Raw genomic sequence first — 72089 nt, 5'->3', positions numbered from 1 at the left:
AAACAAGACTGGTACCCAAAGTTCAGCAATTCCACCTCAACTTTGTCATTGTCTGCATCTTCAAATGCTGAGGGTGCTGGTCACTCCTTTCTAGTAGACACAGGCATGGGAATTCAGAACACATAAATAAATCATATAGCACTGCTGCCAACCACTAGTTGGGTGTGTGTGTCCAAGTAAAGTAGCTCCACTCACAGGATACATTCAAGCCATGCCTAAGACAATGAAACTAATTTACAGCACTGTTAATATAAGCAACATGCTTCTACTTTTGATCTTATAAATAAGCAATCTGGTTTTCAAAGTGCCACTTCCTGAAGTCCCCACTTCCTGAAATCCCTGCATCCTAAGCAGCAAACTTTATATTTGATGTCCCAGCTGTGGGCAAGGTATCCCAGTTGTGTCCCACTCAGGGGCTGTGTCCCTGAATACCCTCTGCAAAGCCAACTGAATAGGTGTCCAGAAAGTCCCACAAGTGGAAGGGATGAAGAACAGGTTGGGGTGAAATGAGTGAGCAGGCATATTTTCAAGTAATAAATAGAGCAGGGAATGCAAGCAAAATGAGTTTGATGGACAAGGAGTGCAGATTTGACTTTGTCTAACTCCTCTGATCCTCACAGCCATCTGGAATCAATCATTTGTCTCTGTGCGGCCTTATAACATTAGGGAGAACATGAGCAGTGATTTGAGGCTTGTGAGATGCTTTGTAACCCCCAGAAAGAATGTATCAAATAACTGCAGCATGGTTATTGTTAAAAATATTTCCTGTCTGAATTACAGCACCATTGCAAAGAGATTTTGCATTCCTCCATCCCTGTAACTCTGAACAGTCTTCTTTTCACAAATTCTTTTGCAATTTAGCTTGTAAGATTAATATTTTAAGAGCAGCTAATGTTGCTAATTGAACAGGGAAACAGATATGTCAACTTTTGTTTACCACAGGACTCACTTCAGAAGCATGAATGATAAATGCACCCCAAGAGATATTATCATAATCATCATTCCAAATAAATTTTTTAGACAATGGAGTGCATGGCAAATAACTTTCAGTGAGATGCATAAAACACTCAGTGCTAAGCTTTTGCCTAAACATATGAATATGTAATTTTGTCCTGTTGTAATGAAGTGATATTGTTCAGATGAGAAGGACTGTGACCAGGTAAAGGCAACATGAAGGAAGCTCAAAACCAGCACAGATACTGAATTAGCAGTCACATTTATCCTGTGCACTCACTGTGGAGCTCCACATTTAGCAACTTGATAAGACCCTACAGTCAACAGTTCCTGCAGCAGTTTTTGGCAGTGAAACAGAAGAGTGACCCTGTTATCAAAGAACAGCAGATATTTGTTGGTGTGAGATGGAGAGTTTTAATTTCCAGTAAAAAATTATCTACTGGAGCTGAGAAGTCCTTTAAACCAGTAGCTGTTTTTTCTGTCATTAGACACCAATGACATAAGGTGACTCCTCAAATACTCTTCCTCAGTTCTATAATTAATCAAGTATTGTGGGAGGTGTTTCTCAGGGCTGTGTTTTACCAGAGAGAAGCAGTGTTCCAAGCCAAGTGTCACATCCCCATCAGAGATGTGTGAGGATCTCTTATGAGTGGCTGGCAGGTTGCTAACTGCACAGGAGGGATCCAAATCCTGTCCCAAACCCCCAGGACATTACAGCTTGTCTGGAGTTTCACTACACGGTTGGGTCCCCTCTGCCTTGGTGCAACAGCTTCTTGCCCCAGCCTTTGAAAATGAATTGTTTGGTTTTGCTTCCCAGTCCTCTGTCCCTGATGCTTTTTCAAAAAAATAAATAAAATAACAATTCATTAAAGCTTTTTGCTTGAATGAAAGAAAAACAGAAGACATGTTTCATTTCCCTGATTTTTGATAAGGACATTTTCTTCTGAAATTATATTCTGACAACTTTTCCATCAATCCTACTCAAAGGCTCTCTGTGTTGGGAGGCACAAAGCTGTTTTCCCAATTATGCTGCATTTCTTTGTAGATTCAGCTGAAGGAAAATGTGTTAAATAAATGATTTGTTTCCAATTACTCAGTCAACTCTAAATACAAATATGCACACATATCTTTACATAGGGACTTAGCAGGCAGACCAAAATATTTGCAATTTTATGAGCTTATTGGGAAGTAAAAGAGACAAATGTCTCTTCTGATCATGAGCAGGTAAGTCCTTATGCACTACTTGTGCATAACATGGAGGGTACAGGTTTTTTCTGTACTGCAGGTAACTGAAATAAGATAAAATTGCAAGCCTATAAATATTACTCCATAAATGTTTTATTTATTTTAAATATAAAAATGAAGGCATAGCTGTCATAGTATATCTTTGCCTTCAGAACAGCAATATATCACAGTGAAGATATTTTGATGGTGACTTTCAACAGGTGTGTGATCCTCTTTCCTGATAAGCTCATGTGTCATCATCTAAGTAGCAGAGGTGAGGCTGCAGGAAAAATGAGCACTCAAGGGAACATCCTGGAATATATGCACAAACATATTTGCTGTTTCATTTTGTTTTGAGACTGTTTCACTCTGTTTTGGTAAACAACTTCTGTTGTCCCTGTTCCTTACTTTAGCAACAATTCTTTTTGCATACTTTCTGTTTGTTTGGTTGTGTTGGTTTGGTTTGAGCAGTCCCAGAAGTCAGATGCAATCCAGTGTTGTCAGAATTCTCGTGTTAAGGGTCCAGCTGAACCTGTTGACCTTCCCAATGGTCTGTCCATAGTGATCCTTTCCAGCTTTATCACCATCCAGTGAGTGCCTCATTTGCTGCTGGCCTGAAAACAAGCTGCTTTTTTACAGCTCACTCTGGGTCTGGTCCAGCCAGGCAGGGCTGTGGTGTTTGACTCATCCCCCAGAACCACAGCAGCAGGCAGAACAATCCACCTGTGAAGTATCCTGGACAGCAATGCACTGATCCAGGCACTCACAGTCAGATGAGGATATACCTTCCCAGGAAAGGGGGAAAAGCATGGGATTACTGCACTGCCTACAACCTCATGCTTACAGCTGGCACAGACACCAAATTACTGAGTTCCCAACCCCGCTGCTCTGTGTCTGCTCATAACTGCAGATCTCACCCACCCCTGTCTGCTTTTCCTGTTTGTTGAGGAAAGGGATAGAAGAGGATTACAGGGATCTTGGATTTGTATTAGGTGAAATAATAATGCAATAATGTTGGGACTTCAGTCATCTCTGAACTAATCATATTTCCTCCATCTGCAAAATTATAGTGGAAATTGAAAACCTTTGAGCCTGTCATTAGCTCTATGATGTCCTCAAAAGACTTTTTGAAAATCCTGACTGTGGATTTTTGTCTTTTTGTTCATATACTTTGCTTCAAAAGACAAAGTTTTACTTCTATGTTGAGCCTCTGAGGTGTGAGAAATATAAACTGAAAAGTCCTGAAATGTCTTGCTCTTTTTCCTGTCAAGAAATAGTATGATTGATACAACTAAGCAACAAATGAACTTTAATAACATTGTCTGCTTGTATCTTCACAGTCATCTTTGTTCCAAAGAGAGATAGAGTGCTTGTGCAGCCCTAGATTTTATGTAATTTAACAAGTCCCTTAAGCTTATCATGCCTAAACTCATGCTTAAGCATTTTTGTTCCATGTTAATGAGCGCAGATTCAGCAGTTTATCTAAGTACTCTCTTAACACTGGTTTTAGCTGTGCACATTTCCCAGCAGGCTTCCAGCCTCCTCCAACTAATTGACCTGACTTCTGCTTCATGAAAAAGGGAGAGCAATAAACAGGGAAACATTCTTTTCCTGCACCAGAAAGGGCCACTGTCATCAAGCAATTCTTTCTGACGAATGAGCAAGAGCAGGTAACTGTCTTGGCAAGAAAGTCCCTGGAACTCCTCACCTTCATAGAGTCAAACCTGTCTCTGCTAAATCCTCTTCAGCCTCCCACACACATGTGCATGTTTTTTCTTGGCCTTTCAGCTCAGAGAGGTGCTGAAAGCCCTAGGCAGCACTATTTATGCATGTGATTTCTGACCCTGCAGGATGTGGAAGTTTATTTCACCAAGAGAAATCAAATCCTAAACCCTTCCCACCAGGTGTTCTGTCCTGAAGCCAATCAACTCGGAAGTGGTGCAAAATTATTTAATAATAAAACCTGGGAGCATCAGTGTCAAATGATGAGTAAAATAGACCTTACATCATCAGTTAATTCCCACTAGGGTTGAGCTTGGAGAAGCTCAAAAGATTAGCCACATCACACAACCCTGCTTGAAAAGCTACAGCTGCTCTGAGTCCCAAAAATGTTCTCCCTCAGGCTTCCCCATCCTCTTGCTCATCTCCCGTGGTTGCTGCAGGGGATGTGGCAAAAGAAACAAAGGTGACAGAGGAGCCTTTTACTGCACCCAGTAGTGATCATTTCAGAATGTGAGGTGGGCAATTACAGGTAACCTAAGAAGTCTCTTCTGGCCCAGGTTTCATTGGTGGCATTTCAGCACAAGCACAATACCTTGGTCTAAAGCAGGAGTAAGTGCCTTTTTACTGAGAAGTACAGGTACTTTGGCACAGGGAAGATGCAGCTGCAGCAGGTGAAACTTCATCAATTTATAAGGACTCAGCACTGCTGGGGTTTTAATCCTTATAATGGAGAGGCAAGCCTCACAGAGTTGGGAGAACTTTCCATTTCCTGTATGGAAAATTCAGGGAGAATGACACAAAAAATCCTAGGCTGAGATTTCTCTTCCCATCCAAACCACTATCTTCCTACACAAGGAAGTGAGTGTACCCTTGAGTGTAAATACTTTCCTTTATGGACTGACAAGGACAAAATTGCCCTGAACTGTCTAAATGTACTGGCAAATTTCTTACTTCTGAGGAGCAACTGGACGGGGAAAGATGATCTTGTGATTAAAATTCCAGCCTGAGAAACTGGATATCTCAGTTTACTCCTTGCTCATTATTCATTTTTTACCTGATACTGGAAAGGCCACTTAAACTTGCTATGAGTAAGTTCACCATCTTAAAGTATGCATAACCATATTTCCTTTCCCTCTGTTTTCCTTTCCCTCTCATGACCCTGTTTCGGTCATCTCCCAGTACTGGCGGGTATTTAGTCATTGTTGCAATAAAAATACATAAGAGCAATAAAACAACACTCTGAAAGACAAAAAAATACATGCTAGAAATGCATAATGTCTCCCATTATCAGTATGGCTCTAAGTCCACTGAAAATTAACCATTTGATGGTGGCTCCTGGCCTTCCTGGCAGCTCCAAGGGCTGCTCTGACCTGAGGATTCAAGTGGGCCTGAAATAAGAGGATGACACTGCTGGTTTATCAGCTTCCAGCAATGATCTCACAGGTTGCTGGACAGGTCTGGTGAACTATTTGCACACATGGAGCTAAATGCAGTATTTGTGATGCCTCCAAAGAATGTAAATTTTAAAAGTACATTGTATAAGGCTGTGTATCAATCAGATATCAATGCCAGATATTTGAGGAATTGGGATTTCTACTTTAATCTGGCTTTTTCTTCAGTCACTTTGAAATACTTTAAGTGTAGAAAACTTGTGTATGTGTGCATACATATGTGTGTGTGTTTGTACACGCCAGCATTCCCCCTTCTGCAAATAAACCACACATAAAGGAAAGTCTTGGGAAAAACTGTATGAACTCCTAACATCAAACAATAGGAATTTCATGAAGTCAGTTGAGTTGGATGCAAAGTTAGGAACAGATCCAAAAGCTCTGTGAACTCAGCAGAAATGCATTGATGGTGCCTTCACTCATTCACTGCACAACTCTCCCAGAATGACCCTGCACAAGGCTTTTCATTACATATATTACATAAGGATTGCATATATTACATAAGAATTATCAAAATAAATCTAGTGAAATGAGAAAAAGTTCTTCCGTATTAAACATTGACAAGTGTTATTCATTACACGTAGGGGATCAAAATAAATTAGAGTAAAAATTTTACATATGACTGAGGATTTCTCTGGACAGAGAGACTTCATGAAACCAGTGGTGAAATGTTTGACAGCTGGGGGCAAAAAACCATCTGCTAATAAGATATGGCTTGAAAAGCATCTTACAGCGAAGGTTAACTTAAACAACAGCACTACCACCTTTAGGAAATATTGCCAGGTTACAGTTTGAGCTCTGTAATAGAGTAACAGTACAGTAATAGAACAGTAATTGACAAAAAACAAAAGATTCCAGAAAAATCTCCAGCTTTTCATTACAGTTCTGAAAATTCATCCATAGAAATACATTATTATGTAAATTCATGTTAGCTTAGCCCCATGTATTGCTTAGGGCAAGGCACACACAAATAGTCTTTATCTTCCAGCTGATACATGGTAAATTGCTGAAGTGAAGTACATTAATCACATGCATGAACCCTTTTTGACAAATGACCTCTCATAATTACTCCTTTTCCTAAGGAGACTTCAAGACTAGAAATTTAATCATAAGGAAAGAAATTCCAGCAAATTATTTCTTCTAGTCCCAGATGTAAAATTTTGTATCTGTGGCTATAGTGAATGTAGAAAATGACTTATTGCATTAATTAGCGGAAGCGTTTTGGCCGATTCACTCTCTTGGCAACCCACGACATGGATGGTGCCTCAGGTGTGAGACACGAGGTGTGTATCAAAGCATCCTCTGTGAATGACTTCTGCTCCTGCTCAGCAGTGCCATTGACCCACAGGATGGAACGTGCCTGGATCCGAGCCCCTGCCAGCAAGGTCAGCCCTTTCAAAGGTAACCTCGGACAGCAAGGCACTCGCTCCTTCCCACGGCAGGAAGGAGCTCCCTCCTTTTAAACCCAGCCTGGAGCAATTTCCCTGCACCACCAGCAGAGCCATCATTTCAGCAGGAGCAGTTTGACTCCATTTAGTGCCTGCAGACCCAGACCTGTGTGATTGTGTCCCTACCCACACTGGGTCAGCAGCCCAGTGTACTCCTTGCTGCTGCCGTTCTCATCCCCCAGCACTGTGGGGCTGCCCCAATGCCAGCAGGGAGATGCTGGCCAAGCCTCTCTGCCTGGGAGTGCTGCAAGCAAGAGATAAAATAGTTCTCCAGCTGAAGCTGAGAGCAAGAGGAAGCTTATTCTCATCCAAGGCATGAGAAAGCTGTAAAACAGCACGATATGTGTGGGAAGGAAATGGAGCCTGACGGGTTCATATCATGAAAGCACCGAGCATAACCCATTAAAAGGTTTTCCTATTACTTAGTGCTGTTGCAGCATGAAGATACTGCAGGGTGGGAATCCTGGGTCTGACCACATCACAGCACAGGAGAGAGCCAGACCTGCTCCTCTGCATGCCCGTGTGTCAGGCTGTGCGTGATGTAGGTCAGGGCTCTGTCAGAATACACCCCCTGTTTGTTCAGCATTCTTCTCCTCCCCTCCTCTCAGAAAGAGAGGAAAAAAAGAGAATGAGAAATTTATTTGTCCATGAGGCCTTTTTAAATAGACAAGGTAATTACCTGAGTACATCTATTATATGCAGAGCTGCTCCAATCATCACAAAGCACGATTGCTCAACTATAATTAGCTGCCAAACACCCAACCCTGTTTAAGTCACCTTAATGCAGGGACACGGAACAAAAATTTCTATTGTCAATCCCATCGTGCAGTGTCAATGAGAGAGCAGGAGGCCAAGAGCAGGGCTTCACCCTGAAATACATATCTTCAGCTCACTGTGTCAGAAATTCTTAGCACTGTATTTTTTTTTTCTTTTTTAGAACAAGTCTACTAAAGAGAGTTACTAAACATCCATCAGCAGCCCAACGTGGCACGAACAGGAGCGTGCAGCAATCAACCAAACAGACCGAGAGAGAGCCGGGAGGAAGAAGTGTGGGAGAATTGCAAGTGAATTGGTGTGTTCATAAAAAATGACAAATGGCCCAAAAGGCTCAAGGTTCCTGTTCAAGGAAAGATGGAGAAGCAGTGCAAGCCCCAGGAGGGGGGGTTAAAGTCAGCTGGGGCTGCAGAGCTTGTGGAGCTACTAGGGCACAAACCCCACTCCTTCATCCCCACTTCTGTGTAGCAGCAAAGCAAGGTCACTACAGCTGGTGCCTTAACTCATATCCAAGAATCCAGTGACTGGGAAGAATTACAGAATACCAGAGCAGGAAAAAAAGGAACATCTCATTTCAGCACCCCCATTCCCATGTAATTCCACAGTGCTCAAAATCAATTTGTCCTGACTACGACAAGCATGGAAGGAGAATCAGGAGTTGCATATTTTTTGTCAGAGTGCTAAAAGGAAAAAAATAAAGCAGAGGGCAAAGCAATATTGGGGTGGGTTTTTTTCTTTTTCCAGTCCTAAACTTACTGGAAGTAAGGGGCATGCATTCAGGGCAGCCTCCAGAGACACCCCTGTCCTGCAGTTGACTTTGCCCATTGAGCAGATTGCTTAGTTACATTTACACTACCTGACCCACTTTTCATCTCCCTGTTTGTAGAAAAAACAAAATCATACAGAAAATGAAGCACAGTCCAGATGCTCTAGAGAGAGGCTTTGAACTGTGAATCACATAGAATGGAAACTTGAGGAAAAGAGAGGTCTTATTTTACCCAGGGAACAAAAGGCACCAGTGTCATAACCTAAACCAGATTTACTCCCCAGTCCTGCCCCACATCACACCATATCAACTGGTCTGATGGCAGACTGAGATACTGTTCTCAAAGTTCTGCCTAATGAATGTCATAATTTGGCCTCACAAATTATTTTTCGTCCAAATGAGAATGAATGGGCTGATCTTCAAATGAGAGACAACTTACAGTTCTCTCAGGAGGAAAAATCATGTCTACATGATTCTCTATGCACATGTATTCACATGTACTCACATATGCAATGAACAAATTTTGTCTATTTGTAACCAGGCCAGACAAATTTCAGGCAGTCCACTCCAGCAAAGTTTCTCCTTCTATCTTGCATTTGTTAACATAACACATCATGGTGTCCTATTTTCTCTTGCATTTTTAAAAGTAAGAGCTCTAGAGTAATTTAATGTCCTCATTTACCATGGGTTTTATTGAATATAGAAATCAATAACAAACTGCTGGTCAATAAAGAGCTGCTTATGGGAGGGAAAAGCTTCTTGCAGGTGCTAAAAAGAAAAAAAATAGAGAAATAATTAGTATGTGTTTGACAGTGGCCACCGGGCTGTAACTAATAAGGGGAATGTATCATCTGTTAGGAGAAAGTTTTCATTTCACGGCTGCCTTGAAGACCTGGGGACATTTCTCTGGCTCTCTGCAAGAGCCAGGCATAGGTAGTTACCATCTCAGATGGATGTTTTAGCCAAGAAAGGAAAACTTTTTTCATCTCTTTCAGAGCATTTACTGTTGGCACAGAATAGTTTCCTCCAATCCCCAGCAAGTCAAAAACCACTCTTATGTTCCTGTGAAGCAGGACACAGATCCTAATACCCTCATTATCACCACCATCACCATCTGGCTGTATCTGTTGTCTCGTCATAATGCAGACCCTGCTCCTTCACTGACACAGACCTTCTAGATTTTTCTGCATGGCTGAAGCTGCTGACTGCAGCCTGCCACCCTATCAGCCTGCCATGGTTCAGTGATCTTGGTATCATCCAGCAAAGAGGCTGACATAGGCCCAACCCAATGCACTGCAGAAGTGATGATATTCCATCCCTATTGAACTGGAGAGGAGCCTGGTCACCAGAAGAGACTGGCTACTGCTCGTGGGAATAAAGCAACAGGGACAGGAAGAAAAATGTTACAATTGATACTCTGCAAAATAAAAGTGCCCGTAAGAAACAAGCTCTCAAACTGTTGGAGGACTAAACACATCAACAGAAATTCACAAATGAGTTATTAGACATTTTTAGGAACTTCCTTTATTCCCTCTGGTTTACAAATCCTGCAATGTGCTGCTCCAGACAGTCAGGGTGCCATGATCAGCTCTGCTCAGCCTCACTCCTCTGACCCAGGGATCCACATGGCGCTGACCTCATACAGACCAGGGGCACAACCTCTGTTTGTCAGATTGTAGTCTCATTTCTTCCTTTCCAGATGAAGACAGAAAGATGGAAGAAGGGGGTTGCAGTAGAAAATAGTGAGTCTACAAGGCAGATTTCAAATCCTTTTCCTTGAGAGCCAGGCTCTGTCACCAAGGTTTTGTGGGCATATTCCTGCTGTTATATCATCGTACAAACAACTCAAATGCACTTTTTACCTTCTTTTGCTCCATAAGGTTTTATTTTCTCCTTCAGTGCTATCACATTTTAGTTAGAAGTGATCACTCTAAATTATCCCACTGCTCTGACCCCTCAGGTGCCTCAGCTATTAGATTAGACTGCCCCATCCGTGAAGGCAAGGATATCGATATCATCTGTACATCCATCCTGATGAACCGCTAACGACTACAAGATCACCTTGAGGGAAGAGGCATTTAAACTGCCCAAGAAATGAAATTTAGAGGGGAAAAGGACAAAGAAAAAAAAAAAAAAAGACACCTGCATGGCGTACAAGTCCATGGAATAACTGCTTCCAGCAAAAGATATCTCCTTCTGATGAGATGTCGCTGAGTTGCTGCTGCTGTTGTTTTTTATAGGAGTATGAACAAAGGACTGACCTGTTCAGGTAGGAGAAATAATTGAGCCTGTAATCAGTTATAAGTCTCCAGATGGAGGCTCATTAGCTTTCCAGGCAACATACATTAAAATTCTGACACATTCATACAAAAGTCCCAGCAAGTCAAAGCTCTCCCAGGCATGTCTGTGACCTGTAAGGATCCCTTGTAACCCTCACTGCTGCAGTATTTTAGTTAGAGAGGCAGTGAGAAGAATGCTCCAGCTCTGAAAGCAATCCATTCACAGCAGCAACACAAAGGCATCAGGATGTAAACAGACTGACATTTGGTATATTTAGGGTTTAATCTATATGCAAATCTCTTGAACATACTTCAATAAAAAAATAATTCACAGAAATTTATGTTTACAACTTTGGGCGTGATTCTTTATGTCTTTAACTAATGGTCTCAGATCTGTACTGTTGTATTTCATAACACAGAGCTGATAGATTGTTTGAACAGGAGCAGAACTGAACATTTCCTTTTGTAAATACAGAAGAGACCTGAGAGTTTTTTCAGATGAGTAGCACACAGTGGTTACTTGTGGTAAGACACACAAGACCTCTAGCAAGTTAAAAGTTCCACTTTCCTCTCCCTGTCCCCAGCCCACTTGTCTTTTGAATAGGCACACAGAGCAGCACAGATGCTCCAGCTGGATCCTCAGGTTGGAGAATCAGTGTTAAGGACTCTGGACACCACTGTGTAGGTCATATGCCCCACAGTCTAAACACAGAATGCAGCCACTTGAAGATTTGCTGAAAGTGAGAAACCAAAATATCATGGAGGAGACCCATAGCATTGTCCTAAGTGAGCTCTAACCAAACCAGTGTCAGGTCAAGTGCATTCCTAAGGACACACACAACACTGTCAGCAGGAGCTGAGACCTCCAGAGGATCTGGCTAGACTGAGTATAAAAAAAGAAATTTGCATCAGAGACATCATTTTAGGGCCAGAAAAGGGCCTTAAAGATAGACATAGGTCACTACCTCCTCTAGTTCCTCCTATACTGAGAACAATAACTCTTCAAGACAGCCAGCCTTGATTGAAAGTCTTCAGGCAATGGAGATTTATCATTCCATTAATTCTCACAATTTCTCATTTCCATGGCAGCAAACCATAGTTTTCATGTAAAATGAGAAGCAGGCATTTTGAAAGGAAATGTTCATACATACAGAAGAAATGAATCACAAATGCTCATACTTAATATCCACCTAAATCTCTCACAGCAACATGGAGGTTATAAACAAGAGACACAACAATTTTCAGATCTTTATCTAGATGCATTGTTCTTTTTAATCTTAACTCCTGTGTAATGCAGGAAATGCTAAAACATATACTTCTGCATATCACCAAGCAATTCATATGGATATGTTTTAATTGCCTATTTCAGTAGGAGCCACATTAGTTATTTGTATGTAATTTCCAGAATATTTTATTCATATCATGTTTGTAAAAAGACTGAAAAAAGAGGACTATGTACACTTTGATGTCTTTCTCTTTAAAAGGTAGGAATATTTACATGCCATATCTGATTTAAAATGTACCAGTTAGTAATATTGAATTGGGAAAATTTAAATATAGTTTCAAGGCAAAATACATGAAGAATACATAGAGGTAAGTTAAGAGCAAACCTGTTGCAAGCAAAATCAATAAAAATATTCATTAAAAGCCTTGGCTGCTCAGAGTTAATGGTTCTCTTAGAAGGCTCTCAAACACCTTAAGGGGAAGACAATGCACAACGAAGACATTTAATTAACCTTAACTCTGACCCCCATAGCAATAGTATTCACATATCTTGCAATCATTATTTCTTCCCTACCTGATATGTACCCCTGAGAGCACACTTTCTCATCACTTTCTCATCACATGGATCTTTCCATGCTCTTCTAAATTTCTCCAAGATAAGCATAAGGGACACTTATTGAAATCACAAAAGGAATCATAGGCGATGGAATGAGATTAAAGATAAGCATAGGTGGAAATCATCTCTTCTGCTGGGAAGGGAAAACCTTCAAGACATGAGAAGATGATCTGTATTGATGCAAATGCAGCTGTTCCCCTCCCCTGGCCGCCCCACAACAGGGGATCAGTGAAGAGAGGGGAGGATTTACAGAGAGAGACAATCTCCTTTTTGACAAAAAAGAGAAACTACATGATTATGGGAATGAGGAATGCTGCCAAACCACCCTGTTATCTTGATTCTCTGTTTGTAAGAAATAATAATCATGGCTTTCTCATAGGCACCAAAGTAGCAAGCCCTTTGGAGGTAAGATGAAAGATGGGAGCAAGAGACTGGTCCAGGTTCCTTCTCAGAAAATTTTCTCAGAAAACTTCCCAGGTTTCTGCTAAAACTCAATACTGTAACCAAGATTAGAACCTCAGACTGCAAATTGTTAAAGATTTACTCTTTATAAGATTTTTAACTCAGCTTCCAAATGCACAGCTAATTCACACAAGATTGCAAAGAACTCCTGAAAAATACAATTTGGAAAAAAAAATTGGAGATTTTAAAGATATGAATAAGAAACACCTGATTTACACACAGACCTCTCAGCATTCACAGAGGTCTGAGGGCACACAGGTTTAATGGAAAGGGAAAGAAACCCCATACTTCACAGAAAGTGAAAAGAAATCCCTACTATGGAAGGTGATATAAGAAAAGTGTCATTTCCTTGCCCCACAAAGAATAGTCACAAAGGAAGTCAAGCAGGTCTTAAAAAGGCAGATCTGCTAAAGGTCGAGGTGCATTAAGCCTTCAGCTGTGCTGGATGAAGAGCAAAAACCACAACTGAAAGATGTATTTGAAAGTTATTTGGAAAAGAAAAGAACTATCTGTTCTGCACAATTACAAAATAGACATCCTAATATAGCAGTTATGTGAAACAGTGCCAAAAAAACAAGAATGCAGACTATTTAAGAAAGTAAAATTTAGTCTAATATGGGTTATTTTTCCTTGACTTGTAATGGCAGTATACTTTTACTGTATCAAGTCTTAACTGTGAACCCAAAAATCCTCTTAAGTCAACAAAGAGACTGCCATTTACTTTATCAGACTATAAATCCAGTCCCAAAGAAGATAAGTGCAATGTGTCATTGATAAATGATGGAACTGAGGAGAGCTATTTTCCAGCCATAAGCAGTTCCTCCAATCCTGAGAGCATTGTCCTCTGAAGCACAGCCTCTGCCAGGGCAGCACTGGGCCTTTTAAACAGAGCAGGACTCAGCATAACCTGCTGTGTAGAGGAAAGCAGCTCAAGCACTCACACATGGGCCAGGAGCAGGTACCATGCTCTAGGAACCCTGGTGGATCCCCTAGCTAGCCCATGGTTGCCCAGAAGTGTGTGGGTATGTTTAAACAGCTGGAAATATAGAACAAATGTGCTTGCATAGCCCCTCTCAGGCTGCTCGGGACTAGGAATTCAGTCTCAGGAGAGATTCTATGGTTCCTGCAATCACCAGATCCACTCCCTTGGAAGATGCTAAGATGAAGTCAGCCTAGAGGGATCTGGACAGGATGGATTGATGGGATAAGGCCAGCTGTATGAGGTTCAACAAAGGGAAGTGAAAGGTCCTGTGCCTGGGTCACACAACCCCACACAGCACTACAGGCTGGGGCAGAGTGGCTGGAAATCTGCCCAGGGGAAAAGGACCTGGAGGTGCTGGTGGTCAACAGCAGCTGAAAACGAGCCAGGTGTGCCCAGATGGCCAAGGAGACCAATGGCACCTGGTCTGTGGTGCCATTGGTCTCCTTGGCCTGATGGAAATTATATATCAAAAATATCAGAAACCTGATAGAATGGTTTCTGTATCAGAAATGGTGTGTCCAGCAAGAGCAGAGCAGTGGTTGGCCCCCTATGCTCAGCACTGGTGAGGCCACACCTGGAATACTGGGCTCAGTTTTCACAACCAGAAAGACACTGAGGGGCTGGAGCATGTCCAGAGAAGGGCAACAGAGCTGTGAAGGGTCTGGAGCACAAGTCCTGTGAGGAGCAGCTGAGGGAGCTGGGGTTGTTTAGCCTGCAGAAAAGAAGACTCAGAGGAGACCTTATAACTCTCAAAGGAGGGTGTAGTGAGGTCTAGCTCAGTCCCTTCTCCCAAGTAACAAGCAATAGGACAAGGTCTTAAGATTATCAGGGTTGGTTTAGATTGGATATTAGGAACAAAAGGGTTGTCAGGCACTGGAAAAGGCTGCCACGGGAAATGGTGGAGTCAGCAGCCCTGGAGGTATTTAAAAGACGTGTAGATGTGGCACTTAGGGACAAGTTAGTTGTGGACCTGGCAGCACTGGGTTAATGATTGGACATGACAATCTTAGAGGTCTTCAGTCTAAACAATTGCTGATTCTATGATTCAATCCTGTTTCATTTATGAGATTTGATGTGATGATAGACCAACCTATCCAACATGAGGGCAATGGCCTTTTGCACCCAGATGCAAAGCAAAATATCTGAAGTCGTTACTTGCTGGAGCAGATAGCCTGTGCTACATCATGTCATCATGCAGACTGTAAAAATAAATGGCTTTGAAAGATCTGGTAAAAGATACCAGGGGAGAGGCAGACAGATGGCTCAGATGGGAAAAGACAAACTTCATCAGAGCTCTGATTTGAGCTCACAGTGTCTTGATTGTTTCCTTGGACCTGGCTTTTCCAGACCTCGCAGACCCTACATAGACAGACTGACCTGCCTGCAGGTGAGCTGAGATAGCACAAAGAGAGGGTCCAGATGCTGTCTGAGGAAGCTGCTACCTCACTGCTGCTGTTTCACTCAGCCCTACGTGCAGCTCCAGCACCCAGGCTTTGACTGTGCTTGCTAAGAAGGACTCCAGTGGCATCTTGCAGCAGAAGTTTGGTCCCTTTCTTTGAACCAGATACGGAAGGGCCAGGCAACACCACTGGCCTGGATTATCCCCACCTGAGCACCATCCCTGTGTCCTGGGTGTTAGATTCAAACTCAGGGACTCTTTGATTGAACTGCAGAAGAATCTCTCTGGCAGCAGATATGAATGACTTTGTGATAAATAATTCCTTCCCTGCCCTTTGAAATCCACATGCTGCTGATAACTCAGCTATTGAGTCATATTGGAAAAGAGTGGAGGCCTTTTGCTCTGCCAGCTCTTGTTTTAAGCCTAACTGCTAGTTCAATGCAGCCATGAATTTTTGCCTCCTTGCATACAATATTTTGCTATCTAAAGCAGGAAAAACATGAGGGGAAAAAAAAAACCCCTCATCCTAGAAGGAAATTAGCATCCTGCAGCCTAATAACCCATTCTCTGCATCACATGCAGGGTGGTGTAATTAAAGCCATAAAATATTCAGAATTGATCTCTCCATTTGGAAGATACACTTGCAACAAAACTAATGATGGCTGCTGCTGTGTGCCTAGGAGAGGATATCTCCCCCAAAAGGCTTCTCTCCCTAGGAATCCTGCTGCTTCTATCCTGCCTTCTCCAGGGGAGATGAAGGTCAGATAATCCAGGTAGCAAATACATTCAGTTCCTGCCCAGCCCCAGCTCCAGAGGTCACAGCTCAATGCTTCAAAATTTGAGGTGGGCTGTTCTGCAAAAAGCTCCTGGAGCACAAAGCTCCTGAGGGCACACCCAGGCCCAGCAGCATGTCCTGCTCAGCACAAAGCTCCTGAGGGCACACGCAGGCCCAGCAGCACACCTTGCACAGCACAAAGCTCCTGAGTGCACATCCAGGCCCAGCAGCATGTCCCGCTCAGCACAAAGCTCCTGAGGGCACACCCAGGCCCAGCAGCACACCTTGCACAGCACAAAGCTCCCCAGAGCACATCCAGGCCCAGCAGCATGTCCTGCTCAGCACAAAGCTCCTGAGGGCACATCCAGGCCCAGCAGCATGTCCTGCTCAGCAGTCACCAGCCCCTGCTCACCCCTCAGCAGTGACAGAACTCGTCACCAAAGCAAGGGGCACCCAGTCCTGGCAGATTAGCGACTCTTGCCCACAGACTCTCAGTGCTTGTGGGATTGGCCCCAGTTCCCACAAGGCTGCTGATTTACCAATGCACCCCATGGCACAGTGACATTTGCAGGTCTCCTCTCCCCCTGCCAGTAGCAGGACTGTATTAAATTTCCTGCCTGTGACTTCTGCTAGACAAAAAACACTGCCCCAATCAAGGATTTTGTTTTGATGGTCTTGGTTCCATTCTGCAAGTGTGAAAGTCTCTTCAAGTCTGTTAGCTCCCTTTAGAAGCAGGACAAATTACCCAATTTCGAAAGTTTTAAAAGAAGGATGAGAAGTCAAGACAAAAAACCTTTTAAGCAGAGTTGATTGACAGTAGTGTTTTAAACTGTACAGCAAACAGAAAGTATCTGATCTGCTTTAAGAAGGCATCTTTAAAGTCTGTATTGAATTTTTGTTCTCTGCTTTCTACCCCTACTTCAGCCACTGCAGTGACAACTTTGCCATGTCTCTTCATGCTTCAGGGCAGGGCTATGAAGCCAGTGCTCTCTTTGTACAACCAAATGTCTCTGAGCCATTTGGCAGGACATCACCAGACCTGGCCTCCTGCAAGTCTCCATCCACCTCATCCCAAAAGAGAAGATGAGGAGCCCTGTAGGCAGGCCCATCTCTGCTGCACTAGATCTGCTGCAAAATATCACTTGTCCCAACCTATTACATGGAACAAAACTCATCACTAAAACTCTGGACATCAGAGCCACTAACTACAAGAATTTACATTATAACCCAGTAGCTTCTCCCACTATATTCCATTCTGAGAATCAGATATTCTTCTGGCATGTGTAGCTAAGAGAGCAAATGCAGCCTGAGATCCACCCTGCAGGGAGCTCTGAGCTAGAAGGAAACTATTCCTACAATTCAGCTTAATTTTTCTTCCTGTATGTTTCAAAAAAATAAAAAGCTCTCTTGTAGAAAATCGGATGCTGCCCTTGATTTACAGCTGGAGCCTTTAGGAGATGTAAGTAAGAACTAATTATGACATCCTTCTTAAATGTCTTGCTTCTGAAAGCCAAAAACAATCTGAATAAAAAATTAATTGACCAATATTCTCCCACCATTTTTCGCCAATTAGGCCTGTAAGTTAGTGCTCCTTAAATAATGTGCCAGAGCAAAGGTTTCATGGGCTCAGCCTTGGCTGTTCACCTGTGAAAATTAAATATGTTTAATTTTTATGTGATAACAATTATGTAACTTATTTTTGGAAGTAAATAATTCAGCACAGACAAGAGTCACAACACAGAAGAATGGACTGTACCTGTGTTTTGCCTAATGATAAGGGCAGTTTTGCTGTCCCTTTGAATTCCTGCAGGACCAGCATTAAACTCTGCAAGCATCTTGAGAGAGAAATATAAAATAGCCCTCCCAGCAAAGCTAAATTCCAGTGCCAGCTGACATTTGTTTCTTTTTATCTATACATTTGTCTAATTAAGAAGATACAGTGCCGTTTTAATTTTCATATAAACTCTTAACTTCAATGGGGATGCATTCTGCAAACCAAACAAGAATTTATTAAGATAATAAAGCAAGCACTTCATAAAAATTTAAATGCCTGCTCTGAGCATCTTTTTTTGTGGAACCAAGAGGTCAAACTGGGGGAAGGATCTGCAGTAAACCACTTCAGCAAGCTCAAGCCCAGGCTCATGTGTGAAGTCTGTGTGTGCAGGGAGGGCTTCCCATACCTGAGGCCACTTGTCCCCACAACACCAGCAGGATTTTAGCTGTGTGCCAGCTTTGCACCTTTTCCAGCACAGGGGTGCCCTGGTTCAAATTAATGGATTCATTTACAAGGACCTTGGCTTGGGGGAAGGCATATTAGTTTCCCTTGCTTGTGCTGCATCGTCTGTTTATAACAACACAGTTAATCAAAGGAAGGGGAGATGAAGATCTTTTTTTGCCAGTGTGGCAGGAAAGACCGTGAAGCTTTAATTGACCCCTCGAGAGACAAAGTGAAAAGCTTGTGGAATTAGTTGAATTTTTAACACAAGGGCATGTTTTCCTTCCAGATCCGCTCTAGACACTAAAAGAAAGGGTCATGCTCCCAGCTCCCTGCTGCCCTGGGTGCAGCTGCTGCACCACCTCCTTACCTGAACCATTTCAGAAGCAATGCAGCTATTAATACCTCAGGGTAATGACTCACAGTAATCCCTTAAACCCTGTAATTGAAAAAAAAAAAATGGCCACTGCTGACTAATGATTTTGAGACTGGGGCATAATTAATTGACTTCTGGATAAGGTGTCTGAGGATTTTAACGTGGCTGGTAGTTCTGCCTCACTTGTCTGGGCTCTGCAAGCTGTTCCCAAAGGCAACATGCCCTGGATCAGCCAGGCAAAATAGTAACCAGGTCCTTTGAGACCAGGGCTGGGGGGCACAAGGATGTCCCCTGTGCTGTGTCCTCCATCCCTCTCAATGCATGGAGGCACCAAGGCGGGTTTAGAAATCACAGCACTGGCAGGTTCCCAGCAGAGCAGGTGAGGAGGGACCATGGTCCTTGTGACAGAATTGAAATTGTACAAAATTAAAGAGGCTGAGAGAATGGACTATATAGCACATCTGATTGTTTGGGGTTTTTTTAAGGAGGGCTGAAAAATTCCAAACTCTGCATTTAGAAAGATGGGGAAAGAGGAAAGGATTCTCAGAAATACTCAAAATGTGATGAGAAGTTCCTGCAGAGAACTGGTGAACTGTGCCTGCTATTCCACAGGCTTTCACCTGGCAAACTCTTCTAGTTACCTCTGTCAAATCAGGTTTTCCCCCTCCACTTTATTTCTGGGTGGGAAGAGAGACCAAGAGGCTGAAAATACATGTTACAGCACAGGGCAGAAAAGGACAAGCTTCCCACTCTCTCCTCCTTCCCTGGCCATGACTTACAGCAAGATTGCACAAAACTGAGGACAGGCAGGGATTAGCTGGCTGGCCAGATGAGGAAAGATGTGCTCAGGAGTAGTTTGTTACAGCAAGACCTGACCATGTTGGCCCTCCACAAAATGAACAGCAGGTTCCAGTGGTGAGGTTACTGAGGATTGCTGCAATTTGTTCCCAGTGCTGCATGTGAACTCTGCATCTCCTTTCTTTCCACTCTCCTGGTAAATCTGAAGTGCAGAAGCAGCATTTTCCTCAGTGGAACCAGTAGTCAATAGGTTACCACAAGTCCCAGCTGATAATTGATGGAAACACATGGAAATTCCTGAAGGAGATAAGCCTATAGCTTTCAAATGCAATATTGAGGAATCATTCTAGCAAAAAAAAAAAAAAAAAGCAGATGATCTGCTCACAATTTGCACAATCACTCTGCAGATGTGGACACATATATGAAAACAATGAAAAAAAAAGTTGGTTTATATAGAGGCAATGGCTTCTTTACAACTAAGATCTTTTACCTCTTCTAAAAGATCTTTCTGCTCTTCTCTTCATACCACTGCAGCTCCAACAGTATTATCATATATAATAAACATCATAAGCCATGTGGCAAGAAAATCTTAACAGCACCATAGCTGCTCATCACTTGACTTAAAATATTCTAGATGGATTTTCTCTCTGCTGTAACAAACATTAGGTTTTTCCTCTTCTTCTCAAATAACTGTGACACAACCACAATGCAAGGAAGTTCCCTGCAAGCCCTCAGCATTATGCAGCCTCATTAGGAGCTTTGATTATTTATTTGGCACATCTCCAGCTTGCCTGAGTGGCTGAGTCTGTCAGTCCTGCACGCTGATTCATATCGCCAGTGGCTAATACAGTTCAAGTGCCAAAGGCAAGCCAAAGGGCAAAGTCAAAATAGGTAATAGCATCAGCTGGGAAAAGTAACCAATGCACGTCATGTCAGTGACCTCATGATGACCCCACTGAGCCTTTATTTTTAATGAGAGGCACTGAAAATGAAGATTTCTTGACAGGGGAGGTATTGATAACTTCATGGAAATGACCACAGCCCCACACTCTTCTTTTGTCAGTTGTCCTTTTAATGATTGTTAATCTTGTTTTAAGACAAGAATAACTGCAATTTACTTGAATTCTCTGGGTCTACAGGGAGGTTTCATTTCATTCTTCTCTTCCTCCCTCTGAAGTACCAGATGCTACTACACAGGATTAGAGAGCAGTTTGAACTAGAATGCAAGAAAATAGCCTTAAGAAACATTTGCATTGCCTTAAAAGTCCTCTTGGAACCAGACATCCAGATTTTGGTCCTCATTTGAACCAGCTATTTTTTCCTTCACTGCAGCAGTGTTAAGAAGGTTGACTGAAAGTCAGCAAAGTTGTCTTACATATAATGTCCCTGGGACAACAGACCAATGACCCATTAACCACCTCCAGGTTTTAGTCAGCAGGGCAGAAACATACCTTCAGCCTTGTCTGGAAGTGCCCAGTTTTGATCTCTTTATCTTACACTAGAGTTATAAAAACAGCCCACTCTTCGTTTTGTGGGAATCAGTTTTTGTAGAAACATTTCCTCTGACTTTTCAGATCAAATCCTCACCTAGAAATTCTTCCCTACCATGCCAAAATATAAGTGATGAATATTATTGCCAAAGGAAGCAACAGATGAATAATAATAGCTTTATTTTTAACTTATCCCTTAAAAGGCATAAGGACCCTAAAGTTGTCCCACAGGAGTTATACTTTACCACCACTGGGTAAATAGAGATATAGAGACTTTTTTTTGGTTTATGAAGCCCAAATCATCTATATTCATGTCAAACACATAGAGTTCCTGTCAAAAAGGCTTTAATCAGACACAAAGCACAATGTAGGTTACTCTTACACCAATAGCTCCTGATATTGTGATCTAAAAAATGTCATAGCAACCAGTCCTGCAACGAGCTGGATTTTCCCTGAGTCCTATCAACAACTCAAATAATGTCTTGGTATTCATGCCAGAGCAAGGAACCAGCCCCAGGGACTGCCAGAACCCTCCTCTTCAAGCTGGTAAGTGCCTAAATTGCCTTATAAGAGGAGAAAAAAAAAAAAAAAAAAAAAAAGTAAGAAAAGCCAGGAGGAATTTGGACTGCAAATGTTTTTTCCATTGGTGTTAAGCAGTACATGAAATCTGGGGCATTATTTTCAGGATCCAGTCTTTGAGAGGCAAATTCTCCACTCCAAGGGGCTGCTGGGATGGGATTTGGCTCTAGGTAGAACATCCTTCCTGGCTGTCAGACTTCCCAGCACCCTTAAAGACTAGCTGGCTGTGCTGTGACCTTCCCAACATACCAGCTTGTAAAAGGAGAGACACATCTAGACCCAGCTACACTCCTCCAGCCCTCCAAAGGTCTTGAGGAACAAGCACCACAGAACTCTCCACCTGGAAGGTCATGGCCTGGAGAACTAGAAATGTCTGTGCTGCATACAACTGATGCAGCACAGTGTGGCCATGATGTGGCCTCAGAGAAGCCCAGGTGTTCTCCAGCCACAGAGCATCCCTCAGCAAGGCACATTGTTATGGCTCCCACCACATCTTCAAAAAGCACTCTGGGACTCCACTGCTGTACAGTGGGCAGCTCCAGCAGACAGGCAAAGCAGCTTTTCCCACATTGTGTTTGCCTGTGTTTCCTCCCCAGTCTGTCCTTCACACTGCAATCAGCCTTCAGACACCCCTCATCTCCTTGAAACTCAGATTCCCATCTCTTCACATGCACACCATGTACTCCTTGTACTCTGCTGGGGACAAGGAGAAAGGGGAAGGGGTCCTATCCCCCTTCAGGAAATGCTAATTAGATTATTCCAACCTGCTCCCTTCAAAAAGTACAGTTATGAACCAATAAATTGCACACCCAGAGGTGACATTCCCCAAATAAACGATTACTTAAGGATTAGTCACGCAGCTGTACGAAGGCATATGGCTGGCTTTGCAGGAAGGATTATTGGAGCACACATGAATACAGATGACTCAAACAGCCAAGGCAGGGACCCATCTTCCACTTCAGCTGGGTATAAAGCTTCAGGCTTCAGCTGTCTACCTGTGTTTGGCATCTCCTAGGCATACCTACAACACTGCAGCTGGTAATTATGAAAGAAAGGAAATCCTCCACAAAAAGAAAGAGTGACAAACTGAAAAATGTGTTTGGCTTCCTGAAAAGATCTTGATCAATGCACTTAAAATTCTTCCCCCTCCAACTGGAAGTTTCTGAAGGACAGTGGAAAGACAAGAACATTCTGAGGCATTTTCAGCAGCAGAATTCATAGGGGTACCCAGGGAGCTCTTGGAGCAGCCTGAGCACATGGGCCTCAGGCTGCACAGCAAACTCCTCTCCAAAGGGCCATTCTCACAGAGAGATGAAGCTGGGGAGTTTGTGTTCTCCTTCAAAACCAGGAGCTGCACTCCCTCTAAGAAAAACTGTTCTCTGCAAGTGCATAATTCATATTTTAGCCTTGATGGGGTGAAAAGAAATGCTGCAGCTGACTTCACTAACGGTTTCAAATCAACCCCATTATCTGTTACATTAATAATTGCAGCTTTTAGCATAGTGAAGCCCAGCAGTTTCTTAGGATGCAGCAGATGCCCTTTGATTGCTCTGCTTTTTTTCCTATTGCTAATTTAGGGTAATGGTTGGACTCGGTGATCTTAGAGATTTTTTCCAGCCTTAATGATTCTATGATTCTATTTATTACTTCCAAGACATCGATGGGACATTTCTTCCCTTTTTTTTGGAATGGGAGGATGGAGACAGGTATGACACTGGCTGAGGAACCAGCATAGCAGAGGCAAATGTTCTCCAAGCAAAGACACCTGCACCTTGCATCCACCTAAACCCATAATCACTCCCTACTTGTCTTAGGGCCCACAAAATCATGAATTACTTTACAGAACAAGCTTGGTAGCAACATGCCTTACTTTTATCAAGATTACTTTACCTTCATAATTTCAAACACTTTGTCAACAAAACTGATGAAAAACCAGCAAGTAACTGGGAAAACTTGATTATCGGCTATTTCCTTTCCGCCTCATCTGATTTTCCTTCGTCCACAGGTCTTTCCCACGCTGGCTCGCTCCCGCAGGACACGGGGGATGTGTCCCCGGCCGGCAGCTCCCCATGGCCGGTCCGAGGGGTCCCTCTGCCGATGGGAAGCGGCGGCGGCGGCCGGAGCAGAGCGGGGGATGCCCCTGCGCCTTCCCTGCCCGGAGCTGCCCGGGATGCGCTGGCTCCTGGGACAGCCCTGGGGACCCCGCACCCTCCCGGGATGCGCTGGCTCCCGGACAGCCCTGGGGACCCCGCACCCTCCCGGGATGCGCTGGCTCCCGGACAGCCCTGGGGACCCCACACCCTTCCAAGATGTGCTTGCACCCCCGGTCCACGACAGCAACACCCGACTCAGTTTTCTACTTTCGGTTTTGAGCTTGTTTTCAGTACTAGAAGAGCACCGAGGTGCTGGAGTGTGTGCAGAGAGCACTCATCACATGAGGAGCAGCTGGGGGAGCTGGGGTGCTTAGCCTAGAGAAAAGGAGGCTCAGGGGAGACCTTGTCTGTCTCTACAACTCCCTGAAAGGAGGGCGTAGCCAGAGGAAGGTCAGCCTCTTCTCCCAGGTAACAAGTGACAGGATGGGAAGAAACAGCCTCGGGTTGCACCAGGAGAGATTTAGACTGGATATTAGGAAAAATTTCTCTGCCCAAAGAGTGGTCAGGCGTTGGAATAGGAGCCCAGGGAAGTGGTGGAGTCACCATCCCTGGAGGTGTTTGAAAGAAGTGCAGATGTGTGATTAGCGACATGGTTTAGTGGTGGTCTTGGCAGTGATGGGTAAATGGTTGGACTCAATGATCTTAGAGGTTTTCCTCCAACCTAAACAGTTTTATGATTCCATGATTTTAAGATGGGATTTTCATCCCTGGCTGTGTGGGATCTGATCCCGTGGTGGTGCACAGCCCATTGGGGCAGGCAGCAAAGTACCAGGACAGTGCAGATACTCCTTATGTCCAGGGCCATAGGATTACTTGCTCCTACGGTAGTGCAGGTGGCATTGTGGCCCCAGAGCATCCTCTCCTCCACCTCAGAGCAGGGAGGGGATCAGCAGGTCACATCCCAAACTCAGAACAAAGCACTGCATGCACTCAGGTTTTCAAGCTCCCAAATAATCTGAACTTTCATTAATGGAAAACACTATTCCTCCCCAGGCTTAGGGAAATTAATCTATAAGTCCTCCCCTCAGCAGGGACACAAACACAAATTCCAAATTCCCACACAGGAAGAGAAGGCAGAATGGGGAAAGGATGAATGATCTTAGTGCAGCGGGCAGAGGATGGTCCAACAGCAATTTTCATGAGTTCAGCAGCTCACACCCAACAAATTGTCTTCAAATACTTTTCTCACAAATCATCTACAGCACATTCCCACTGATTTATTCCAAAATAACGAAATCTTATTTAGATCACTATTTACATTCTCAGTGCCCCAAATCACTGCATTGAAGATATGGATGATTCACCACCTCTAATGACCTGTCAAACCTGGGGCAGGGAGGTCACAGCCAAGGAGGTTTTTCTAAACTCCCCTGGGCTTAGTGGAGACCATAACAATTCTACTCAGTGGAAAACAATTTGATGTTGGTCCCAATCCTTCTTTCACACTCATTTAGCCAGGTGCAAAGCTGTCAATAGCAGTGGCAATACACTACTTTAACACAGGTATAATTTAGCAGAGGGTCATGTCTGCTTTTTCCCTGAAGAGCCTTTAGAAAAAGAAATCTGTCAGACCTTCCTATTCAGGTCATTCCCAAGTCGTGTTCTGCAATACAGCTCATAGAGAATAATGTAGAGTGTTTTCACTTTAAAGTGTGATGATAAAAGAATACCTGGTAGCCAGCAGGAAATTTTGAGGGGTGAGAGGAGTCCTTCCAACTCCTCTGGGGGTCTGACATTACATACTCTTCAGACAAGTAAGTTATTAAGTTGCTTCATTCACACCCTTTAGTGGGAAGCAGAACTAAGTGCAAATCCAAGTCCCAAGTATTGCAGATTTCATTCCTGGTTTGCCATATTAACCATAACAGGTGTTTCTCACCTGAGTAGCTCAGCTTTAATGGAAAAAAAAAAAAGTCCTCATGTTTGCTGAATAACAGATGTTTGCAGCTGCACCTTTTCTGGGGGCAGTGTGCCAGCTTTCTGCCAGTGCTATATGGCAGCAGTAAGGTGTTCTATAAACCAGGGAGGAGGGCAGCTCAGAAAGCTCTGAAGCATCTCTTCTACAGACCACAGAAACTGCTGTTCCAGCAGTGACACACTCCAGAAAGGTCCCATCTTAATGTCCCTGATGGTGGCAATGACCCCTCATTCTCCCTGACACCTGGACTATCTAAGAGCTGGATACTTTTCTCCATGATAACACTTTTCAGTGTGTTCACAGCTAATGGGCAGGACTGGCCTTGTGACCAAGTCTGCTGCAGAGCACAGAAATCTCTGCACACAAACAATTTCCTTTGCAAAGGCTCTTACACATCCCTAAGCCATTTTTAGCCTAACAGAGAGGAGTTACAGGTGCCATCCTGAGAATGCTTTGCTCTTCTTATTACTTATCAGCAGAAGGTATTACTGCAGTCTTACAATGCACTCATGCTTAGTGCTTCCTCTGTCTGGAGAAAGAGCACTAACAGGAAACTTTATACTGCAATTTATTCCTATTTTTCTTTCTTCTCATCAAAACTGCTCCCATCCCAGCTTATAATGACAGTCATATTCTCCAGCAAGGCAATCCTCATACCCTCAGAGATGCACTTCGCTCCACAGTTCTCACAGTTACTAATGAAACTCCACTTTCTTGGCACCCTTAACCACCAAGCACTTTGGAGGAGTGCCTGTGCCCCAATAAAGTGAACAGACAAACACACTGCCTCTGATTCTGATGGGCCCAAATTAGTCTACAGGGTCAGCCCCAGTTAGCTCCATCTGCAATGGGCTCAAGCTCTTTGCCTGATTTGCAGAGGGCAAAAGCATTCAATAAGCTCCTTGCAAGAAGATTTGAAGATCCAAATGTGAAATCAGTATTATGGATTGATAACCAGGTTTCACACAACAATGCTTTAACTGCCTGCTGTCCCTTTTCACAACACAGGCTGGGAAAGAAAAATAGGTTTGTTTCACAAGCAGTACCATGCCAAAGAAGAAGCAGTGAGGACTTGGCAGTTCAGAAGCTGTCTGGCAGCTCTGGTGCTACCAAGAAACTTTGAGGGAGTTCAACACATTCTGCAAGTTCAGCACATTGCAGTGTGTTGCACAAAGAAGCCATAAGCTCTTTTCTGCATCCAGCCCTGGGACAAGGATCCATTTGATCCATAGCCCTTTGAGGGCCACCAAAACTTTCCCATTAGCTTGGATGAGGTTTGAGTTGCATGCAGAGACTATTTCCCAAAGAGTCACCTAGCTTTTGATAAGGTCCAGCATATGAGGATGTGAGGTATTTGTTCCTGCTTTGTGAATTTAAGATGTCCCTGTTGTAAAAACAACAGGAACACCCACACCTGTAATTTCAAACTGCCAGGAGTGGGAGGCCAGGGCTGGAAGGGAGGAGAGCAGTGGCTGGATGCATCTCTCCACCCAAACGGCAGACAGAGCTCACCATCCCCTGTCCCTGCCAACCAGCTAATGAAGCTCTATTTTGGCACCTAGGTAAAGGTCAAACTTTCCAAAATCACCCCCTACTGTGGCTCTTGAAGGATGATTTTCCCAAACATATGAAGGAAGAGAATATGCCCAAAGCAAAATTAGGATATAGACATGTGCAATGTGAAGCTGAAGGCTTATGGTACCTTTATGATATCTCAAACTCCATTAACAAGTAGATTTCTTTTCCAGAAGGGTTCAATCCTGTTCCATACTTAGGGAAAGGCTGGTAGTTCACAGTGCTTAACTTCAGGCTTCCTTGAGAAACCCCTCTCTTGTTCCCCTGACTGCAAGCAAGGGCAGGCAAGATCTCTCACTTCCCTAGCACAGGTGGATAAATTAGTGCCCAGGTACCTAAAGATGCAATTATCACAGATTTTGTAAGCTTTGGGACTTCAAAGTGTTAAATTTGATTCTGCCTAGTTTTGGTAGATCGTGTGTGTGCAGGGATATACTCATCCTGTCCAGAAAAAACAGAGCCAAGAGCACATCAGGACAACCCAGCCTTAGGACACCCATGGCAGGCAAAATTAGTGGGTGGTGCACAATATTAATTCAGCTCCTTACCCATGTGCGCCAGGATGCTGCCTTTAATTAAATTAGCATAAGCTATCTCTTTGACATTCTGATTTAATATTATAGACTCAAGGTTTTATCCCAGTAAATGCATAAAATGTGAATGCATCCCAGGGTCATTTTTTCATGTTTCTCTATACGTTCGCTGTTTTTATTTTCTTAATGACCCCGTTTGTCTTTGCCAGCTGGAACGTGTGTGTTACAGACCAAGCCAAGGTTTGGTCCTCAGAAGTGGAAGGCAAATCACTACAGTGGTTTCTTTACTGCAGCCAGGGTGGAGGGGTCCCCAGTGGGATGGGGGAGACTTTGGGCTGCCACCTTCCCAAAAGTCATCCTGAGCCTGAGGAACAAGCAGTAACTGAGACCAGTTTGTGCTGGGCTTGAATCTGCTGCTGCCCCATTCACAGGGCAGAGCTCACACAGGTCCCTTGACCATTCTCCAGCAAATTATGAGGGCTATGGAAAGGCTTCTCTTCTTGGGTTGTTTCCTCTCTTTTAAGAGCACTTTGGCACTGTTGAGTGCTGTGAAAATGTCACAGATAGCTGAGAGTCATGTTCAATGTGCAATATACACAGCAGGGCTAGGTCCCTCTGCCTTCCTCCTCCAAGGAGATCCCCAGCACTCTGTTTGGGTGGGATTCATTTCAGGCCCCTTGTGCATGAAGTCTCTGGACCACAGTGTCCCACCTGGCCAGGCTTATGTCCAGATCAGTGCCCAGCACCCTTCTGGATGGATTTCTGCCACCCAGGTGCCAGCCCATAGGCCATCCTGGACCTCCCCCTTGGTATCAGTGCTTTTCCTTCAGACTGTGTTCTCTCTCCCTGTGTGCAGGAGGTTTGCTCTGGGGTGGTGAACCCAGGGGAGCCAAGGAACTGAACTCTGATTCTGCAGCACGTGATCTGTTGCTTCCACACAGCCTTCACATTTGCATGTTACTGAATTAATCACTTTAAATTAATGCTTGCTGGTTTTCTCATCTCAAGAAATGCACTGAATGCAAAACAGTGTCATCTTTACAGGGACTATTTCTAGCTCTACAGCAGATTAAAGCTAAATTAGCTGATGTTTCAAAACTGGCAAAACCATGTATCTGCTGTTCAATTTGTAATGCTGGCAGACTTATTAATGGTGGGATGGCATGTATTAAAAATTCTATGTTTATGAAATGCACTTTTAAGTGCTTGGCTGTAGCAGCAGAACACTCCCTTGCTTTGTTCTGTAAAGGTAAAGGGAACCTGCTCTACTCAGGGTCATTACCAGGTAGGTTGTGACTCTGCTGCTTATCTGGTGCCATTGCATGTTTCCTCTTGATTCAGCAGCTGGAATTTTTCTGAATTTTTACAGTTTTTCCACCCCACATTGGGAATTCCCTTCTCTTGCTGCAGGTCTAACTGTGTCCCCAATGTTTCACCCTACAAAGAATATCTGAGCTGTGATCGAGGGATGTCCCTCTGCATACAGAGAACTGGAACATCTTCTGAACAGCCTCCTCTGTCCCAGTATTTGTACTTTTCTCTTGCAGAAAATCTCCTACTTTTTCAAGAACTTTTGCATTTATCCAGATCTTGCACAGCAGCCTGTGATCACACACATTGCATGATTAATTTAATATCTTCAGGCTCGAGGAAAAGATGGGTGTCCCAACTGCTGTTAAGATGGTTTGCACCACTCAGGAGGAAGAACACAGGCAGGAGAGGATGGATGAGCCCTGCCCTGGAGCTCCAGAACAGGAGTGGCAGGACATAGCAGGCCACATTGATACAACTGGGAATGCTCCTGGGCAAGGCTGCTCCCTGGGGACAGCCCACTTTTGGACAGGGCCAACACCTTTCCTAGAGTGTTGAATTCACATTATCTCCACTTTTTGTTAAACAGGACAGACAGGCACTGTGCCACCCTCCCTGAGACAGCAGCAGAGAGCTCAGGGTGCTCAGCTGGTGATTAAAGTGAGATCCATGCAATTTTACAGCTATGCCTGGTAGGATTCAAGGTTTATTTCTACTGAGAGCTGATACTTAAAAGCAACAATAATTTATGGTTGTCAGCTTTTACTGCCAGCTACCATTCCTGCTCTCCACCCCGGTGTCAGGGCCCACACTGCTCCCTCTTTAATACTGGCAGCTCCCTGGTGCTCAGCTGGGGCTGCTTGCAGAATCCAGAGCCGGTAAGAAATTATAGCCATTGCTGCAGGAGCAGGAGAGAGCATGCAAAAAAGCTGTCTCTACTGATATTTCACAAAGAAAAACTGAGTCCCACTAAGCCTCCTTGTAACTATGCAGAACCTTTAATATAAAATGGGTTTGCAGCTTTTGGTGGAAAGACCCAGTGAGCAAAGGTGAGTGAGCTGGGAGCTCCATCTCAGGCTGCTCACGTTACCACGATGCTTTCAGAGGAGTTTTTGCAGGAGAGGTTGTATTTCAGCCCGGCTACATAAGGGACTAGTTGCCCCAAAATAGACACAGTCTCACCTGTTGCTTCCTGCCCAGGAAGAGGTTTGTGTTGCTGACTCTGCTTATTGTGGGGCAAACACAAGTTCACCCCTCATGGTGGTATGGAAACACACAGCTTTGCTCCTGTAGTAATAATAAAACGAGTGCACTTTTCTTTAAAGAGTGCTCTTGTGAAGAGGGGCTATTTTTTAAGCAATGGCCCAGACACCTGCCTCCCATCACCTCCACTCTGCAGCAGAAGCAAGGCAAACTGCAGGAGACATTTCCATTCCATCCCACCCATCCCATCCCCTGCCAGGTGTGCAGCTACCCACAGCCTGCAGCAGGGGAAATGCAGAAGCACCAATGGCCAGGGTTATTTGTGTTCCCAAGCAGAAACATTTGGCCTTAACCCAAGGACAGTAACAGCACCTGCTGTCTCTGCCCCAGGTGGGGAGCCCTTTCAAACTGCCTTGCCATAACCCAGTCAAGAGTTGGACAGAACGCAGCTCAGCTTGGGCAGCAGAGGTGGGATGCGCACGGGTCTGTGCTGGCACAGGGTGCTGGCTGCCCACAGACCCCACAGCAGCTCCCAGCAGCAGCAGGGATGCCCAAAGAGCTGCTGGCCACAGGCGCAGTGCAGCCAGCTGCTCACCTGGGAAGCTGCTCCTTGTGCAAACACAAGGTCGGAGCCCTGATGGGATGCACACTCTTAGATGTCTCCGCTCATACTCCTCTTTCTCAGAAGCACTGCACTCTAGCAGATTGTCAACAAAATGTTTTACTTCAGGGGATTTTTTTTATGCTTTTGTTTTTCTTGTCTGAAAAGTTCAAGTTCTTCAAAATTCAGCCCGCACAGGAGTTTAGGGCCAGGTTTCATCAGGTTTATGTCAAAAAATATTTTAACAGTGTTTCAAAAAATGTCAGACTACCTTGCTCCAACAAATTCTAAATGGAAAACCTCTAACTAATATTTTTTTCTACTGCTTTGAAAACTAATCCAATCTTTTCAGTTTAGTTAGAATAGCCAGTATTTACAAAACATCTCTATAATAATAAAAATTAAAATATTTGATGGATGTGACACTTTCAGCTCAACAATTTTTATGCTTTATTGTAAATAAAATTTTTCATGATCTTATCATCTCATCCCAGAACAGGATAGACCTACAAAATATTTTCAAAAGGCAGAAAAAAAGAATGATTTTCTTTTTGTCTCTTGTTTTGACCAAGTCTAAAATTGCTGCACTGTTGAGTTCCCATAGGCATTCAGCCTCCTGAAGGGAGAAAGTGAATGCTAATTTCATGGTTGGCTTTACTTAACGAAACAAAAATATTCTTGCCCAAATATTGTGCAAATAAGGCAGAATTCTTCCCAGACTCTTCCCTGATCAAGCTGCACTCAGAAACATGTGATCTGATTATCCTCATTTGAGCAAACTGACTGTCAGGCTTTGTGCCCCAGCAGGAAGATGGGCTGTTAACAAGTCAGGTATTTACAGCACAGATGTCAACAATTTGGAGTATTTAATCACAGCACATTTCAATTTGTCCTCAGCTCAGACAAATGAGCTGCCTGTGCCAAGGGTCGTGGGTGTGTATGGAACTGGTCTGGATCTATCTAATTTCATCATATATATCCTTGGTTTCACACCACAAAAAAGAAATCATCTCTAACCAACAAGTGCTGGATTAGCCCATCCCCAGCCAAGGCCATCTCCTGTATATCTACTGAGGCTGAGCTCTGTGTGGGCTTAGAAAAGCCTTGGGTGGGGATGAGGAAGATTTGCTTTTTCTGACTAATGGCACAGCATACATTTTGCTTGCAAAAGGCCTCTCAGATATGAAATTTCACAAATACTATGAAAAGGTCTTTTCTGAGTGCCCAGAGACAGTGCACAAGCTAAAGCTATAGCACTGAGATGATAAAAGCACACCCTGAAGGAATGAATAATTGAAGCCCAGCCCTAAATATTAATAGAATACAAGGAGAAGAGGACACATTCCTCAACTTTGCACTTACCAAGCTGCCTGTTTGGATTTGAAGCACAGATATTCTCACAACCACTCTAAGCTCCTTAAATCCCCTCCTGGAAGACCATGGTGCTCCAAGCTAATGCTACATTTGTCTGAAACTCCCCAGCTCATTTCGTATTCAGACCTCAAGAGGAATACGGTAGTGTTTGTTGGAAGATGTGTTTATTGGAAGATGTGTTCCAGAAGCAGATGGAAGCAAAGGACACTGTCTGTTCCCACAGAGGGGAGAGCAGCATTTGTGGAGGAGACAGGATGCACAGAGGGACAGCTTGCAGTGAGTGGGGACTTCCTCCAGCTCCAGAGATGCCCAGCCCTGACAGGATGCGGGGTGACAGGGGGATACCAAAGGGACACAGCAGGCACCCTTCAGCTGGGTCATGCTCTGCTTTGGGAGATGTTTACAACATGCTGGCCCCAGCCTGGTTTCTAAACAGGACCAGCCCAATGCAGATTGGTGCATGGCAGTCACAGGCTCTGAGAGCTGCAAGAAAGGGCCCACAGCCAAGCACACACATGGGAGGCCATCCACCTTCAAACTCTGTGGGCAAAACCCTGCCCTGACACCAGGAACCAGAGCGAGCCATCCATCCACAGGGACACGCAAAATGGACAGAAATTGATTTTCTTAAATTCAAATGCCATCTGATAATGGAGGTTGCTGCACACATGGTATCTCGTGGGAGCAGGGCAACACTTCTTCAGCAGCCCGTGGCAGTGGGCAGCCCTGATGAACCAATTTCCCTGCAACCTTCACAAGCCCTCAGGCCAGTAAAATACAAGCAATTTAAATTAATTTTTAAAAATTGCATTTCTCTCTGTCTGTTGATATGTCTTACGTTGATGTCTGCTGGCACCAAAATAGCCTTAAGTACCTTCTGGCTGTAAATCAGAGCCATTTTAGGCATCAGAGCAGCCACACTCTCTGATCAGCTCACACAAGTCTGGAGGGGGAATTCCCATTCCTGTGGCTTAAATCAGAGGAAAACTCCTGAAAGGTTTGATACAGTGATGGGACAGCCAGGGAACTGGCAGGATAATTTGGACAGCCAGGGAACTGGCAGGATAACTTGGCACACCCAGGTGTCCAGGTTGGATGTGCCAAACCAGCACACCCCACTGTCAGCACGGAACTGCCCCAGGGCTGCCAGCCCCCTCCTCCTCCTCCTGCAGCAACTCAGAGGAACCCTAAGAAACAGGATGGGGTTTATAGGGTCAGCATCAGCCCTGCCTCTTACCATGTGAATCGCATCAGACAGACATCACTCTGCTGCCTCATGGAAGCAAACACATCCACGGGCATCCGCCACTTCCCAAATTTAGAATGATTTTTAACAAGCTGGAAGCAACAAAATAAACAACACTTGATCTGCAAGCTCCCCGCTCTTGACAGCATCCCCAGAGGTGGTGGAAAGCCGAGGAGATAGCTCCTTGCTTTAATTGGTACATTAAAATTCTTCCAGGCCACTACACAACTGTTAATAGGCAACTTAATTAAGCACTAACACAGTTCATATTTCTACCCTCCAGAGGTTCTTGTTTCATTTTTTTTCTTATTACATCCAAAGCCATAGGGAGTTTTGTCCTAATCATGTAAAACAAGCTGAGGGCAGTGACACCATGCAAGTTATTTAACTCCTGATCTCCAGACACCATTGCCAGATGTCCAGGCCTGCAGTTTCTTCTCCAAAAACAAGCCAGAGGACTCCAGGAACAAGGTGTGAATTGCTACAAGTCAACAAAAATAAATGTCAACAATCCTTAGCACCAGCAGCCAAGTCACCCAGCTGAGTGCCAAAAGGAAATGGTGTTGGGCAAAGACAGGGCCTCTGCAGGCATCAAGTGACAACAAGCAGGTGGGGGGGTTGTCCGTTGCCTGAATGACCACGGAGCCTTATTCAGCATACCCTGAATATCTTCCAAAATGCCCCATGCTGTCCTCTGCCTCATGCCACCCAAAGGAGACTCCTGAGGAAGAGAAGCGGCAAAGGATCTCTGGATCCCCAGGAGAGTTTTGATGTTTGACTGCTCCCACCACCTGGCTCTCACTGTCCCCTGCTGAAGGAAGCACAGGAACAAGCACCAATGCCCCACAACACTCCCAGCCCTTCAGTGCTTCTGGGCAATCATTTTCCTGTGTGCAGCCTGTACATCAGGCTGGTTTGATGGATTTGCTGAGGCCCTCAGTGACCGTGTTCTCAAAAGTTTTCTTCTTTCTAACACTGTAAATCAAAACTTGCTCCAAGGGAAGTGACCAGTTTAATAGTCATGCAAACAATACTGGGGTTTTGATTATAGGTGAGTTACAAGCCATTTAAGTTAAAAAACAACTGAATTTTACTGCTACCAAGCACACTTAAGGTAATACACACAGATTGAGGAAGAAGGGGTGACTGGAGAATCCAAGCAGTCACCTGGCCTATGGAGGCAAGGAGCACATGTTCCTGGTGATGAATGAATATTCTCTGCTCTCCCTCTGCTCAAGGAGAAATGGTTTATTTGCCTCAAAAGCCTTGTACACCAACAGGCCCATTGCCAGTGTGTGCATCATGACTCATGATGGAAATGTGGAATTGAAGTGGGTTTCCCTTTGTTGGCAAATAAGGTCTGTCTCCCACTGTAACATTATTAGTCCAAGGGAAGAAAGAATTCCAGAGCCCCTGAACACAGCAATAGTGTAGAAACAGGATCGTGTGGTGGTGCTGAGGTACAGCCACCAGGCTCCTGGGTTGGTGCAAGGATAGAACTGGATGGGCTGAACCCACAAACACCCCTGCAGGAGATGCTATCTCACAGCACAGAAATGTGCTTTGCAGCATGATCTAAAGCTACAAGATGCCCACTAGGTTAAAAGTACTGCAAAAATAATGGTTTGAAAATAGACCATTAAGTATGTTGTTATTGAAAATGCCCCTTCCTTCCTTCCTTCCTGCTTTCCCACAACAACAACAAAAGCCTCTATGGACTTTTTTTTTCCCCAGAATTAAATAATTTTTTAAATTTGAAGAACTTTTTTTTTTTTGCTATTTCTGTGCATGGTTCACACAAAAGTAAAACCCCTAAACATGGCATTGGTTTCCATTCAATTTTTCCTTGCTTCTCTCTTCCTTAACCTTTTCCATTCACCAAGAGAGGGGAAGGGAGAGACCACCCAGGGAAAGCAGGCACTAAATGGAATAGATCAAAACCTGATAAAAGGAAAAGAATAGAATCCAAGTTAAATTTCATTGGAAACCTAAAGCTCAGAGAGGACAGGATACAAAAAGTAGTGTTTTCAAGGGCTGAATAGGGAGATAAACGCCTTAGCTAGGAATGTGTGTCACAGCCCTGCCCTACAAAACACCGTGTGCCCATGCTGAGGTGCCAAACCCAAGAAAGGGGCAAAGATGTCCAAGCTGTGACCAAGAGCTGGTGTCAAATTCCCTGCAAGGAAAGCCCACAGGTTGTGTGGTGAGGGAGGATGGGCTGGGGAGTGAATGGTGGGAGGGATCTGCTGAGACTCCAGGACTGGTGCCTAGAGCAGAACACAAGTATGGGTTTTCCTACCTCTGACCCTGTGCAGGAGGAGGCTTTGGGATGGGAATGAGCCATGAATTTCTGTGATCTGTGAGGGAATGGTCCCAGAGTGGCATCTGGCTGCAAGGAGGGTATTGAGGTGGGGAAAAGGTCTACTAAGGCTATTGAAACCTAGAAAATTCCTTTTGGTGTTGTGCTCCCCCTTCACACAGTGTCCAAGCCAGCCACACTGGCTTTAGACTACAGGGACAAAAGCAACCCTGGCGTCTGTTTCTCTGTTTGGTAGACATCCTCCTCTTCCACCTTCCTGTGGGAAACACCTGTCCTTACATTTGAAGAGAGACCTTTCCCAGCTGGGTCACAGCCGGTAGGTGCGGGATGCTGAATCACTCGGGAGCACCCGGGCGAGCAGCACAGGCCTGCAGCGAGCAGCAGAGTCTGCCCCAGCTCCCAGCAGAGCAGCCCCGGGGAGGCTGCAGCACCGGCCCGAGCTCAGCCTCACCGAGCACACACGGATTTTGCTGGGAAAGACCCGCGTTGTCACAGCACAGCCTGCGTGGAGAGCCCTCACTCGTCCTTTGACCCTGTACTCACAGGGGACCGGGCTCCTTCGGCAGAAAGGTTTTGCCCGTTCTGTTTTGAGCGGCAGCACATACTCGTGAGACACCTGGGAGAGCTTGAGGTGTGAGCTGGGTTTATGCAGACACAGCTGAGCTGAAAGCTGCTGCTTCCAGCGGGTGGTGAGAAACCACTTGACTATTTAAATACATGTACCTGTCTGCAGCGACTGAGGGGTGATATTGACTTTTTAAAGCACTTATTGCACTTCTGTTTTATCACCTTCTTGGGAAAAAACACCTGGGGGCGGGGGGGAAGAGGGAAAGAAAACTATGTACACAAACATTTCCATTTGCTCAGAAAATTTCTTTGAAATATCAGGAATTTGATTTTCTGTTCCCGACTGCTCCTTTATTATCTGATTCTGAAGCGGAGTTTGGATCGAACACTTGCAGCGAGCCGGAGAAAAGCGCTCAGCCCGCGCTACCTCGCTCGACCACCGGGTGTCGCTGCGCCCGGCCCGACCCCGCCGCGGCGCTCGTCCTTTGTTCATTGTGGGCATATTTATTTATTTTAACTTACTAATTGCTTTGTGTCCAGGAAGAGCTGCAATTCCATGATACTGCCCACGCATCCTGCACTGCCATGGGCTATACAAGCACTCAGTAAGACATAACAATAGACAGAAGTACTGGCCTGGGCGCTCTGCACACACAAACCTCTGCCAAGTGTCTCCATATCCTTCCAGGGCCTGTCACAAATCAGAACTGACTGCTCCTGCCAGCTCTCTCCATAACCTCTGCCCAGCGCCTGGCACCAGGCAGTCCTAAACATATTTGTTCCCTGTCTGAGTTAGATGCACACATAAGGGTGGAAAGATGAGGTTCCTGTCTTTCTTCAAGCTGCCAAACCCAACGCATCACTGACTGCAAGAGAAGACAGATGGAGCAAACAGCGGATTGGAATCTTTTATTCAGTAATCAGTCCTGCTGTGTGGATAACATCTTAGCAACTGGAACCCAAGTATGCAAAAATACTGAGTTTTCACAGTGAAAAACCAGACAGTATAAAATATTCCAGTATTGCCTCTTAGAACCATTATTGAAATAAGACCTCTGTTTCAAAGGCAACGTGTTTATTTATTGTTTGTTTTCTATGCTCAACCCCTCCCCCCAAAACACTTATTCAGACAGTAACCCTCCTCAGCCCCACATTACCCGCACATGCTGTGGGGCAAGAAACACTACACAAAATCCCTTCCTGATTTCCAAATGCTTATTGAAGAACACCCTCCCAGTGGTGCCGAGCTGCAGGAAGACGCAGGCGATCAGAACACGGAGCTGTGCTGATGTTCCACACCCCAGTGCTGGTGCTACTGCCCTCGGGCCAGAGGCTCCGTCTCCCGGAGGAGCCACCGAAGAGCTTCGTGCCGGCCTTGCCTCTCCAGCTCTGCTCCCACCACTTCCCTGCACTTCTGATGGTACTCGTTCACCCAGTTACACTGGAGAAAGGGAGGGGCAGGACATTCAGCATGAACACAGAAGAGAGTTCGTGACCTTACAAGTTATGTACAGCCAAAAACATTTGTAGGCCCTTGTGCTCTTTGGGTCTGAGCTCTTAGGCTGGGCTGGAATCCTGTCCTGAAGAGACAGATCTCTGTTATGTGGAAGTGACTTGTAAATTTGATGAGGGTAGGAACTGAAGGAATTCATCCTGGGTTTTCAGAGGAGCCAAGGGTCAATTCAGCTGACAAGTAAAGTCTCTGCAAATCACTGCCTCCAGCAAGTCTGAATAGCTACCTTGGCACAGCTTAATAAATGGCTTTGCAAAACTGTAACTGGACAATGCACTCCTGAGGCACAAGCTGCCCTATTGATCTGAACAGGTAACCCTAGGGCAGATCTTGGTACCCTTCACATCCCTATTCAGCAAATGGAAATGCAAAACAGGGTTATCATTCCAAAAAGGAGGATGTGCTGAGGTAAAATAAGGAGTATAGTACAAAAACAGGATGAAATATGCCATGGAGAAGGTAGTGAGAGACTTAAACAGAAAGCTTAAAGTATGAAGCTGTTTAGGAAATAAATGCTGCTGAGCAGGTACCAGAGAAGGCTGCTCAGAGTTCATGTGTACTGAGCAATGGGGTGTGCCTGAATGGGGCTGGTGACAAGCAGACACAGACAATGAGATGGGACAGTCACCACTACAGTCCTTGAGGAGACAGCATGGTAAGGCAGACATCTGCCAGAAGCAAATCAAGGCAGGAGTAGGAAAAGAGATGACAGCAGCAAGTATCATATTAAGGGAACTACCACAACAACGTAATTGGTGGGATCCTCACTGTCTTCATCATATAACGTAGATTGGAAGGATGTCTGAAAAGCTCGTTTAGTTCACCCCCTCACTTCAAAGTGGGTCAAGCTTAAAAATAAGTCAGAGTGCTCAGGATTGCTCTCTGGATCTATAAAATGGAACAATGGCCAGTGGTTCTAGCAAACAGAACAAAATAAGCTGGTTCTCATGCAAAGAAGGCAATGCAAACCTGTTTTACTTACCTCCTTTTCTGTCAGCAAATTAACATCAATCATTTTCGTCTGGATTGGAACCAGGGTTAAGGGTTCAAAGGTCAGGCTGCCTCTGTTTTTGAAATTGTACTGCAGCAGAAAGACAGAGATTATACAGAGATTATATTTTAGAAACAGCTCCACCCTGATCACACTCCTTGGTTATGTCATCCCTACAGAATAACCAAGGCAACATTCAGATGAGAGGGTAGCAACTTACAGCAACATTTTTCTTACAGCTCAAGCAAAGAATCTCAATATAAGCCTTAGTTACTTCTTTCAATGGTCCCTTTCTAAAGATGAAAATTGTACAGGACTTCAGCGTGATGACTATATGATCATTTTCAGTCTGACATTTCTAAAAGCATAACCCAGCCAGACTGGCAACTATAATGTCAAAATCTGCCCGTAGTTTTGTTTCTACTGCCACTGATGGATGCCTACCACAGAGGAAAATCCCAACTTCAGATCAACCTACAGCAATGACTCCAAGGGGCTGAATAAAGTTGCTTCAACACACAGACAGAAAACAATTTAAAACAACTCACACACACTTTTCAACCCATGGAAACTCTGCAGAAGCAAAATTGTCTTCTGTGCTCCCATTATCAAGGGAGATTTAGAACCAGTGCTCATCAATAAGGGGTTTTGGAGACCAGGAATCTTGAGTAGGATTTAACTGTCTGCAGCATGGCCCCACATCAAGTTACAGTACTTTAAGTTTTATAGCCAGCATGTCATGAAGAAAGGTGCATCTTGAGCAGGTCATTCACCTTGGTTTCGGCAGGGATGACGAGGACAACGTTTTCTATTCGGATCCCAAAGGACCCATCTTCATAATAGCCAGGCTCTGCAGAAACAGACAGTAATTAACTAAGCCACATTGCTGCACTCTGCAAGTACTTATTCCCTATGGCCCAACTTCCCCTCTATGCCTTTAGCCCACTGAAGTCACTAAGAAATCTTGACATCAGGCAACCACAGAGGCAAATTTCTGATGCTACTAAATCTGCACAGAAGCCCCGAGCAAGGTGACAGCAGAAGGAACAAGACAGACAGCCCTCAAGCTTCAGAATCTCCTTGGAATTCAAGAGAGAGCACAGAATACTTGTGTTCAAGTACCAGAAACTCTGAAAATATTAATGTCTTCATGAAAAGCAGGTGGGTAACCCCTTCCTCAAAATACTCTTTTAGAGACTGTTTCCCTGACTTCCTGAGAGGAAGCAGGCTTGCAGCCCTGAAGGAATGTAAGTCTCTCAGCAAACCCCAACAGGCTGTTAATTTACTACTGGAAGAATAAAGCATGCATAGATTTAACAGCTGCCTCAAATAGCCCATAGAAAAGACAGGATTAGCTCCTGAAAGCTTGGTGTCCACTTTGTACTGCAGCCAGTTCTTCCAGAGTATGCCAGAGCCAGCTGGTCAGCAGAGCTCTTCCCAGGACTGTGCTGTAGAGAGCAGGAAACAGCCCTGCAGCACCCCACTGCAAAGGTGCTTCATGAAGGTGAAAAGCTAATGTGAGGGTCTTTACCTAGAGAGCTTAAATGACAACTAAAACAGCAAGCTGAGGAGGCAGGCCCAGAGCTTTTGATCCAGCCTTTGCTCTACATCACTGTCACATTTATTCCCTCTGCATCTTGAAGAGCTTGGTCTCTCCCCAGTGACCAGAGAGAATCACCAGTGCTAAATACCATCAGAGACAATCATGCCAGCCTCCAAGGGCTCATCTGCAAAGGTTTTGTAGCTAATGCCACAAGGACCCTCGTGCACATTCAGGAAAGAGCCAACTCCATGTCCTGTCCCATGCAGGTAATCCAGGCCACAGTCCCACAAGGCAGAGCGGGCAAAGGAGTCTAGAAGGTGACCTGCAGACAGACAAGGAGAAAGAATTCAATCAAGTCAGGCTCCCTCAGCAACACTGATAATCATGCTGAAGGTTCAAACCTGGAAAACATACAAAAAGGAAAACAAACAAACAAACAAACAAACCCTACCACCACCCCCTCAAAAAGGCTCATCACCCACAAGAAAGCAAGTCATTGGATGGCTAAAAGCTACAGGGTAGATTTGGCAATTCTGACATTCAATCCCCTTTTCAGCTAAAGAACCCCTCTCTCTTCCATTACATAGGTCTTCAAGAGATGGTTGTAACAGAAACATTGCACTGCTGCTTGTTCTACTGACGTTTTCAGGAAAGAATCTAATGGTTAAAAGTCCCACAGAGAATTCAGTACTGGTCTTAAAAGGAGCTGCTTATTGAACTGAAAATAGGAGACCTGCCAATTGTATTTAGTGGACTAATCAGCCAGGCTTTTTTACCTGGAAGGCCATTCATTTCACACAGCTTCATCCAGGGGGCACAGAATTTCTGTTGCCTGCATGTCAACACCAAGCCCATGTAACCAAGTTCAGACACCCTTCAGTTTCAGTTTGGGTTTCTCATAGCGCTGTGTAGCTGCTTTTAACTTGCCTACCCAAGAATGCAAACTGAAGAAATCTCTAAAAAGAGCTGGTTTTGTATAAGGCGTGACAAGGGATAAAATAACTCTGTAACAAATTCACCAGAGGTGGATGATATGCCACAACTTTTCCTGCACAAACGAAAAACAGCTCCTTTGTGTGTCATATTCCCATGCATTTTCCCACTGATACAAGAGATTCCACAGTAATTGGAAGAGAATTAGCCAGTCCTTATGAAGCTGGAAAGTGACTTCTCACTTTGATAGGGCCATTAGTAAAGAATAAAGACAACCTCCAAGCACATGTGTTAGAGCGCCACTAACTGATGGAAGTCACTACCACCCTAGAGCCAGAGCACTTCCAAAATCCTTCACACTGCCTGCCTCAGAATTTTCAGCACTGGTCAATGCTGAGACAGAAGGCATCAGGAATCCAGAATCCAAAGTCTTGTAATGGAAACAGACAGTAATAACATCTGCCTGATCTGCCTAGATCTGTCAGTCATAATGCTGTTCTCAGACCACTTAATGGTTCTTCAGAGGTCAAAACACTCCAACTCACCAACCCACCTTTGGTTCCATTTGGGAAGATGGCAGCACTCACAGCTATATGTCCCTTCAGGACATAGGTGAAGCACTCCTGTCAAAGAAATGTGTGCCATAAGTAAAGAGGGAAAGGAAAAGCTTTGTATTCCCCAAGAAGTAAAAGAGAGGATGCATCCTGTAGCAACTGCAAAGGACATGGAAAAACTTGCTCATGCTCTTGTGTGGCTGGTAATGCCAAAGCAAACCATGAGCAGAAGGAGTTTACATCACTCTGAAGATCTCTCTCCAGAGAGACTATCACAAATTCAGACTGCAGGTTTAGCAGCAGCATTCACCTGACCTACATGACCGATTCTCTTTGTGGCTCTACTTTTACTTCCTGGGCATACCCTACAGCATATTTTTGTCACTAAGTGAACTATAATAATGAAATTAGTTTTACTTAAGACTAATAAAAAGTTAAAGAAGCAATTTATAATAAACAAAATTACACTGCTAAATTTCAAACACAGACCTTTTCAGGTAAGTCTGAGACTGATTTTTTATATCATACACCAGGCACAATCTGACTGGAGCCTTGTATCAGACACTGAGCTTTGCACTAAATTAGAACCCCCTGTCTCCCTTATTGGACAAACCAGCAATGTTTATCCTCAATCTGCTGATTTTCTTATTTCTTAGAGGAAACATGTTATTTTGCAGATGACAGCTGTGCATTTTAAGATAGAAAGGTGTCAATTCTCTAAAACAGTTTATGTTTTGGAAGTCTAAAGTATGACAGTCTCCTTTTCAGTCCTTATCCAAATGCTGCCACATACTGGTAAATAAACAGTAACTCCATAGAGAACTTTGACTGCATAGCAATAGAGCACATTACTAATTTAAGTATCTTTAATAATAAGGGTCAGATCACAAACCACACTGTGATCCCAACTTACCTTTTCATAGGCTGATGGTGTGCCAAAATGCATTGTCCTGGTCACATCTGTTGTACCATCTCTTCAGAACCAAACAAAGATGCAGGAACCAAAAGGATGCAGGGAAAAGAAGGATCAAAGTGAGAATGCACAGGAAACCCAGTCACACTGCAGCAAACCAACCAAGCTCATAAATGGATAAAGTCATCTGCTCTGGGCTACACAAGGCTGATGATGTAACTGCTCCTAATCTCAAAAATTCCTGAACACAATGCCCCAGATGTAGCAATAATGATTTACAATTCACATTGTTATCTTTCAATCACAAGCATCCCAAAGCTCTTCCCAAATTAGAATCTAAACTGCTTATAAAAACGATGCTAATTTCAGGTTTAGCAACAGGTACCTGTCCATTGAGAATAGACCAAATTCAGCCAATTTGTATGGAAGACAATTCACTAACAGCTTTAAAACACACACTTGTGCAAAAATGACAGCTACCAGCTCTGAAAAGGGAAGTGTAGGGGGGGATAGTATCCCTTTCATCTTCAGGATGTCTTGTGCTAAGATTTCTGCAAATCATCCTGCATTTGGATAGGGGTTAATCTAATACGTCATCAAACTGGATCTAAGTTCCTTCTGCAAATAGCATTTTGAGCCTGCTGTCAAAAACAGAGTGGCTCTTGAAATAACGAGTTCCCTTTGAAACATTCACTCCTGTCCCTGTGCTCTTCCCAGAGCACACAGGCCGTGGGCACAAAGAGCTCACGGTTTAACTTCTCAGCAGGGACAAGCAAAGCACCCCTGTCACAATGCTGTGGTAAGTGCCATTGATGTCCAGCTTACATTGTATCCAAAGGGCTGCTTTTCTTAGTGGCACTAAGGAAATCGTTAATTAGGCCATCAGAGGAGAGGAAAAAAGATCTCCTTGTAAAAATCTTATCAAAGGATGTCTGTATGGTTCTTTTACAAAGCTCTTCCTGACTGACATAACAAAAAGGCATAGCTGTAAAGACAAAGCCCATCTCAAAGGAACAGCCAGGCTTGTCCTGCATCTTCCTGAACAAGCCACTTCTCTTCTATTTACACTGGTTAAAAACATCACTCCTTTCATTTTCCATGGAGTCAAGAGTTCCACAGTAAAGGAACTGAGGCCACTGAATGGCACTGTCAAAACAGCATTGAGTGAGTTTTCAGGCATGATGCCTTCCCAAAAAACCAAGTGGCCACTGGGATGAGGATCCCTGAGTCTCAGTCTCTCTGAAAAGGCAGAGAGACCACAGGGCAGTGCTGTCCTGCTTCTTTGCCCCACCTTGTCCTGAGCTCAACATCAGTCAAATCTGCCCACAAGGCAGATCCTAACAGGGTAGGTGCCTCACCCAGCTGTGCAGGCTGCTGAGTAGGCAGCCTAAGGCTAAGCCAGGGCAGTCAGGCCTGCTCCCTGTTCCTGCAACTTAATACCAAAACCACCAGCTAAAGCACAGCTCCCATCACACTGGGGATGGATGGGACTCAGATGGGAACTGTACTTTGACATCTTGTCCCTGACCCCAGCAAGGCTTGTCAGCAGCCTTGATCTGTCTACTCAAACCTCCAGATTGCCTTGCTTGCCAAGGCAAATGTGAGCTGACCCTGCAGAGGTCATGGGGAAAAGAACACATGGCAGTTCAGCACCATTTATCCACTTACTTGTACTGTGCTCCTGAGTCCAGGAGGTAGATCTCGTTCACTGACAGCGTTCTGTTGGTCTCAGGAACTGGCCTGTTCAGTTAAACACAAAGGTTTTTGTTCCACACTTTTAAGGTCTCCAGCCCACATCTGCAGTTCAGAAACCATATTAACTACAAGCTTGGATGTGTTGGCTCTGATTTCTTGTGGCAGTGATGGAAATCCCACACATGCTGAGCCAGGGATCATACTGAGGAGAGGATTTGTATACAGCAAATGGCACTACAGCATAGAGCTTTGCTGCTTCCAACAAAACCCTCAACATCTGTTTCTGGATGTATATCAGAATAGTTGTGGCACTTCATACTCATCCTTCCCAGACTTCCAGCTCCAAAATAGCCCTTTTCTATGGCCTAAGCAGATCAGCATCATAATACATGCATGCTGCCAGCAGGGAAAGATCTTTACTTAGTAAGGAGTAAAGAAAGATAGCAAACAACATCTCCCTGGAGTACTCTGTTGTGACTCCATGAGGAAATGAGACAGCTCATTCCAACTATGTTTGCTGAAGGTTGAAAGGAGAAGCTGTGTTTCTCTTACTTGTAGTGAATGATGGCTCCATTTGGACCTGTGCTTGATATGGTAGCAAAACTCAATTCAACGAAGTCTTTCTGCTGACTGAAAGAAAAGATTGTGATCACTACAGCACAAGTGAGAGGAGCACACCAAGTACCTAGGGCACCTGGAGTGCCCCATCCTCAATTTCACATCACCTCAGCCTTCCCCTTGGCCTTAAAAGACATCTGGACAAGCAAATTTGAGTAGAAAAATGTACAATTTGAAGCCCTCTTCTCCCAATCATGTGTTTTCCAGATCTACTCTTTCCTTAGAAGAAAATTCACAACCCAAATCACCTAGGAAGAGATCTGCTGAACAATTTCTACTTTGTTACTTATTTACTCAAAGGCATTTGAGAGGCCCTGCTGATGTACACACGGGAGTAACTCTCAAAATAAATGGTGCTCTTTCTCTATCAGAAGAGGAAGAAATCTGACTTTGAAATATACATTTCTCTGTGGCAAGGAAAGAACTGTCTTGTATTTAAGTGTCCTAACCTGCAGTGCTCCTCATTGCTATCTCAAAAGGAAAGTGGACAGGATCCAGTGGGCTGGGAGTTGTATTTCCCAAGAGACCCAATTCTTCCCAACTCTTTCAAGTTTTCAAATAAATCCATTAGTAAAGGTCCTCAGGTAAAATATATCTGCAAGTGAGATGCATTTCTAAAGAATAAAATAAAAACAATGGATAAAAAATGCCACCCAGAAAACCTCCTCAGAGCAGATTTACTTTTTACCTGCGGAACTCCTCTGCTTTGTCTGCAGCAACAATTTCTGTTACTGTTCCCTTTGGGACCTGGTGGACAAGGACATGCATTGGATTAGTGCAAACAAGCAAAGAAAACCCTATATGCTTAAACACTGGGTCTTGTCTGTGCCTTATGAAACCCTGGAAGTGGCTTCTTTCCAGGTTTTCTGTCCTCATTCCTCAGTAATGACAAACACAAACCCAGCAACATTGTGCAGGGCATTTGAGAAGAAGGAAGTGGAGACAGACACAGCAGGATTGCTGAACCCTGACTAGGGAGCAGTTAGTGCAGTACTGACTTCACTGAGATGTGCACAGGCAAAATCTCACAAGGCAACACCTCTTCACAGTCAGGTGACACTAAGGTTATATAGTTCTCTTTAACAGCCCATGCTGTTAGAAATTTTATGCTTTTAAATCAGGAATGGAAGCAGTTGCAAAAAAAAAAGTGTGTTAAAATTTACTTTAGGCATTTGATAAGTTCAAACCTGTGACCCAACTTTCCCTGGACTGGAAAACAGGCAAAGCAGGGCAAGAGCTAGGTTTCGTAACCCCTGAGGCTGTCTTCCTGAGGTACTCAGACATGTAAAGAGGCACCTTCTGGAAGTCATCAAGCCTTCTCCACAAATAAAGTAATAGACTCAGACATGCAGTGGCATGGCTTAGTAAGTTGCTGTGTAACACTTGGCACTCTGCACATCCACTGAGTACTTCTAACTTAGTGAATACACAAATAACTTGTTTATATCCCATTTTCACTGCACCTCCCATTCATAAATGCCAGATTTGTTCATACTGGCAGACAATGCTGATTATCATGAGAATAATTCCAAAGTATTGTATGAAGCTGTATATTATTTCACGATTTACACTACCAAACCAGCACAAGACAGCATTAACACTACACTAAACCTGCTCAGGTAATTTTTCATTTGTTTGAGCTTTGGTCTGTATAAAATGAATGGGAGAATGTTTTCAAAAAAATTAATTCAGCCTTGAATAAAAGCATGTCTGAAATCCTCACAAAAAAACCACCAGATAAACCCCCAACTGTTTCCCCACTTTTAGTAAAGACACTATAAAGACTAACAAAAAGTTTATGCCAATGAAGAATTTTACACAGCAACAGAACCTCCAAGTTAAAAAAAGTTATACAATACCTCTTTTTCCAGCCAGTTAAAGAGCTCACACAGGGCAACAGCATCTTTAATCTACGTTAAAATAGGCACAAGAAAAGGCAATTGAGAAGGAGAAAGATTTATCAAGCCTCAGTATAAACAAGATGCAAAAGAATTCAACCTGTAAGTTTCAGAAACACAAACTAAGAGATGATTCAAGAGGTATTTTCAGGTTTTGCACCCTGTAATTAATATAAACACTGGAAATTTATCTGGAGAGTTAAACGACTGTTAATAATTACTGCTGGGACATATCTTACTGTGTGAAGTCTAGCTTTACCCCACACATCACTTTCAAGGCTATTATGCTTTAGCAGCCAAGATCTTGCATCTCAGATCGTAGAAGGCAACCACACGACACTTCTGGTGATGTGACAGGGGAACGTGTCCTTTGGGCACACAGCCACCACACAGTCTCTGTCACACAGCTTCTGGCTCTTTTGCCTTACGACCCACATTTTTCTTTTTTTTTTTATACGTGCTTGCAGCATGTAGGGGCAAGAAGCAGGAGATGTGTACAAGAACAAGGCACAGTTGTCCTCAGGTAGCAGGTGACAAAGTGCCTCTTCTCAGTACAACTATTTTTACTTCACCTTAACTAATAGGGAGAGAAAAGCACTGAAACAGAAAGTACTGGTTCCTGAGAAGCTGCAGAAAATATGGGACAAGCCCAGAACTGCCAGCCCTGCTTCAACTGGCCCATTTCTCTTGTTGTGAAAACTGCTGCTTGAAAACTAACAGATAAACAAGAGGATAAACAAGAGAAAAGTTCAGCTCCACCATGAACCTGTTTCACAGGCAGATTCCTTGCTTGAAAATATGAAGCTTCCTGGGAAATCAGCTCCATTTCCAGGTCATGATGACAAGACTAAGAGAGTGCTTTGAGGACACTGGCTGCTTCTGAACATCTTGGCCTGCGCTTTGCACCATGTGTCAAAGAATTTCTGTGTGTTATTTAGGCTGTGTTTATTCAAGTGATAACAATTTGAAGACTCCACTGACAAAGACAACAGAACTAGCAAAGGGGAAACAACATCCCTTTAAGGGCCCACACTGCAAACAACATTTCTCAAGTCTGCACAGTCTTCCCACAGAGTAAGGCTGTTTCCTCACACTATTGCAAATGTTGTTCTTCAAGGGAATGCAAAACAAGCAAAAAACCTGCTTCAACAGCAGTAGATGTCTGACAGAAGACCCTTTTTATCCTGCCATCCAAATTCTTATTTGCTTTTTATCCAAAACATTAAAACTGAAAGGAAAATGTTATTTCTTTCCCTAAAAGTAAAGCAAACCTGTTGCCATGTGCAAGGAGACACTCAAGGCTTCACTTACATGTGCTCTTCTCATGCCTTCTGTCTCCGCTGCGTTCTTCACAGCTTTTGCAATGCAGATGGGGGTATATGGGGTGAGGTATCGGTAAGCCTGCAGCAGAAGGACAGGGATTACTTGTGGATTAGTCAGACTACATAATCCTACAGATTTAATAACTCAGCCTGGCCACAATTTGTACTTTGGCAGCCTCTCTCAACCTTCAGCACTGTGAGATGCTGGTTGCCAACAGTCAGCTAAGTGCACTGGGAAACAGAGAGGAGAAACAGTCCCTGACTGAAGGAAGGGCAGCCATAGGGAAATCCAAAGAACTAAACAACATCTTGTCATGAAGCAGGGTGAAGACCTGGATATCCTAAACACCCTATATCTATATCAATGTCTGAGCCAGAGATTCCTGTTGCTGATGGACACTTAAGGCCCAGAGGCCAATGAGAAACACTAATCCCTGATGCTATGGTAGAACTTAGGCCGTGGAAACAACTTAAAAGCTACCTTGATTTGTTACCTGACAGTCATCCTCAAGTATCAGGGAGCAAAGGGTACCTAGCCCAGGTACCAAGCACTGAGCACCACCACTGTTAATGATCAGCAGCTCTGACAAACACATCAAGAACTGCGGAAACATGAAAGGCCTTTGCAAAGCTCAGCTTTACATGCTGCCAGTTCTGAAAGGAGCTTACATTGGTGGTTTGAGACAAAGCTTTCCTGTGCTTGGATGGGGTGACCCTGCATTAACAACTAGTAACTGATCCCCTATTACTGCACACTTCCTCAAACACCAGCTGTCCTTAGATTAGCAGGAATGCTTGGCTGGTTTTAGCACATCTTCAGAATTTCACCAGCTGAGATGACTTGCCCAAACCTCATCATACCTGGCATCAGAAGAAGAACCAAGTATTTTGCCCAGTTCTCTGCTCTCAATATATATATGAGGAGGTGGGATGAGCACCTACAGAAGCACAGCCCAAGCAACATGTTGTTTCCTACCTTAAATGCATCAGCATACAAATATATATCACTCAAATTCAAGGAAAGGCCCAGTAGATCCTCTGCAAAGACTAAATTCACATAAATCCTACAGGCTTACAATTTCCAAATACTTAAAAACAGCAGAACAACTACCCTACATAATGCAGAAACTAAATTACAGAAGTCACAAGGAAGTCAGAAAAGTCCTTTTATCAGTCAGGATAAATAGTCAGATTCTTAGTTTGGCTTGCCCTTTACAGATACTGGTAAGTACTATTAATCTTCTGTGAAAAGTATATTTACATGCAGCTGTAAACAAATCTGTAAAGGGTTTGCAGATCTGTGTTTAATAATGGAATGGATTTTTGCCAGTGTCAATATTTGGCTCTGATGGAGACAGACAGTAGATGGACTTTCAGCACTGGTGTTCTTCACACCAGCTGAGCAACTGGCCTGGAGTGCTTTGAAGTGGTGGAGAGCCAGGGAGGAACTAGAAAAACTCTGGCTCTTTCAGTGACTCTCTAAGTGGCTTTTAATCAAGACATTTCAGTCTTCCTTGCCTGCTTTCTAGAGCTCCTTGAAACAGGGACTCTCCCCAACGCACACAGAGGGCACGCAGCACTGTAATGACTCAGTATCAGCCAAAACTTCCAGTGCTCATAGGGTAAATAACGTCACTCCAACTCATTATATTCCTTTCTCTAGGTCAGACCTTCTGTCCTTCATATGGATACTCTACATAAATCAACTACAGCAGCTTACCTAAACTGGGGATAGACCATTGGCTGCAACTACAAAGGGCTTTCTACTCTGAAGTCAAAAGAACAACAACTTATCCTGAATGCTCCATAGACACTATGCTGTCAGTATTCTGTATTAGGAGGCCTAGGAATAGATTGATGGTGTCTGAAGATTTAACCCTGGACAGGGACAAAACCAGTATATTTACTCACAGTATCTGTTAGTTACTAAACATCACTGCAAACTGGATGGTATTCCAGAGAATGTGATCTCTAGCTAACAAGAGATGTACACAAGATGCATGGAAACCGGTTTATTTGTCCACAGTTGCTGTGTCCTTTCCCAGGTATCTTTCATGGCTATTAGAATATTAGGTGGACAGTGGGAGTCCCAGACAGCAAGTTCAAAAGGATAGCAAGATATAGCATGTATGGCTGTGCAGAAATTATTCTGATGCTACAACTGTCCCTCGGCAGAAGTGCATGGACAACCAGTGCCTGCAGGTTATCTGTGTCCTCACAAGATTCCCTGCTACAACAACTGTCATCTTCTCCCTCCTGCCTTCAGTAAAGGACATCACATATTGCCTGATATCCTCAAGCCACTGAACTAAATAAGGGCAACCACCCTCAGACACTCAAATCAAGCCAAATGCACTCTCCCAGAAGTCCTGCTCAACTTTCCTGCTTCAATTTCTGCAAGTTTACAGTTCTTGCTGATTGTCCACATGAGATTGATGCTGCACCCGTGGGCAGAATGACCTGAGTTCACCCTGCTGCCTCTTCCCTCCCCTCTCTCACTGTACTTGTTTTATCTTAAGCTGACAATTCTTGGATAAATCGGCTTAGCGAGTTGGAAGGGCAGCTCCAGCAGGAGCAACCCCAGGATTATCAACCCCTCGATACCTCAGCATGGCTGGATCCCTTCTGCACAAGCTCCAGCCTGCACTGGGCTTTGCAGAGGGGAAACTGAGGCCAGCTGCCCTCATTAACACCCTTCCTAACCACAATGAGCAGAAAAGGGAAAAGCATTTTCCCCTGCTAGGGCCACTGACCTTGGGAATGGCCTCAGTCAGAGCATAGCTGGCTTTGTCACTGAGCCACACTTTCTCCTTGGGTGAGAGGCCTGCACCAACAGCCTGCAGCTCCGACAGGATAGATCCATAGGGCATCACCTGGATCTTAAACTCAGGCTCCAGGGTGGAGTCAAGCTGTAAGTGCTCTCTTACAGCTGGGTCCGTCATCCTGTCACCATCAATGAAGAGCCTGAGAAACAAATTGGAGAGATCAAATAGGTGAAATCACATCTAACAGTGGCTGGAGTAAAGGAGGACAGGAAAAACCATTCTGGCAACATTTCAGAGAGAAAGGAAATCATGAATTATGCACTCTACTTTGTCCTATGTCATTTTAACCACCAGCTTTCACGCAGTTCAAATCCCAACTCGAAATTAAGATGTGCCACCCCAATGAGAGGAAAGAACTGATACCATTTCTATTTGTATGACACAGTCAAAATGGCTACATCCCATCACTGTGCTTGAAACAGGAAAGTAACAGAGGCAAGTAACAGCCACTCTCTAACTTTTAAGGGCACCATCTGGAAAGAGAAAAGCTACTGTAGTTCTAAGTATCACATTGCTCTCACGTTCACTGAGTTGAAAAGTTCAGCTCAACCTTCACACAGCCCGTACTCACTCACCCAGCCAGGTTTTACCTCCATGGATCTAGGTAGCAGCTTACAGGTGCCTCCAAAGGAACCATGCTTGCTGAGGCTCAGTGTTTGGGGCAGTCACAGGAAAGAAGCCTTCTGTTATAAGCCAGCCTGGAAACTTTCCTGCATTGTCCCTGCAGTTTTGAAGTGACTCAGCAATTAGATTTTTCCCTAAAGTTTGTAATATCCAGGCCAGCCACATTTCACTCAGAGCTCCAAAGGCCCTACACGTTATCTCAGGGTGGCAGACAGAGGACTCTGCCATCGTGCCCAAGGTCACCCAGCAAGCCAGCCAAGGTGCTGAGGAGTGCAGCAGAGCTCTTGGCTGCCTCTCCAGCTCTGATCAGGGGAGGACAGTAACTAATGATGGAGATAAAGAGCTCACAAAGGACACTAAAGTACCCAAGCATAGGTGTTTTTGAAAAGACAAATACTTTGCTAGAACAGCTGTCCCCCAGAAAAATGCATCTTGGGGAACAGAGGAAGGGAATTCAAGCACCTGATTGTGTTCATTCCTATGACGGCGTATGCAAAAAACACAGGATTGTACTCAACATCAGAGCCTCGAAGGTTGAAAAGCCCTGAAAAATAAGAACACCAAGAATCACAGTCCTGGTTTCATCTTCTGCAACATTAGAGAAAGCCAAAAATAATCTCACAAAGACACAGACAAGCAATGAGACATCACGGGTCCAGCTCCCACCCAGCCGTCCCACAGCCTGCTTCATTCCTGGCAATCCTAAATTTATGCCAGGAGATGGCACCAGAACCACAGTATGAACACTCCCGGGTGTTCAAACTGGTGTTTAACTTCTAAAGGAGGGCTGGCTTGGAAAAAAGCACAGGCAAGGAAGACAAGGACACAAAAGGTAGGGCCTGCCCCGTTCCGGTCTGCGCAATGCAATAAAAGCTCACTTTGTAACAGCTAGAAAACTTCAAGGTTACAAACTATCATTTCATTCCAATCCTTTTGACATTTGAGGGAAGAGGAAGACACAATAGGCAAGAAAGACTACAATACCCCAAAAAGGCCTCTCATTTTGGCCCCTCCAATATCTCAGATTCAGACTGTACAGTCTTAGCTGTTTTTCACAAAGATTTTATCCCACACAACTCCAGACAAAGTCAAGAGGGGAAGTAGATGTCCAGCATCTCTAAAATCCTGATTTTAGGGTCAAATAAAAACTCCAGGGTATCCAATTAGCTGAAATGAGTTACTCAAGCCAATAAGGCCAGCCAGCAGGACAGCTGGGAAAAGAACCAACATGTCCTAAATTACAACCCAGCACTGTATTCATCGAACTGTGCAAATTCTGCCATGAAAGTAAAAATAGAGCTTAATTCTCTCCAGGGAAGCAGTAGGTCACTTGAATGCAGGAAAGAGCCACAAAAAAACTTTTTACTGCATGGGTACAAACTTCCTCACTCAGCCAACTCCCAATGCAGTAAGAAGGCAATAATCTCCTTTGTGGCTCTTTTTCTGTCCCCAGAAACTTGTCTGGAGTTTAATACAGTGAACTGAATTAGACAAAATTAAAACAACTTCTCCCCTTCCCCCTTTAGGATAAGAAATCAACCAGGCACCCGAAAATGAGCTGCTCTCATGACCTTCTCTGGTTCATCTTAACACTCTTGATTCATAACCAAGCTTCACTTTGCTGGAGACATTTAATCTGAAACCACCTCAGGGCAGCAATTTATCATTAATTTAATTGGAGATGCGCCTGAAAAGGTGAGACATACAATCTCTGCTCATGCAGGTCTCCCCAGGGAGGAGTTGTATTCACCACTCTCAGAAGTACTTCTTTCACAAAAAAAGCTCTTTGCTCAGTGTCCCAGATCCAGAATAGCCCATGGACCTCATCAAGTTGGCTTCACCCAGTGCCAGGGACATTGTGCTGGCAGTGCTGGCGTGAGGAAAACAGCACCCCCATTTCTACCTTTCCAGATCAGACACGGGGCACGGGATGAGCAGCACTCACACCCTGCCAGTGTTACATTCCCCCTGTAGCAGAATGTGCACTGGTGATTTCTGCAAAAAGGACACACAGTACTAGGAACAGCAGTCCTGGGGAAATCACTGCTGTTTCTGGCCATTCTCCCTTCCTACACACTGGGCTGGGAGCCAGGGTGTAGAGACCCAGCCATCCTGGGGCCCCAAACACAGAGGGGACTCTAGTGAGACCCTGGGTTGAAATGACTGGAAAAACAAGTTGAGCCCTGACATACTTGTTTTAACCAAAGCATTGGCTGAACACTGGAGAGGTAGAGACTGACTTAAGAAGTTGTGACAATTAGGAAGATTACTGTGAATGTGGTGTACCCCACCCTTGCTTTATGTATACAAAGCCACATGTTGCACTGCTTTGTTTATAGCCCAGACTCCACAGCACAAAACAGTCTCCATTTTTCCAATGGGTGAGGCAGCATCAGGATATTTTACAGCCAGAAAATCTCACAGGTCTTTTTCTTTCCATCACGCTGCCTCAGGCTTTGTATGCGACCGTCTCCCTTTGCCTGGGCTGTTTTTTCAAAGGTGGTGATTTGCTGCATTTCCTGGGCCAGAACTGTACTCAGGAGCTGCACTGGTGTAACAAGGCATTGTGCAGAAATACAGGCTTGCTGTTTGTGACCTGTTACTACCACTGCACTTGATAGGAAGTTAATTGATGTCTAACAAACATGCTTTCATAAGGGCCTCTCAGCCTGGCATGGTTCTTCCTTTCCAAGGCAGGAAGAACATTTATTTTGTAGAAAGAACTGAGAAAGGAGATGCAAAGACTTACAGGCTACTTCATCCAAGGCTGTTACCACAAACCACATGACTTTCCTCTCAGCCATTTTTGAACGGAGGGCTACAATTTTGTCTCTCCAGCTGACCCCTGCAAAACACAACAGGAAAAGCTACAGTCCCTAACTGTGCTGGGGATGATGATGTAAACACAGACCAACACATCATGCTTGTGCTCCTCACTCCTTTCTAATAACTGATATGAACTATCTCAAATGAGCTGCTTTCTAGATGTCATGGATTTGTTTTGAAATCATGCAACTTCTAGAAAATGGTTATCTGAAGTTTTGAGGATAGAGGGGTCATTAGCTAAGGTTTGATCACCTTCTTCACCTATTCACAGTGACCACATTGTGCGGCAGCACTGGTTTACTCTCTCCTTTGTAAGAGAGGAGCAAAAGGGGGATACAGGGCAATAGGAACAACCCATGTCTATTGGGAGTTCAGCTCCTCACCTGTGTAACTCAGATCAAGTGTGATGAGAGGCTTGCAGGGGCGTTGAGGACAATCTGTCCAGATTGTATCAATCAGGTTTTCTTTGACAGGCACAAGGTCATGGCCAGCACTTCTCAAGACTTTGGACATTCTCTTCCACTGGTCTGCCAAAGGGAAGAAAGTCAAGAGTGGGGGATTTAAGGAACACACATATGTTCAACAACAGCTCTCTTCACAAAGGTCAAACTCAAAAATCAGTCTTCTCCTTTCCTTCTTCCCATTCCCTTAAGAAAGGCCACAAAATCTACTGCAGTTACAGTTCCACAAACACACCACAGTAGCCAATGGCAGGTACAGAACCTCACAGTCCTGAAGCATCATGCTTGAGCTGAAGAACTGCTCCAGCTGGGAGACAGAAGTCTCTGGAAGAAGCCACAGCAGAAGCTGCCCTGAGGGTGTCCTCTCCCCCAGTGCAGAACCATGCTAGATCTAAGCTAGACGAGAGTAATTTCCACACAGCCACAAGATAGGTCCTTAATCCATCTGAACAACCAAATATCTCCCCCTTGCCTCCAGAGACCTTTGCATTGTGCCTCATGTTTGGAAGCATGAATAGATGGCTACTCTGATATAAATGATACCTCTCCCTATGCTTCCTACAGGGAAAGTTGCAGAGATCCCAAGAGCACCAAGCAGGAGTAACAGCTTGAATTGTGCCTGGGTGTTCTTGCTCACATGCTGACCAAGGCATTCAGCACCTTTGTACTGAAGTGCTCATGACAAGCCAAAGCACAGACAAAAAGAGGTGATCAGAATTCTGCTTCTCAGGTAAAGTCACTGCAAGCCTAGAAAGCAGTTCTGATCCCTTGTGCTTTGGAGTCAATGTGCTGCTGTGTAACTCTTGTGATATATGGCTAAACCAAAATCAACCTGTTTTGCACAACAGTTTAACCACCACTACATCTGAAACATGGTTAGCTGTACACCATCACACAACAGCTCAGCTAGAGAAGCAAGGAAGAAAAATCCAGTTGCCCTACCCAGTTATAAATATAAAGTAAAACCAACCTGCTGGAATAATGAAAGGGTCTACTCCCACCTTTGAGCCTTCTGGGAGGACACTCACTAGCCAATCCTCCTGAGTTGGTGTATCTTTCAGACCTTCAAGGATTAAAAAAAAAAACAGTTGAAAGAAGCAGTCACATTGAAACATTCCCACACTATGCAAAAAGTCCAAGCTAATGCATTAGATATGTCTACTAATGAATGTCTAGACCCACAGGCAAGGGCTGTCCCAGGACACTAAAGCACAAGCTGTGTATCCAATATGTCCCAAAGTCCCTGCATGATGGGATATCCCTACAGCTCAAGCTGTACTTGTGGGAAGTGACTGTTCTCTGTTGATCAGTAGAGCAGTATCCCAGGCTCCTGCATACCCATTTTCATGAGTGTCCAGTTGCTATCCATTTGATGTGCAGCTTGCAGGAAGTAGCGTCCATCAGTCCACATGGCTGCGTGCTGCTCGGTCACTATGGCAGTACCTAGGCAGGGAGGCAGAAAGGGGATTCAGGGTAGGCAGCCACCATGCAGACACAGACAGCAGGGACAGTGCTTGAAATTCACCCTAATTCCCTAAAAGGCACCTCTGATCACTGTTCAAAAGTTAGTCCTGTTTCAGTGGAGGTATTCACTGTTTCCCCTGCCCTGTGACCTTCCAAATCCTATTGGAGACAGTATGCACAAGGATGTACCTTAATGAATTGCCTCAGATGAACTCAAGCAAATCTCAGCCAGCCAGTGGAACTGGATAAGTGGGGCTTTCCAAACCTTCTGTAACAGAGACTGTGGTCTAACTTGGCTGCTGTCACAGTAACATATACTGTACATCCCTGAATTCCATCCCAGCCTCTTTTGGGGAGGAAGCCTGGGCTCTGGCCACCCACAAAACACAGCTGATACCAGGCCTGCAGATGAGGGTATCACCCCCAGCTGTCAGCTGCACCCCCTTCCCAAATATTACAGCTTTAGCAGAGATGGCTGAACAGGAAACATGAACATAAACTTCTGTTGGTTTCTTTGTCTGTGGCATTCCACTGACTCCAGATGGAGGGATGCAAACAGACAGCTGAGGGGCAGTGACATCCCAGCAAGGCACTCAAGCTGCCTTGCCCTTGACAATACAAAACAAAACAAACCATGGCACAAACTGAAACTGAATCCAAGTCTTTGGAGTCTGCATCTTGACAATACTCTCTGTCATAAAAAACCGATTCTCAGATTAGCAGAGCAGAGTTTCCAATTATTAACTCATTGTCTTCTACCAAATTCCCCCAACACAAACCCCATTTTAAGTTGCTTCAGCCTGAAAAGATGATGCAAGAAACACAAGGTGAGCCCCTGTGTGAAACCTCACTGACTGGCTGTGCATTAGGCTGGAAACAGACCTTCCAAGTACATAACAAGGGCAAAAATTAGAAAGGAAGGTTATGAAGAGGCTGTGCAGAAGGAGCAGAATTAATACAGGATTCTTGTTAGCCACTAACAGCAGCCCACAGCCCTGGATTTATCACCTTCCAAATGAGGTTCCAGAGCTCATAGGAACTGATGAATAGACCCTCAAACACAGGTACCAGTATTTATTAAAATTATATACAATTAGAGGGGAAAATAACTTCAGCAGACTAAAGTCCAACAACCACAGAACAGAGTAATTTGCACAGCTTAGGGTACAGCTAGGGTAAAAACTAGATCTCTTGAAACACAGACCTATCCTACAGCCAAGAAAACATCCTGTCTCGGCAAGATAAGCAAACTTTTCCACAGTGCTCAGTTTCCAAATGCAGAGTTTCTGGCCCTGGCTCTGTTCAAACAGAAAGGCCAGCTAAAGCCCATCCACTATTCACCCAGCCCAAACGGGCAACGTAAAAATCTGTTCATACTGGCTGCACATCAAAAGAAATGACCACAGGTTACAGGCACCACATTAAACAGTTAACAGGATTTTACTTTATGAGAGGTTCATTTAGGGGTCAAACATTTTGTGAAAACTTGTTATTCCGCTGATATTACATAATTCCAGCGGGTAGCCAAGACATAATTCTGCAGATGCTGAAATGGGAATAAAACAGTCCAAACAAGCTGGATAGATTTTTCTTTTCCATCCTGCCTCTATGCCATGAAAGGAACTATTTCTTTAGAGGAAAATTATGCAAGAACCCAAGTTCTGGAAAGGTACCTGCAGAGCCATCAAATCCAGAGATGAACGCCCTTCTGCAATCACAGGGTGCAATGTACTCACTCTAGAAAACAAAAGAGGCAGCAATTATTTATAGCAGCAGGGAAAAAAAACAATCAGCTGATGACAAATACTTTGATAAGCTTTTTCTCCTAAAGGACACCACAGAGAGAACAAAATGAGTTAAAAATTCCTGGGCTCTACTCCACTGTGATTATACTGTATTTATGTTCAACTGGTGGGTTTTTTTAAGCTGCAGCACTTTTCTCCCACAAACATCTGTAAACACTGAAGTGCTTCAGAGTTTGCAGACGTTTATTTCACACTCAGTCTCCCCTTTGGGCAACAAACAAATCATGCCTTTGAAGCTGCAACGTGAAGGGAAGGGGAACCAGAAGCACCCCTTGATCTTGGGGTAATCAGCACATAAAATCTGTAAAATTCACTATCTCCATTGAAGTCCCCTCACTGGCATTTACAATAATTCCTTTAAGACTTTTTTTTCCTGCAATAGTGACATTGAAAGAAAATCATTAAGGTGGTAAGACTGTAAAAAAATTTAATGCTTGGGACTTTTCATAAATAGATACTGATCCTTTCACATCTTCCTCGCCTACTCAAAATCAGACTACAGCCAAAACCACAAGGGCATGGTTTGATGGATGAGAGGGAATAAGAGGCTATTAGTCTATCTTCATCCTAAACCTGTTACAATCTGTGTTTCTGGACACATATTTTCAGAATGTTACAGAAAAGCCTGAGAATGCACAGACACCTGATATTAACAGGAACTGCCAAAATTAAAAGAACAACTGAACCTTCACATGGCCCACATGACTTTTTTATGGGATTCCATTCTGGCAAGTTTGTAGGTCAGAACTGCTGAGTAGGCCTGTTAATGAACTAGTGCAAATCAGCAAATCAGCTTAATCCAGGCTGACAGCACTGACGTTTGAGCTGCAAAACCCCTGGATTTGTACCTTACAAATGGTCTGAAATCCAAGTCTGTTTCTCTGCTCCCAGCTGTGCTGGGGCAAAAGAAACATCTTAGGAACTGAGCTAAGAAATCACAGCCCAATTCTCAGGTGCTTTTAGTCCCTACTCTGATAGAATCACCTGATTGTTGAAATATACTCCCTTCAAACCTGTTACTCTTCACTGTACTAAGGAAGACAGAGGGTTCAAACCACAGGAGTGAGCAAGCAGCACAAATCACAGCACCGGGGACCAACTATTTATTTCTGCTCCAAATCACACCATCATCAAACCTCTGTCACAACAGCCATGTCTCTCTCCTCCTGGGAGAAGCCGACCAACCATCCACCACTAACATTCTGAAACTGAACCTTGGGACAGCAAATCTCATGGCCCAAAAGAGGATCTTGTTGAGTGGCTTTTGCTCCCAGTTGCCAGGGAAGATTGCTGGTATATACTCCAAAGAAATCCTCCGTTTTATCCAAACACTAAAAGTTGGCAGAAAGGAGGGGGGTATGGAGACCATGCAGGCCCTCCTCTCTGACTCAGTTAGTTTCCTGTGCTTTTTCTTGTCCAGCCCCACAGGGCTGTGACATGTTCAGCACGTCACATGTCCCCTTTGGGGAGAAGGGAAGTCAGGATAGTCACCTTGGGAAAGGATGGGGTGGATCCCTCAGCCCCACACAGCACATGATCACCACTGAGCCCCTTTAAAACAATGGCAAAAGCATCAGCAGACAGAGTGGACAAAGCTGTTGAGGGAACAGATTCAAGCGTCTGTTTCCCCACTGCCTGCCTCAGAGCAGCAGGACAGAACATGAAGGCAGAGTGATGCCAGACCTGAGGATTCCTCATTTCATCACTCCCTAGAGACTATTCAGCCTGTTGACTGCTATGACTCCCCTCTCCTACACTTCCCAGCTCAAAGGTGAGACATCATCTCCCAGGGTCCAATGCCAACAGGAGATACTGGAAATTTCCCATCATGGATCACATCACTTAAATACATCCCAAATTATGTACTTGAGTACAAAGGAGAGCAGCGATTTATTTTCCATTTCTCTTGACCAACACAGCAGAGACTACAGGCTAGTTTCCTTGTGAAAACCTCATGCTATCCCATTCACAGACCAGGGAGTATTTTCAGTGTTTACAATGAGCCAAAAGGGCTTTAAAAGGGAGCATCAGGGATCTGGAGGGAAAGACAGTTCATTCATCTGTCAGTCTGAATTCCTACACACCCACCTGTTCTGTTCCATGCAGCAACCCCCACTGTGCAAAGATGCCCATGTTTTGCACAAGCTAAAATTACAATTCCTACACACCCACCTGTTCTGTTCCATGCAGCAACCCCCACCGTGCAAAGATGAGCCCATGTTTTGCACAAGCTAAAATTATATGGGGAACACCTGTGTATGCCACACAAAGCATAGACCACAGGTCAGTGAGAACAAGGCATTTCCCTGAGGCTTGTCTTGCAGCTCTGATGGTCTTCAACCTGGCCCTCCTCAGTCCTTTCACATCTGCTTCTCACCACACCTGTCAGTCACACAGACAAAACTGGGGGCTACATCACAAATATCTAAGCCAGGAAGAACCCCCAAAAAATGAGGGCTGCTTATCCCCAGAGCCTGCATGGTTGTGCTGTAAACACGTTGAAGCTCATTCTAGTCTAATGTCAACCAAGATCAGCAATGCAAAGTGCATCTGGCTACCCTTAGAGGCACGACACCGGTGTCATTAAAGAACAAACACTGCAGTGTTCCTGGAGGGAGGGAGGGAGGTATTCACTGCCAAAAACCTAACTGCATTGGTAAGATCTGTAACACACCAGAGCAACCTGTGCACAAGCCCTCTCCTGCTTTATAACTTGGCTGATTCCTCAGCTTAGCACAAGTGTGTGTCAGAGGAGCCAGCCCTGAGCAGAAGACAGCACCTCTGCCAACCCAAACACAGGGCCCTAAGCTGGGCAGGTGCTTCCTTCATGTGGACAACCAGCCAAATCTGACCAAATTTGTTTTGAGTCAAGGCCTGGAGGGTGAAGCCAGCCGCAGTTAAGCTGTGACTGGCTCCAAAACCAAGCTCTAATTCAAACATCATTCTCTCCCATTAAGAAGCAGCTCTTCCAGTCTCTGAATAGTCCCATATGGGTAAACTCCAGATTCAATGTAAACACACACTGACTCAACATAAAAATGGATCCTGCTTTTACCACTGCAACATCCCAAAAGCTCTGACATTTTTAACCAAACCACAAAGGGTTTAGGTGGCTCATTACTAAAAGCATGGCTTTTCATCCCTTCATGATCCTTGGGCACCTGTAGCCACCCAGCACACATGAAAAGAAGTAGGACTCTTTGGGCTTCATTCCACTTTTGGCTGGGACTGTCCTCCTTTCTCATCAGCCTCTGGACCACCCAGGTCCCCAAGGAAAGAGTCTGTTTCTCTGACTTCTTATCACAGCATCAAAGTTTTCAAAAATTAAAGCAGCCAGCCAACATCCAGGGCTGAGTGCAAGAGCCACAAATCCAAGGCAGCCTTGGCTAAGTCTGAGTCAGGGGCAGCTGTGTTTGAGAAGCTCTGCAAGTCTTTCAGTTCCTTTACACAACTAAACATAGAAAGCAAAGGCTACAATTGGTAGCAAGACTCCTGGCAGTATGATAATCTAAGCCACCTAGCCTTGCAGGAAAACCAATATTAAAAGGATCACAGAACTCACAGCTCATCAACATTCTCGGTGTTACAAAGTGAAAATAGTCAGCAAGTTGCAGCATCAGGGTGTATCAGCATCAGTCCAATCCAGGGGCTCCTTTGCAACCCAGAAGGGAATAAAGTTTCCTGCAATCTAAACCCTGTGGCAACACCACAGGAGGGAAAGCCCTTTTGGTTGACAAGCTCTGTGATGCAAATGCCAGGACAGCCTCAGGAATAGCTGAGAGAGGCAAAGACAGTAATACACATCTTGTTTGGACTGTGGGGAGGAAATGGCTTAGGCCAACAAACACTTGGGTATCATTAAACTACAGTATTCTGACTCATGGAGGGAGCTGCCTAAGAGCAAAATCTGACTGCAAGGCTGTAAAGTTCTTGTTTGCACACAGGAAACAAACCCTTGCTTGGAACATGGAGAAGTTTCAAATCACAGGTCATCACAATTTACCTGGAATCAGTAAGGCCGTTCTGGGATCAACAGGTTTCTGCCATTGGCAAAAACTGCATTAATTCCCAACCCTTACAGAAAAAAACCCTGCACCAGCTATTCAGGAGGCACCAGAATCAGCAGTTTTTAGTAATCGCTCCTATTCAGATAGATTCCCTCTGCAGAGAAACCTGACCAACTCGCCCGGCAGGAAATAGCAACATGGGGTTCTCTGCTTAACTGCACTCTGTCAAGGAAAAGAAAGCAACAGAAAAACCCAGAAGTCCTGAGGGTCACATTCTTCAACTCACATGACAGCATTTAATGTCTAGTGAAATGAAACCAGAGTTATATATGGACAGAGGCAGCTTGAGGCAGGAATGCAGCAGACAATAGCAGCTGCAGAAAAAGCCTTCCCCCTACCTGCCCAAGTTTGGATCTCCCTGTGAGGAAACATGATGCTGCACATATGGTCCCAGGGCACAGGCAAGTCTGGACCCGGCTCACCCCAGTGCCAAGTCAAGGGCAAAGGTTCTGATTCAGTTGCATTTTGCTCTTGTGCACCCTGGGGTAAAAGGGAGCTTTGGGTGTGTGCCAGTAAAGCTTCAGGTCTTTTGTTTCCTGAAAACGGCTGAGGAGGGGAAAACCCTCAGCAGTTCTTGGGTCTCCTAACATAGTGAACAGAAGAGTGAACCTTACACATGAGCAAGCAGGGGAGGTAAAAAGCAGTTCAGCAATTTAAAATTTATGTCACAGACTACAAAATTCCTAACAGAGGAAGCAGCACACAACAGTTACTGCCATGGGTTACCACCCTAGGCCCAGACTTGCCTCCTGTCTTTAGTGCACAGAACATGATGCAGAGCAGCACAGAAAGGGAAGTGTCACTGTAGCCTGCTCCTTCCCTGCCTCTCCTAAGGCCCCTCCATCTGGGATCTGAAGGGCTCTAGCATAAGGCAACAAATTCCACCAATAACTGGATGTAGCAAAAATAAAACTCTGCAACTAAACCTTTGCTACCTTGCTTAAGAGTATGTATTGATTAGGAGGTGCTACTGGAGAAAGTAAAGCCCAGATAAGGCCTGTTCCTCCCCCAGTAAACCCTTTCTTCCCAACAGCCAGGATGGGCACAGCAAGTGCCCTGGCAAGCTCCGTTTTCTGCAGTGTGAGCTCCCTGAAGCCAATATGATGAAAAGCTGTTGGTAGAACATCCACACTGATTTGTTACAAGAACATAAAAACCTCAGTCTCCAGAGATGACCCCAGAAATGTTTTCCAACATGGTATTTTTCTCAGGTTACCCAGACTTATGCTAGAACCATTAAAGTGAGTGAACGAAGGATGATTTTAGTTATACCCGGCCTTTATTTTTTGCAGGGAAGGGAAGTATGACCATTCCCATAATGCATCCATCCATACCTGGTGGGCATCTCCAGAGGGCACTATGTAGGCTTGCACAGGTTCCTGTACATATCTGGGGTTCTTCATCACCTGCCGCAGTTGCTTCAGCAGCTCTGTTGTAATTTTCGGACTCATCTTCCTAACTGCAACTAAAACAAAGCATGAAACTTCAGTGTTTCTCCAGCCATCCCAGGTCACCCACATGCACAGGCTGGAGGAAGCTGTTTCCACTGGAAACTCCCCTTGAGGACAGCTGTGCCAACATCATCCCTCTCGGACCAGAATTTCACCTGTCTTGTCCCTTCATTTCTTGAGAACAAGAAATCAGGTTAAGGCCAGAGAGTCAAAGCTGGCCTGTCCTGGAAAGGATCTTTCCCACCTGGTGAAGGGTGGCATGCTCTGTGGTGATACACCGGTCAACCCCTCCTTGCACATGGACAGCACCAGGAACAAAGCACCTCAGACACACCCTGTGACAGCCAGGAAAGGTCCTGGCATGGGAGCCAAGTATGCACAGATCAGAACTGCCCCACCTATGAAGTGCACTGAGAGAAACTCTCAGTCTTTTCTCTTCAGGGCGAGGGATGCTGTGGCTTATACACCACAGGAGCACAGGCTGCTAAGAGAGGAAGAGATGCACATCAGAAACTCAGAAATGGACCAATTATACATGTAACTTTTAGAGGGTTTACTGTAGCCCAGAGTTTCATGGTGAACTGCTGACTGAATTAACTCAGACAAAAGAAATCTGCTCCCGAGGACATTCAGAGTGATGCATTCACTGGGCACATTGACCTCAGGGCTGCAGACTACTTCACCTAGCAAGAACACAGCTGTTACAGGAGGAACAGCCATTGAGCTCTCACAAGTGACTGCCAGAGGACAACTAAGAATGCTTATGGGAATGTTCTCTAAAGACCTTTGGCAAATGCTCTGCAGAGCTCAGCTGGTATCAGGTAGGGGTGGGGCACAGCCTGGATGGCACAGCAGATCAGAGGGAAAACCAAGGGCACAGGGCAGCCTCCCTGGCTGTGTTTTTGCAATGGATGTGTCTTTGGCACAGCAGTGAACACCAGCCTCTCAATGTGCTCCTCCAAAACCCTCACCAGCCAGTGACTGCTGTGAGCACCCTGCTGCTGTGCTGGCACAAGAGATGGCTGCAGTGGGAGGCACACGCTGGCTGCAGAGGATGACTGGCCAGAAAAACTATGAAAATCAAGTAGCCTGAACCTCAGAGCTTCTCCACCTTTTTCTTCACTCATATATCCAAAGTGTACCCAAAGTGGGATCATTCCCTTCCCAGTTTTTTTCTCCGCAGGCCGCTCACATTTTTAAGAACTCTTACAACTTTAAAGCTGTCACTTTCCAGGGCAAGGTGTGTTATGTCTTGCTTGAAGGCCATGCTATGAAGTATTTTATTCTGACCAGTTAATTTCACAGCTCATTTCACAGCCATGTCTACAAACAGGTCATAGAGAGGAGAAGCAAACAGCACGCAAGTCTCAAACATTTTTTGCCTATCCAGGCACTTACTCTATTTACACCTCAGTAGCTACCAGGAGTCCCAGATGACATTACACTCTTATGGCAAAACACAGTAAGGCACAGTCCCTGCCCTGAGATATTTGCCATCTGAACAGGAAGGCAGAAGAGCTGCCTCCCTTTCACAAGGTTTGATTTGACCAATGTCATACAGTAGCGCTGTGACCAAATCACAAACTGAACCAAGATCTGGTGCATTCAGGTGTAAAGAAAACCCAAGACCACCATTCACAGGTCTCACCACAGGAGGTTTAGAGCACACCAGACTTGCGTGAGACTGACTCTGCCCACAGTCAGGTACACAGGCACACTGTCTTTTAAAACACAGAACACAATAAGCAAATCACGCTCAAAGGCACCCTACTAGTGTATCCTCAAACTGGCATCTCATCCCTTTGCAGGGGATTACACCTCAGATTTATTTCCAGGACAAATTTCATTGTTTTACACAGTGTTTGCAAGCTACACTGAACTTTATAATACTGTGATTGTTTCTGTTTGTCCTCCACAGCGAGCTGCTGTAACACTCTATAACGTTGCTGCTGATTTATGTTCAGATAGAGTGAAACACACAGGAGAGAGAACAACAACATAGTGACTAGCCAGCAGAAATCTGGCTAGAATCTCTTTCTATAAACTCATAAGGACACAGCTTCCTTTCTTGGCCTGTGCTTTGTCTCCGGGAGTCTAGAAGTCTCATATAAATAGGCAAGGCATGACAAGGCTTTACCTTTTAATAAAGCTCCTTGCTGACAAGCCATGGTTTTCTTAGCAAGATGAGATGCTCTCAAGGACAAAAAAAAAAATCATTTAAAAAGTACTCTCAAGTTGAAACATTTGCTTGCTATATTAGAAACACAACTAAGGTAGATTAGTAACAAAACCCAAATTAAGGAGTACTTCTATTTTGGATAACCCCCACATTATAAGAAATGGCTTTCAAAATATTCTCCACAAACTACAATAAAAATTGTCTTCAGTTTCCAGAGAAACAGAAGCTGTTTTCTCAGAGATAGTAGGTAGCCACTTACTCTGGTCACCCCTATAAGTCTTTACAGTTGACTTTTCCTCCCTTGGCCATAATTACAAGCTTCTACAAAGTTCAAACAGCTTTTCTATCATTATTTCTATCATTATTTAATCAGTCCAGAGATTAAAATGAAACACATCTGAAATTAAGGTCATGGCTGTAGCAGTGCAAGAATCACCCCCGTTTCCTGCCCTAACTTTTTCAAAGGTATCAGGCTCCCTTGTTACCTGTCTGTGCAGTTCCCCACGTCTGGATGCCACTTGTCTCTGCTCACACAAAATACCATCCAGCTCTTTGCTCGGCCTTCATAAGCTCCACTGTGCCTGAGAAAGCAAAGGGCAAAACTGAAGTGGCTAACAAACTTTGCCCGCCCATAAAACATTCTCATCCCCCAGCCACAACCTGAAAATGCATTAACACTGTGTTCTTGGTAGTAAGATTAGAGATGCACTGAGGGTGAACCACGAGGGAACAGGGAACATCAAGGGTCAGGCATTTGCTTGTCAAGATTTATGATTAAATCTTGCAAGCCTATGCTGGTTCATGCCAATTTGTTTTCTCAGTCACTCTATCAGGGGCCACTCCTCATATTACAGATGGGGAAATTAAGGCAGAGCAGGAGTAACATGCAAAGTACCACTGTAGCATGACAAGAGTCAGAGCTGGATCCCAAAATCTGCCACTGTCTAGACATATATTATCTACACCTCACTCAGACTGCAGGAGGCAGCTCTCCAAGAGCCCAGACCATATCCTGCCTGGACAGCATCTCCATCAGACACATGGGGCAAAGAGCAACCACGAAAATGCTGCCAGAGGAAGCAGACACGTCCTCCTGCCTCCCACAGGCAGTGATGGGCTGCTGCGAGCCCCGGCACCAGCAATGGCTGGGACCACCCTGCCCACTGTGTCACAGCGTGTGCCAGTGCCACACTGGAGAAGGGAGGTGAGGCCAGCAGCTGGGTCTGCCTGTGGCTGCTGCATAGACCACCCTGAGTGTTTATGTCATGTTTTCTTCAGATATGCTCGTCCTTGTGATAATTTCCTCTCCACTTTCTCTTTTATGAACAGTCTTGTTCAAAACAAGCACATTGGCTTGCACAGTTGGGAGCCAGCAGCACCACCTCAAAGCCAGGCTGCTTTGCACACAGGGCAGCCACACACTGAGGCACAAGCCCATTGCTTGTCCCCTCTCACAGCACCCATAGCAGCTCTAACTCACCAAACAGAATGGCAGAACTGTTAGGGTTGAAAAGGACCTCTGGTCCAGTCCAACCCCCCTGCCAAGGCAGGGTCACCTGAAGCAGGTGGCACAGGAACACATCCAGGTGGGTTGTGGACGTCTCCAGGGAAGGAGACACCAAGGCATCCCGGGGCAGCCTGTTCAGTGCTCTGCTACACTCAGTGTAAAGAAGCTCTTCCACGTTGAGGTGGAACTTCTTGTGTTTAAGTTTATGGCCATTGTTCCTCATCCTGCTGCTGGGCACCACCTTTAAGGGCCTGGCACCATCCTTCTGCACCCACCTTTAAACCATTTACAAGCATTGATGAGAACCCCTCTCAGTCTTTTCTTCTCTAGACTGAACAGGCCCAGCTCCCCCCATATCTCCTCGTAAGAGAGATGTTCGTGCCATGCTGGGCTAAAAGCCTCCCCCAGCCCTCCACAGGACTGACGAAGCCGCCTGGGCCTGGCCACCCCGGCCGGGCCCGGCTGTCAGTGCTGGATCCTCCGCAGGGCCTGCCTGCCCGGGCTGGGCCCGGAGACCCGCCGGAGACCGGCTGGAGAGGCAAGCCAGGCCCAGGCCGGGCGCGGGGCACAGGTCCCGCTCCCCGCCATCAGCTCGGGGCACCCACCCGGAGCTGCCCCGCTCGCCGCGCCTCACCTGCCGCCGGCCCGCCCGCCGCCGCCACGTCAGCGCCCACGTGGGCCGCCAGGGCCGCCCCCATCGCGTCACCGCTGATGTCACGGGGCGCGCGGGCGGCACCGGCTAGGGGACCGTCACGGTCACCGCCGCGCTGCCCGGCGTGGGGACCGCCGTCCCGTCCCGTCCCGTCCCGTCCCGGCCGGCGCTCTCCGGACGGGGCACGGGGCTCCGTGTCCCGCTGAGGGGAAGGCGGTGTGGAGCCCGCGGCACTGGAGTGCGCTGCAGCCGGCGGGAGGGACGGGAGCGGAGCGAAGCCTGTCCCACACCTCGGTCAGCGCTCGCCTCCGCGATCCGCTCCGCTCTGAACGTCCAGAGCCCAGCGTGGAGCGATGGAGGCCGCTCAGCGGGGGCTGCGAGCCGCCAAAGGCGGGCGGAGAAGGAGCCGGGGCAGCGCGGGGGAGGCTCGGTCTCACACCTGCTCCCCCGGCACCACACTGCTGGACAGGCTGAAATGACGCTCGATGGAGGAATTCTGTGCTGTGCCGGTGATGATACACTGAAAGAGGTTCCCCAGAGAAGTTGCGGATGCTCCAGCCCTGGAAATACCCAAGGCCAGGCTGGATGGGACTTGAGCAACCTGGTCCAGTGGCCGTGGTTGACACTAGATGGTCTTTCAGGTCCCTTCCAACCCAAACTATTCTATGATTCTATGAAAATCTGGTCATTTACCGTGCATGCTTCCTAATGAAAATACCTTCCACTGCCCTGCTCTGCCCTGATGGTGCTTTAGGTGAACCCCACTGACAGAAACAGGAGGCTGTTACAGAAATGCAGATGTGACAAGATCACCACCAAGAAAGGCTACAGCAAAAGAAAAGCCTCTGCTCTCTGACTGTGTCCAGACAAGAGGGCTTTGCCTGCAGCAGTGGGCTTTTGGAGGTCTCCAGTCCAACCCTCTGCTAAAGCAAGGCCAGCTTTAAAGCTAGACCAGGTTGTGTAGGGACTGTCCTTTTGGGTTTTGAGTATCTCCAAGCAAGGAGAAGCACAGCCACCCTGGGCAGCTGGTGCTAGTGCTGACCACCTTGGAGCAAAAAGGTTCATTTCAGATACCCAAGTAGATTTCCTGCATTGCAGCTTGCCCCTTGACCTTTTGCTGTGCACATCTGGAAAGGGTCTGGCTTCTTTTTCTCTCAGGCTGTTCTCCAGACTCAGCATTTCCAGCTCCCCTGCAGTCAGGCCTGGCCAGCAACTGTGCTGTTCTCCACACTGCAGATCCCTGGAATACAATGCAGGGTACAACACAGCACAGCAAAACTTGTAATCCGACAGAAGAGAATAAAAGGTCTGTTCTGCAACCAGCATCCCAGCATTGGGATGGCCATTGGATGGGGCTGGGCTTGCAGACTGTCCCTGAGGAGGGAGAGGCTGCTGACCAGGACTGCTATAACAGGAAAATTTCTTTCCTCATTAACCTCCTTGGGTGAAGCTAATTGCTGTTTCTCCATTATTCTCACCTTATCTTTCAGCCTTGCCCACAAGGGATCCTGCAATCCTGGCAGTCTGGGCCAAAAAGGCCCATTTAGTTCATCACACATCAGTGTCCCCCTCTGGGTAAACTACAGCCGTGTTTTGCATTTGTGTTACAGACCACATTATGCTCACCCTGCAGAATATTTGCTGAGAAGATTAATTTCTTGGAAACCAGCCAGAATTCAGTGATGTTCATACTAAAGCACGTGTCAGGACATTTTAAAAGCACTGCAACATTGGCACGATGATCACCATCATTTGCTGATGGTGAACTCTGCAGCTGAATCCAATCAGGGTTGTGAAATAGTCCTTTCAGCCTCCTCTGACTCACAATAACAGTAATAATAATAATTTGGGGGTAGATTTTGAATTTGGCTGTGGCTCTTAATAGAGGGTTGTGGAAATCTGCACCTGCCAGAGCTGTGCACCAGCCCAGGGAAGGGAAAAAGATCAGTCCAAAACATTTCAAATGTTTGTCATGTGCCTTTCCAGCTCTCCAAGTGGGGACGCCTTCTCCTCTCCTGTTCTGCAGCATTTTCAGTTTGTTTGAATTCAGGACAGAGGCTAAATACAGGGTAATCAGCCTGTGCCAGTGAAATTGTTTGTTTGATTATTTTTTGCCAGCAAATCATTATATATCACTTTGGGCTAGCTCATGGACCGTGGGAGCAGTGGCAATCAAATACAGGGAGGAAAGAAAATACTTCTTGTATGTGGGAGTGTGACTTGGGGAGCGTGCACAGTATGAAATAATCAAGCTGCTGGCAGATCCCAGTGTACCGGGGGGAGGACAGGGAAGGGGAAAGCTCAGCATTTTCACAGAACTTGCCCCAGTTTCTCCAGGTCTAGAGATGCCATTCTGCCTGTCCACAGCCAGTCCAAGGAAAACAACTACAGTGTGAAAGCAGGTCTGTCGTCCCTCCTCCTACAGCCTCAGCAAGAGAGGAGAACAAACCAGGAGGATTGAATTTTATTAACTTTCTCTACTTTGGACCCAGCTCAGGGCAGAAATAACAAGCATCACTGTGGACAGACTATCAATGTGATATTGATGTCTCTATGTTATTTGAAATTAATTAAGCCACCACTCAAAAACACCTTACTGCATTGTCTGGTGGCCAAAATGTGTCCCCATTCTGTCTTCCTCATCAAGCTCTTTATTTAATAAAGGTAAAAAAAAAGGCTTCATTCCTATCTCCTAAAAATGTGCTAAAGGAAGCAGAAAACAGAAGGGAAAATATTGATGTCTGGAGGAGCTTTTAGGTTGTTACTGAGTGCCTGGTATTGCAGAGCCACATTGTTAAGGTTTCTGTACCCAGAGGTGACTTCTAACTGGTTCTGACTCATTGAGCACTGAAATTTAGACTAATTTGCTTTCCTTCCTGATAGAATTAATAATGACAAACTGATGGGTATTCTGCATAGGAACCTCATTCCAGAAGAGTAATGATCTTGTAAGAAAAGATATTTTCAGGTCACAAAGCATTTTGCAGATATCTCCTGCCTATGCTGGTGACCAGTCCTCTGCAGTGAACAGCCGTGTCACAGGTGGAAGTGTGACTGTGCCTTGTGAGCTGCTGCCCTGTCTGCCTGCAGGGACCTGGCTCTAAACACTGCAAGCATCTCCTGAGCCAACAGGAGCGGTGTTTAGCCCATGGATGAGCCCTGAGGGGGTCTGGATTGCACGGGGGGTTGGTGCATGCCCAGGCTGAATGAGCCAGTGGATTGCTGCTAAAGGCTTTGCCTGGATGAGCAGAGGAGGCAGCACTATTTATTTCATTTGAATAATATATGACTAATAAGTTAAATAAGAGAAGGCAGAGTGAGCTTTCCGGTTAAGCCAAAAGGTTTGATGCTTGTTTCCTGGGCGTTTTGAGTGTCTGGGAAGCTTTGAAGTGGTCCTAATGAACTTGCCAATGTAGATAATGTAAAATCTTTAATAATTCATTTATCAGGCAGAGCTGTCTATGATATATGTTATGAAATGTTTAAAGAGATGAATCTGTCCTTTCTAAGTGGTTGCTTGACCTCATATAAAATGGTAAAAATTCTGATGCAAAGATCTTTTATGGAAGCACTTCAATCTACCTAGCTTTGGATTAAATTTTCCTAATTGGGCTATCTTTTATGTCCTTATAATACTGCTTTTGCATCAGATAACAAAAAAAGAGGGTGAGGGAGGAAGATCTGAGGAGTAACAATCAAAATTCCCAGAGACCAACGTCACCAAATAACAGCCATTAACTGTTGTCATCTTGATCTCTATCAAGTGATCAAGGCCAGGAAACAAGCCATAAAAGAACTTGCTTTATCTTATCAACCCTCCTATACCCATTATACTTTTATTGTGGTTGTAACTTTCATTTCCTTCACCTTCGTCTTTTGGGGCACCTGTGAAATTTAGACTCCTGCTTTGCAATCT

General features: G+C 44.9%; 1 protein-coding gene across 2 annotated transcripts; it reads right to left on the bottom strand.

Moving 5' to 3' along the window:
• Nucleotides 1–37217: 37217 nt before the first annotated feature.
• On the bottom strand, nt 37218–68214 carry XPNPEP1 (X-prolyl aminopeptidase 1). Of its 2 annotated transcripts, XM_041461507.1 has the most exons (22): nt 68156–68214; nt 66500–66595; nt 65973–66028; nt 63719–63849; nt 58186–58249; nt 56387–56491; nt 56019–56111; nt 54971–55114; nt 54511–54606; nt 52224–52305; nt 51066–51276; nt 48302–48391; nt 46952–47002; nt 45781–45839; nt 45027–45104; nt 44448–44519; nt 42780–42840; nt 41866–41935; nt 40528–40701; nt 39610–39686; nt 38828–38926; nt 37218–37773 (listed from the first exon to the last, which is right to left on the bottom strand). In XM_041461507.1, exons 2-22 carry the CDS (start codon nt 66556–66558, stop codon nt 37645–37647), a joined length of 2001 nt encoding a protein of 666 aa, XP_041317441.1. In that variant the 5' UTR covers nt 66559–66595; nt 68156–68214; the 3' UTR covers nt 37218–37644. The 2 variants fall into 2 exon arrangements, with proteins under 2 accessions (XP_041317441.1, XP_041317442.1); XM_041461508.1 differs by lacking the exon at nt 65973–66028 and having other exon boundaries at nt 68156–68200.
• Between the last annotated feature and the right edge of the window lie 3875 nt (nt 68215–72089).

This window comes from Pyrgilauda ruficollis, unplaced genomic scaffold (assembly GCF_017590135.1).
Source record: "Pyrgilauda ruficollis isolate IOZ18807 unplaced genomic scaffold, ASM1759013v1 scaffold15, whole genome shotgun sequence".
Lineage (NCBI taxonomy): Eukaryota > Metazoa > Chordata > Aves > Passeriformes > Passeridae > Pyrgilauda > Pyrgilauda ruficollis.
The sequence above is the reverse complement of the archived record's forward strand: the minus strand, read 5'-3'. Positions and strand labels throughout refer to the sequence as shown.

Excerpts from the sequence above, each read along its gene's own strand:
- XPNPEP1 (XM_041461507.1), bottom strand. The coding sequence starts at position 66,558 with ATGGTATTTTGTGTGAGCAGAGACAAGTGGCATCCAGACGTGGGGAAC. Across the intron at positions 52,306-54,510 it reads AGCCTTGGATGAAGTAGCCT|GGCTTTTCAACCTTCGAGGC; the intron begins GTAAGTCTTTGC and ends CTTATTTTTCAG. Across the intron at positions 45,840-46,951 it reads TTAACTGGCTGGAAAAAGAG|GTCCCAAAGGGAACAGTAAC; the intron begins GTATTGTATAAC and ends CTTGTCCACCAG.